Genomic DNA, 71,771 nt, shown 5'->3' with positions numbered 1-71,771 from the left:
CTCAAGTATGCTTCGTTCCAGTTACGTATTGCTGTCAAACGTCAATTAGGTGTAAGCGCAAACTCCAACAGAAATTTTTTAAAAATATATACAAGGACAATAGCCCATCGTTTAACTTCGGTAAACATCGTTATCAAACGTCAAACACTGGCGGTAAAATTACTAGGTGTGGCGCGCAAGCTCCAAAATAAATAGAAAAATCTAATGCAAAACATAGCGATTAATTAATTAATTTAAAAGTATTAAGTCAAACGTCAAATGCCAACTAGGTGTAAGCGCAGACTCCAAAATAAACAGAAAAATTTAAAAAATATGTACAAGTACTTAACGCTATAAGAATAAAATTTAGAGATGAGACTAAAAAGCAGACAGTTCTGAGAATCTAACAACAAAAATAATTAATTTAAAAAGTATTAAGTCAAACGTCAACTATGTCAACTAGGTGTGGCTCTAGGCACAAGCTCCAACAGAAAAATTTTAAAAATATATACAAGGACAAAAACTCATCGTTTAACTTTGGTAAACAGCGCTGTCAAACGTCAAAATCAGCGCGCTAAAATTACTAGACGGTGGTAGAAATAAACAGAAAAACCCCTTGTAATGTAAAAAAACTTTAATATTTATCGAAACGATGAAAATTAATTTAAGAGTATTAAATCAAAAAACAAAACGGTTAGAAATACGTACTTACTAGGTTTATATGTATTATTATCCAGTCACTCAACAGATACACTGATGCAATATCACTTTTCACTAAACGCACTGAAAATAAACAGTAAATTTCTTGATGCAGCACCGTTAAAAGTTAGAAATGAAATGATCATTTTGTAGCTAAAAATATAATGTGAACAGGAAACAATGATAATGTGACAGGAAACAGATAACACCATTACTTGGAATATACGAGGTGTGTAGAATAAGGTTAATATACGAGGTGTGTAGCTAATTTAGTTGACTGCTTTCGTAATAATAATTTTACTACAAAAACAATCTTAAGCTCCAACGCCGCGTCAAGGCATAGCTACATTGCTGGGGACACATTCGCACACTCATTCACTCCAAACAAATTACTATGAGTAGGCAGCACGAGCACCAATCTAAAGATTAATTCAGACGGCTCTTTAATTCGCCAATAGATACTAAGTCAAAAATTAACCTATAGGTAAACTGTCAAATAAAACTATAACGACCCTTTCTACAATGATAGATTGATATTTAATTAAAAATAAAAACAACAAAGTTCAAACTGTTGGAATTAAACCGAAAAAATATCTTTTACTAAAAAATAAGGGTAAAATTAGTCTAAAAGTATGTACTTTACCTATAGTGCCTTTCTAAAGTAAGTAATCCTCATCAGTCCATTTGGATTATTTAGCAATATAGAAAACAAACACAGATTCACTAAAACACATACGACGAGCGTATTAAAACTTAAGACATTCAAAAATTAGTATACCTTAAATTTATTTATACCCCTATACGTATGAAATAAAACGAAAAATTAAAAGGATTAATTTTAATACAAATGTATGTATAAAGTGAGTAGAGAGACTTCCGTTAATGACGTTATCAGCTAAATATATTCACCATATATCTGATTCATATAGACATTACAGAGTGAAAAGAAAAAATTAACAGAAAATTTGTTTGTATTGAAATGTACAGAATTGAAAGAAAAATAAACAGAAAATTTAGAAACATTTATTAGATTAGTGGTTTTGCTATTTTCTTATCATATAAGTTTGTTAAGTTGCTAACTTGGATTATATGTAAGGTAAGTATCTTCTATTCCACGAACCATTTTTCTATTTTTTATTTATAAGGATTATTGGAAATAAAACATATCATTATTTACACATGCACCAATTTATAGTTCTAGAATTCTAAAAATAACAGGACGAACGCAGAAACCAAGCCTTGACAAATCTATGAAATACTCTGACGTCATCATTACTTACATTGAAAACTAAACATAACCTATATGATACATAGTATTCTTGTTTACTTTTGTTTTCTTAACATAAATATTTAAAAGCACCTAAGACCACGTTATAATTCAGAATATAATATTTTTAATCTGTTAAAATAGGTAGAAAAATTTAAAAACTTTATTAAAATTATAACAAAATGATTTATTATTTAGAGTGAACGCATTCACTTGTATTATACGCTTCTTGTCATGATATATTTTAAAATTATTATAGGGACCAAACGCTAAAAAAAGATCAAAGTATCTAGACACATAGTTCAAAACATGTTTTGAAAGTTTGATCTACATGGGTTTTAACTCAAAAACTAATTATTCATCTCACACACAACCGTCTTAAATCATTATACTAATACATGAGTATATTTGGTTGATATCCTAAAGAAATTAAGAAAAGATACTACACAACTATAATAGAGTATTTAAAGTATTTATTAATTTAAAGAATTTACATTAAAGCTTCAAATACAATAAAACCTTTAAATTATATTTATACATTTATTCACAAGAGGTAAATACACATATGGAGTTGAAAATCATTTTGAGCTTATCTGGATTAATTTCTAGAAATTCCAACATATAATATGATAATTCACAAACATTTAAATAACAATATTTTTTTAATTTCTTCTAAACAATTTTCTTGAGAGACATTACAAGCTCTAATATAATGTAAAAGAAAAGGGTCTTAAACCTAATTTCACAAGTAACTCTAACCTATAATTAACAATAAACTTTTGATTTAAAATTAATCGAATGTTCATCCAGCCACATCATTTAGCATGTTTATGGGAGATCTTCAATTCTAGAAGTTTCGAAAACATATACTTTTCTTCGTAAAATTTTATAATAACTTTTAATTGGAATTAACCAAATGTTTCTCTAGTAAAAAATGTATATCTGCTGTAGAGATCTTTCTCCTTTCACACTCGAAACAATCTGGTGAGGAACATGATGAATTTGAGGTTATGTCTAGCGCTCTCATATCGACATACACACAAGCGGCTGTCTTGATGATTACTAATCGATCGTATACGTTTTATTTCCTTCCCCTATTACCACCAAACTAATTCATTTGTTTAAACTTGTTTATATTCAATTCTAAAAATAGAATCTTACGTAACGACCAACCGCTAACCAGTTCGCGCCAAAAAAATATCAACCAATAGTGTACGACGCTACATATTTTTTCTATAATTAACAACCAATCAGTATGGTCCAGTAAACGTCATACCTATTGCAAAAATCATTATGGTTTTGTGTGCCTATCTGGTAAGTCGATATTACAATATTAATATTTTTTGTATAGAAATTTTGCCACTAAATAAAAAAACGAGAAACAATTTTAAAATATTTATTTAGGAACTATTAAAATAATAATACATTTGTAAAATAAATAAAAAAAAATATTTTTGATTTATAATTTTATTTAACAATACTTTTAGTTTTTCTAATAAGCTAATGTTTGGACAAGATATTCCAAAGAAATCCAAGTTAAGTTTACCGGTTGCTTTTAAACTATTGGAAAATTCGTCATAACCGTAATAATATCCGTTATAAAGAAAATAAGTTATACCATTAGTGTACCGAAATACCGAATCTATTTTACTAGGTACACCCGTAAAGTGTTCTGTTATCAGTGCGGTACTTTTCGGTAAAAAGCGGCAATCATCAATTTCACTAAACATATTATTGTCGAAAAACCAGTACGTTTTACCACGGTACGAATTGAGAGCGCCCCGTATGGTTGAATAATTAGGCATAAGAACATTATAATGCTCGCGTTTAAGCAACCTAAACGAGCCGTATTCGAAAATATAAATCATACTTTCAGTGAATAATACAATATCGTTGTTTGGTTTTTGATAAATACCCGCAATTTTTTCAAAAGGTGTAGGTAAAAAATTTAACCAATTAGTTATTACAAGCGGTGTATCTTGAATTTCTTTAGTGCTTAAATTTAACAGCCACACGTACTTTTTATAAAACAAAACAGAGTTTATTGTTTACAATTAGAAACGAAGTATTTGACATTTTTGAATTTAAATCACATAATTTTGGAGTTTTTAAATTGATTTCTTGTGTGGGTGGTGGCGGTGATGTAGTCGTCGTCGTCGTCGTTGTCGTTGTCGTAGTCGACGCCCTTGTTGTTGTTGTTGCTCCATAACTGATAACGTATTAATGATGCTTTACATAAGAATATACGGTATTTATACCCAACCCAACACTAACGCAACGCTAACCCAACAGCAACACAACACGAACCCAACAGCAGCGCAGCGCTAACCCAACAGCAACCCAACACTAACCCAACGGGAACCCGGCATAGACGCCCACTTAAACAGCCCTGTTAACCCGCTGGGAACAGACCTGTTGGGCCCGATCGAACTGCCCTGTTGACCCGTTCATCCGCTTAAACAGACCTGTTGGGAACAGACCCGATAGACCGGTTCGTCCGCTTGAACAGCCCTGTTGACCCGTTCATCCGCTTAAACAGACCTGTTGGGAACAGACCCGATAGACCGGTTCGTCCGCTTGAACAGCCCTGTTGACCCGTTCATCCGCTTAAACAGACCTGTTGGGAACAGACCCGATAGACCGGTTCGTCCGCTTGAACAGCCCTGTTGACCCGTTCATCCGCTTAAACAGACCTGTTGGGAATAGACCCGATAGACCGGTTCGTCCGCTTGAACAGCCCTGTTGACCCGTTCATCCGTTTGAACTGCCCTGTTGGACCCGTTGGGAACCGCCCTGTTGGATCCGATGGACCCGATAGAGCGGTTTTTGCCCCAGAAAAAGGTTAATTGCTACCACTAAAGCTTAGAACATATTTTAAATTGTATTAGTCTGATGGCCCATCAAAATTTGTCATCAAAAATATCGTTGAAAACAAATTATTAACGATAATATTGGGTGATTTAACAGAAAATATAGTGTGGAAAAATTAATAATTACATAAAAATATTTTTGGAATATATACAGCGTGAAAAAAATAAACTGTAAAATATATGGTGTAAAAGCAATACGTGATGAAATCACCGCTCGGTTTTAGCGATAAATATTTAATTAAAATTAAACTTTGTGTGTGGGCATTATCTACATCCGACATGTGGCGGAGCGATAAATAATATCAGAAATTTTTGCTGTATCTAGCGGATGTTGTGGTTTTTGAAAGGAAATGATGATGATTCTACCCACTAATGGTTTTTGCAATAGGTATGACGTGTTTTTTGGATCCGGTCAGGCGTGTGGGTTAAACTAGAAATTTAATATAGGTTTACTTAAATACAGGAAAAAAAGATAAAGTTTAATTGTAAGATTTCTTTATTGATAAATATATTAATAACAAAAGTAGTGATAACATACTTGTTAGTATAAACTTACGAGTAATAAACAGTTTGTTAGTATAAATATTTTTTTTTTTTTTTTTGTGTAAATAATCAAGACATGACTTTATTGACAAAAATAATAACATACATGTTAGTATAAATATTTTTCTAGATAGTTTGTATAGTAAACATTTACATATTGTATTGATAAATATATTAATAACATATATGTTAGTATAAAATATAAATATTAATACGGGTTCTATATAAAATTACAGAATAAACTTACAAGCAATAAACAGTTTGTTAGTATAAATATTAATCAATCTGTATAGTAACATTTGCATATTTTATTGATAAATATATTAATAACATACATGTTAATATATAAAATTATAAAATAAACTTACGAGTAATAAACAGTTTGTTAGTATAAATATTAATCAGCCTGTATAGTAACATTTACATATTTTATTGATAAAAAAATAATAACATTCATGTTAGTATAAATATTTTTCTAGACGCCCTGTATATTAACATTTACATATTGTATTGATAAATATATTAATAACAAAAGTAGTGATAACATACTTGTTAATATAAACTTACGAGTAATAAACAGTTTGTTACTATAAATATTTTCTAGACACCCTGTATATTAACATTTATATTTTATTGACAAAAATAATAACATACATGTTAATATATAAAATTATAAAAATAAACTTACAAACAATAAACAGTTTGTTAGTATAAATATTAATCAACCTGTATAGTAACATTTAAAAATAGTGATAATATGCTTGTTAATATAACAATATAAATAGGTATTCGAATAAGAAAAAATAGCTTAATATAGGTTTATAAATACGTTAAAATAATCAATACACCCTGTATAAAATAGAATAATTACAATATAAACTTACAAGTAATAAAATTATAAAATAAATAGGTTTTGAATAACAATAGATGTAGAAATTAGAACAATGAAGTTAATATAGGTGCACAGCTACAGTCTAGCTTTTTTAAACCCGAACGGTAATGAACCACCTTGCTCGTCGAATTTCCATTTGGTCGACAACGGTCTGTATAGTTTAGTCAGTTGTGTAGTCATAACTTTGTGATCCCCGGTTCTCCGTATCTGTTTGTATATTATTGGGACAGGTTCGGGCTCTTCTTCTGTTAAAACCATGGATTTTATGGTTTCAAAATTCACGGTTTGAGAGGCGTTGTAGTTTAGGGAAAGACCTTTAACCTTGCACGTTATGGAATATTCCCCGGATTTAGGAGAATATACCTTATACGCATAATTCTTAGGCCCTCCCGACACAAACTCATCAATGTAGCTACCCTCGCCATACCCCTCCAGCTCGTCAGTCATCTCTCCCAGAAAATTTCCAAGCGGAATATCTTCTTGCCCTGCCTTCGATAGGTAGATAACGCTATCGGTGTCCGTGTAAATAGCATTATCACCAACTTTTTCCAGGTAGCTATATAATTTCAGGCGGGCTTGAGCCGTGGTGTATGCAGCTAAACATACATTTACTGTTGGTAAAACATCGTACGCTTCATCTTTAAACGACCAATTTACCAGTAAAGTATCGTCGTTCACAGGCAGTATGGAGTTGACATCTGTTGCAGGGTTAGTTAGCATGGAAAACAGGGTTTCTGGCCTATTCACAATAGACGTCTTTCCCTGATTTTCCCTCTGTCCTAACTTGCCCCAAAACGAGGTGATAACCGCTTTACCCAACTGTCTAAGACCCGGATTTACAGCCACCTTTTGGGGATCTAGCGTAACACCTTCCCTTGCCAAATATTCTCGTACGTATTGGTCTTTGGATTCGGGCGTTGTACAGTATGAAGGCCAGCCTGATGATTCTTGTTTTATTTTTAGGAATTTGCTGATGTATCCATTAAATAAACCCCCTTCTTTTGTCTCCGGGTCATACTGCGTTACCTTATACTTCCAGATTTCCTGAATATCTAGTATAAGGTACCCTTTCTCAACCGACTTCACCACTTCGTCAATAACCCATGTTCCGTTAATTACCCGCTCTTCATCGCTATGACTACACTCTCTGGACCCTGTTTTACCGCACGTGTAACACAACACGAACATGAGTTTATCGTTCAGTTTTACGGGCAATACGGGATGGATCAGCTGCTGAGGTGGAAGAATTCTGCATTTAATCAGTCCATCTGTTTCAAGCAGATTAAGTTTATTGCACTTTTCATTACCGACGATAACTTCCGGATGTCCTACGGGGTACTTTCCGTACTTGTTCACCCACGGGTAAAGCGAACAAACGTCGACGTATTTGATTTGTTCTCCGTCCCGGCACTTGTAATAGGTTTTCATATTTTCCGTACGGCCCCCGTAAAAAGCGTCGCGCGGATTTAGTGGTAAATTGATAAGTAGAGGATGGTCTTCGGTATATTGTCTGATTTCATCGTTCATATTGCGCCGGAAATCGCACTCCCACATTTCAATCACCTCGTAGCCTTGGTCTATTAAATGTTGAGTTTTAGTAACCGTATTTTCGTACCGGGAATCCAATGTTTGTGTAGGGTCGTCTTTCAGCGGTACCTGGCGCTCGTACTTGTAACATCTAGGGCACCCATGGTAATAACAACCGTGAAACTCAAACACTTGTTTTGATTTTTCACAGAACCCATCTACTTTACATCCCGCGACAATACTTTCCTGCTGCTTTGCAGCATGTATGATTTCAACCCCTCTTTCTTGTTCCTCCCACAATAACCATTGGAGCGCGATCTTACTTTGGTTATCGCATAACCTGTACCCGTTTTTAGGAATGATACCTATAGTTTCGGGCTGGAGGAAATTGCGGCGGAAAATCTTGTTGCAAGCACTGGGTAGTGTTGAGGCTTCTGTAAACGGGCATACGTTCCCCTCGTCTATCATGAGTTTTCTGAATTTGAGGCAGGCTTGCGTGAGAATATCGACATCAGATACACAATATTCAACAAACTCCTTCTCGAAATCGAACACATAGTTTTCAGCCACACGTTCCTGGTACCATTTAATGAACTTTTCCCTATCTTCAACCTTCATATTATTGGGATCGTAATACTCGATAGGGGGTATTGGTCCAGCATACTTCTGTTTTTCCATAATATTAAATAACATGTGAAACATAATACCCTGTCTTCAGATCTGTCAATCCGAATGCTTTAGGTAATTTGGATAGGGCCATAGGAAAATAATTGAGTGAGTCCAGAAATTTGACGTTGCCCACAGACATGAGAATTAACTTGGTACCTCTGGTAATAAGTTCTGGAGTCAGGTCTGTTTGCTGGAGAATATAGTCCAGGATAAATTGATGGTCAAACCCTCCGCCATTATGTGCTATCACCACCACATCCTTGAATTGTTTTCTTATGCCAAGCACATAACATATAAAGCGAGAAATTACATCGTCGCCTTTTAGTATTTGGCATCTAGCCGCACAGAACGCACAAATTAGTTTACTGGAGTCTTCTTCAAGGCACTTGTGACACCTTTTTGAAATACACATAATTTTAGTGTTTCATGAAGTAATCTTCTACCTATCTTCAACTTCTTCTTTGACCTCGTTTCCAAATTCATAGAAGTAAACACAATGTTTACATTACTGGGACACCCTGATCTGCTGATTAACAATGCGTTGCGGCCTGTGGCTGGTGTTTCTCTGCAACGTTCGGAACAATACTTTCACCACAGGTAGTGTGGTCTGCTTTTGACGATGACGAGATCACGATTGCACTTTCTAACACTTTCACAAGTAACTTCCGAAACTTTTGTCAACCGATCCAACCTTCTTATGGTTCTCGAAACATGTTGGGCCTCTGAACGAACGCAAACACTCGGGGCACTTGATTTTCATATTGTCTGTAGGGCATGCTGGAGATTGTTGACACCCCGCGCATGTACCACCACACCTATGTCTGTTTTTACTATTGTAAGGAACGTTACACTCTTCACAATAATAATCACAACAAAATGCCGCTGTCAATGATGTTATGACATTGTAATGTCCTTCGTGATACAGCAAATGGAGTTTCCTAGGCTTCTCCAGCTGCCCTTTAAAAACCAGATCCCTGCCCTTGGATCCGTACTGATAGACTATAATTTGGTAGTCTACCAGATGTTGTTGGAAGGCCTGGATTTCGGGGATGCCTGCCCCCTCTACCGGTATAACAACGCCTGCTGCTTCCACTAGAACCCTGGCCTTCTCCGTTTGGATTTTTCCTGTGTCCTTTCTTATCTTATTGTAAATAGGATCCTTATCAGCGTGCGCAATAGCCACAACCAAGGCCCTAGGAAGGCACAAATTATCTTTATTATTTATGGTGACAATCCCCTTCCGCATCCCACACTCTTCGTGGAAACTGTTATATTTGACCCCACGACCTTACCCAACCGGCATTTTCACGGCTGTAACACCGAGACAGAAAGTCTCGGTGTTTAGTCCGGTGCTGTTAGATTGATATATGGAAGATATTGTCTTCCATGCATCGTCAAAAGTTACTTCACTAACCGTTTTAAAATTCATCCAGCCATCACCGCGTGTAAAGTCTTTGGAGCAAAAACTGAGCCCCACTTGATCATTTGGGGCTACACCCTCGGTCCCTTTCTGCAAAATGTCTTCTACAGCCCCCTTCACCCACTTCATGGGATCCTCACCCTCCGGGATCGGTTTAATTTTGAATTCCACTTTACGGCCGGTAAGACCAAAACGCGGAACTTTTTTCATGAAATCTTTCACTACAATAAATTTTTCCATTTTTGAGGTTATGTTAAACGCTGCTGGTACTACGATGTGACACCTGCAAAGTCTCGATGAGAACTGATTTGAGCTCGTCGTGTCGCCCTTTTTATACCTTGACAGCTGTAGTGACGTGTGCAAAAGGAAGGATGATACAGGTATTGCGCAATATTAGGCAATTACCTTTTTGGGACCTTTATATGTATTTTAATGTATGTATATTTTAAACGCCCTGTAACTATAAATATTTTTATGTTTGCGATAAAGAAAATACTATATGGTAGTATCCGCCGTCATACTTCCTTCAGCTGATTCACACACACCTAGCGTGAAAACAAATTCTATTTTAGATCTCTCTCTCAACGTCACATCCTTTTCAATTATTGCACCATATTACCAACCGTTGTGGGTTCAGTTTGTTTCTCACTTTTAACGGTACTGCATCAAGAAATTTATTGTGTATTTTCAGTGCGTTTAGTGAAAAGGGCTATTGAAGAAGAAAAAGGGTGTAAGTGTATGTGTTGAGTGACTGGATAATAATACATATAAACCTCGTAAGTACGTATTTTTAGTAATACGCTTTGTTTTTTGATTTAATACTCTTAAATTAATTTTCTTCGTTTCGATAAATATTAAAGTTTTTTTTACATTAAAAAGGGTTTTTGCGGGTATACTCTTGCTGTAATTTTTCTGTCTACCGCCGCCACACCTAGTTTTTTTTGGCGCGCTGATTTTGACGTTTGATAACGATGTTTACCGAAGTTAAACGATGGGCTATTGTCCTTGTATTTTTAAAAATTTTCTGTTGGAGCTTGCGTATAAGAACGGTCACACCTAGTGATTTTAGCGCCAATATTTGACAGATGACGTTTGACTTAATACTTTTAATCTTTTAGTAAAGAAATGTCTTTTGATTTAATACTCTTAAATTAATTTTCTTCGTTTCGATAAATATTAAAGTTTTTTTTACATTAAAAAGGGTTTTTGCGGGTATACTCTTGCTGTAATTTTTCTGTCTGCCACACCTAGTTTTTTTTGGCGCGCTGATTTTGACGTTTGATAACGATGTTTACCGAAGTTAAACGATGGGCTATTGTCCTTGTATTTTTAAAAATTTTCTGTTGGAGCTTGCGTATAAGAACGGTCACACCTAGTTGACATAGTTGACGTTTGACTTAATACTTTTAAAATAATTAATTAATCGCTATGTTTTTGCATTAGATTTTTCTATTTATTTTGGAGCTTGCGCGCCACACCTAGTAATTTTAGAGCCAGTGTTTGACGTTTGATCTTTGTTTTAATTTAATACTCTTAAATTAATCGTTATGTTTTGCATTAGATTTTAATTTTTTTCTGTTTGTTTCGGACTTGTGTGAAAATTTCGATAGTTCTGCCACACCCTATTGATTTTGGCGCGTTGATTTTGACGTTTGACAGCCGCTGTTTACCGAAGTTAAACGATGGGCTATTGTCCTTGTATTTTTAAAAAATTTCTGTTGGAGCTTGCGCTTACACCTAATTGACGTTTGACTTAATACTTTTTTAAATTATTTTTGTTGATAGATTCTCAGAACTGTCTGCTTTTTAGTCTCACCTCCAAATTTTATTCTTATAGCGTTAAGTACTTGTACATATTTTTCTGTTGGGTTAGATTCTCAGAGCTGTTTGCTTTTAGTCATCTCTAAATTTTATTCTTATAGCATTAAGTACTTGTACATATTTTTCTTTTGGAGCCTGCGCACCACACCCTGTTGATTTTTGCGCCAATATTTGATGTTTAATCTTTTAGTAAAGTAAAGTCTTTTGGTTTAATACTCTTAAATTAATCGTTATGTTTTCTAATAAATCATTTAGCCATGCGTATATATATATTTTATTACTATTTTTGTTAAATAATAATTGTGCGTGCGCGACAAAGGACAGTACCACACCTTACGATATCAGCCGATATTTACCGAAGTCAACTTTGTTTACCTAAATTGTATCATTGGATTTATGCTTGCACTTATTAGTTAATTTTAATAAATTCTTAAATCAATGCGTTTTTACAAAGGGTATCTGGTACGTGTTTAAGGGCACGTTGATTTTGACGCGTTTACGATAACAACCGATGTTTACCGAAGAACTCAACCTTCAACAATATTGTTATAAAAACTTTTAAATAAGAACTACATTTATTTTTGTATCAGTCTTTAAGCGGTGGTCGTCGCAACAACACGTATGCTGCTGCTGCTGCTCCCACAACCTAGAAATAGTTTAGGTACTTACCTTACGCCGTTGGTACTGCTGGTGCTGCGCCCCTATAGCTAGTTTGTGGTAAGTAAATATTCTGCTTTTATTTTTGATAAATCAATGGTGCTAATAAATTTGGGGGCCCCCGGGGCGCAGGGCTAGGTGTATGGCATATGGTGAATGGCGCTCGTATATGGTATTTGACTTGTGTACGAACGTCGTTCATTAGGTGATCTATACCTTTGAGACAACTTTAAATTGGGGCCCTCATATAGACATACCTACAATTAATTTTAAATACGTTTGTGGTCGTGTTGATTAAGGCGTTAGCTTGGCGATCGACAGGTCCGTGGTTCAAACCCTACACCGAACTTTTTTATTAAAAATAAATTTAAATGACGTCAGGCGTATGACGTCATGCGTATAAATTGACTTATTAAGGTTCAGAGGTGATGACTCATGCATCACGGTTGGTGGCGTCATACGTCTGGCGCCAGAATTCCTGGAATTCGGTGTCTGGGCCGGATGTGGCTGGTGGTAACGTCATACGCCAGACGTTGCGGTTGATGACGTCATACGTCTGGCGCCAGAATTCTTGGAATTCGGTGTCTGGACCGGAAGTGACTGTCTGGCCAAAGTGCCCCCATACCTACTGTCGTGAGTTATTGGTAACCATTATATAAATAACACTTATATGCCCTAAACGGTGCCTTTTATAACTGTTCCTGTGGTAATCCTCAACACTCAATGTGTGCAACCAAAGTCCTGAAAACTTTCTCAACACCTTTACATATCCTATCGAGTTACCGCTATAAAACTGAAAAAGGGTATTTAATAGTTATATAGTGGTGTTGAGAAGGTTCCCAGAGATTACCTCCATAGAAATCTCGCGTATGCGCCTTTTTTAAAAATAAACTTGTTTCTTTCTGACTAACTATTTTATTATTTGCCTCTTTTTTTAACATAAAAAGCAGATATGATCTTATTGTTCCAAGTTGTCCTACGCAGATAATCCAGACCAGACACAAGAGACAAAATGATGCCATCCCTGTCATAGCCTACAAACGCGTTTGCGTTATGCAAATGACTTTATAGAAATTACTGGCTTAATAAAATCTATTGTGTCTAGCCAGAGTACTAAATACATATGCGATATTAAATTTACTGTGTGAAAATCAATTTTACCTCCAAAAAACACATGCGCCCCCAAAAGCAGAATTATTTAATAGATTTTATTATAAACAAAAAAAAATATGGTAAAATTTTTGTAATGAAAGTCAAATTTATTAATATAAATAATAGAACGTACGACTTTTCTAATACATAGAAATAACAGGCAACTGGCCAAAATATAGTTTTGTACCAGTTTTCAACGTTATCTTAGAAATACTCATTGTAGCCAAAAATGAAGACATCAATAATAATGGCGTCCATTATATTTAAAGTGCTATATATTACCTTTAGGGTCTATAACATACTCATCAACCATTATATAAATTTGGTTACTTAAGGTTGCGTAAATGAGTTTGGGTTATTTAAAACACCAATTTTAGTGTTCTATACAACTAAAGGTGATACAAATCACCATTATAAATGCCAGGGTGTTTATGGCTACTTTTAGTCACCCAGAAAACCTTTATGTAACCCGTGGTGTCCACTGTAGCGACTCCCTGCGAACGGAGTTTAACATTACAGCAATTTGACAGAAAATCTGCAGAAAAGGAAACATAACCTCATAAAATTGAAATAATACTGTTTTGGTTCAATTTGATCTATATTTAAAGTGGTAGGAGTTTACAAAAACGTCCTAGGGTCCTTTGGTACTTTGGTAGAACTGTTATGAATGAATTGACTATAGAAAAAAGCTCTTAAAGTGCAGAATGTGTAATGTTAAAGCGCAAAGCTCATTCTCTTATGTTAGAGAATGCCTTAACCAGGCATCTTCCTATTCCTGATCGTTTTGGCAACTTTCTGTTGGAAATATCTCAGGTTGATCCTGATCTCTGCTTGTGGATGGTAAATTTGCATGTTGGCTTTCAATATTGGTAGATGTAGTTTGAATGAGGTTTGGATTATTCCTATTTTTTTAAATTCTGAAGAACCTTTCTTTTAAACGTAGATGTATTTTTGTGTTTTGTCCAGTTTATTTTTTTATTAATCATTATAATACCGAATTGCTTTGCTTGCTAATATATTATTTGTTTTGATTATATTAAAAATTTGAGGTTATGTCATTAGGTTTGATCTTATAAGAAGGGTTTGGTATTCGGTAACTACAGGTTATATAAAGCATGCAAACATTTGAAAGGTGCAAAAAAACGATTTGAGGGAACAATTATATAACTTGTAGTATTATTGGTTACCTAATGGTTCTTAATAACATCTTTAATTATATAGTGTATATCTTGCGTACCTTTAGAACACCTAATACCAGAAGTTATATAAAATAGATGTGAACACCTTTATAAAACCTTATTATGAAACCTTTAGTAACAAGAACCTCTAGTTTTATAAGGAAAGTGATAAACAACATTTCAAGGTTACTATTAGTGATAAGTAACCAACGCTACACTTATATAAATCAAAACACTGTAAGATACCAATGAGACATTTATTAAACCTTTATATAACTAACCTTGAGAATATATAACCTAAAGGAACTTAAAATGTTACTTGGGTACGTTCTGATGTTTGATTTGTTTTTAAAGCTTTTTCGAGGCGTCTGTTTTAAACCAGCGTATCTCCAATACAAAGAGAAATAATGTCGTGATTAAAAAAACAAAATACTCACAAAAGATGAGGCTGCAATGCCGATTTGATTTAGCAATAGCTACTACAGCTGTTGCACCCTACAGGGTGTTACAAAATTTGGACCAAAAACTTCGTCTTATTGTTGTGCCCTGTATATGCTCAAAATAAATTCAGACTAAAAATTGCTGACGTAGCATCCGTTAAGAAGAAATTAACATACAATTTAAAAAAAATCATCAAAATCTAATGAGTGGTTTGCGAGAAATCCAACTGTGAAATTCGGACTAGTTTTTAGTGGCTGTTTTTTTTTTGCTGGTTAGTGTATTTTCGCTGGTTAGTGTACATTTTTCGTATACTCACTATTTAAACCCATGTATTTGTAATTAGTAGTATTCTAAAATAATCTTCTATAATAAAATATTCATATTTTCCTCTAAAGCTTTATTCCCAATTACAATGAAAATTTTATATTTCCTTTGTCAAAAGAGAATCTACTGATATTCTGACATACCCTTTTAAGTTACTGAGCTCGTCTGCATGGAACCAGACAACTTAAATAGACTTTCCTAACTTTTTAGCCTATAATATTTTGTATATTTAATAAAGCAAGGGATCTTACGCAAAGCTGACTTTGAACTTCGTTCCAAATAATCTTCTTTTCTATAACAAAGTTGGTGTACTTCGTTATGCATTTTAAAAATATATGCGTTTCCTTTATTAGAATGTAGAATGTAGAATGTTTAGAAGGGGAGTTAATCACCGCGACCTTACAGATCTATTGTGTGTTCCCCTTTCTTGAGTTATAACGAGTTATAACTCATCATACAGTCTCAGGGCTTTGAGAAAAGCCAGTATCTGAGACGGCTCCACAGAGGCCAGCTCTCCATCCTCGACATCAGACGTGCCAAGGTTCATGGCACGAATGGTCGTCGTCTCGGCGCACTCAGTGATAAGGTGTTCTGGTGTTTCCCCATTTTCCCCACAAAATCTGCATTCGCCGTTGTTTCTCAGTTTCAGCCTACTGAGGTGTTCGTTGAGGAGACAGTGTCCTGTTAGAAACCCCGTGACAATCCGAAGATTGTTTTTACTTAAATCAAGGAAAACCTTTGATTTTTCTCGGTCATAAGTTCTAAGGAACTTTTTCGAGTGTCTTAGACCGTTGGAGGACACCCATTCCAAGTTACGGATGGAGTCTTCCAGATTCTTCAGTTCCGCTTTCAGTTGGTTCCCGTTTGGAAAACAGAACGGTTCTGGTCCAGTTAGTGGAGTGTTCGCTCCTTTCCTAGCTAGATCATTTGCTTTTTCATTGCCTTCTATCCCTTGGTGAGCAGGCACCCAGAGTAGGAGGACTTTATTTTCTTTGCCTAATTTGTTGAGCTTCTCTAGGCATTCTTTGACCAACTTCGAATTGATGGTTACTGAGTTGATCGCGTTAAGTGCTGCTTGACTATCGGATAGGATGGCAATTTCCTGTTTTCGATAGTTCCTATCCAAGATAAATTGTACGCATCTTTCGATAGCGCAAATTTCTGCCTGAAGGATACTGGGGTAGGTGCCCATTGGTTCGGAGTATTCAGTTTTCGGCCCAAATACTCCTATCCCTGTCCCTGCTTTGGTTTTGGAAGCATCAGTATACCACGTGATGGTATGGTCTTTTATATGCTGAGTAAGCGTTTCTTTCTTCCAATCCTTTTTATTACTCAATACTACAGTGAGGTGTTTCTCAAAGTTGTAAATTCTTGGTATGTCATCCACTGGGAGTTGGAGAAGTGGAATTTTCTTTTTGAGGGTGTTCCAAGCCCCTGACCTGAAAATTCTCCCAGTACTGTTTCCGTCAATGACCATTCTAATCATTGTCGCATTGGCATAACTACCGACGACAATATGCAGTGGTGTTAGGTCTAGAATGACCTCCATTGCTGCTGTTGGACATGTTCTCATGGCACCTGTGATGCAGATACATGCCAGTCTCTGTACTTTGCACAGGGTTTGCCTTGCTGTACGTTGCTCTAGTTTTGTATACCAAGCAACTGCTCCATAAGTAATCATGGGTCTTACTATCATGGTATACATCCAGCGCAAAATGTTAGGGGCGCAGCCCCACCTATTTCCCGCCAGTCTTCTGCATATCATGAGAGCCTTTGTGGCTTTGCTGGTAATGTTCTTAATATGCCTGTTCCAGAGAAGTTTACTATCCAGGGTTATTCCCAGATATTTCACTTCCTGTGATGGCAGTATTTCCTTTCCATCTAGATGGATTCTTTTCAAGTTTTTCAAACTTCGCTTTCTGGTGAATGGCACTACTGCGGTTTTATCTGAGTTAATACTCAGCCCGACAGTCCTGCACCATCTCTCAGCGATGCGGAATCCTCTTTGGATAATATCACACAGGGTGCCTTCATGTTTCCCCTGTGCAATGATGACTATGTCATCTGCGTACCCTATGCAGTGTATTCCCGCTAGAGTTAATTCTTCCAGTAGTTCATCCACTACCAAGCTCCACAGTAGGGGGGAGGTCACTCCACCTTGTGGAGTTCCTTGCGTTGTTTTAACAACTACAGTTTTGGTACCTATCTCAGCCTCTGCTGTTCGTGTTGAGAGCATTTCCAAAACCAGCGAATTATCGTACTGTTCGCCCCTCTTGTTTCAAGAGATCGCTTGACCACCTTGTGAGGTATATTGTCAAACGCCCCTGCAATGTCCAAGAAGGCACAAAGTGTTGTTTCTTTGCTATCCAGGCTTGCCTGTATTAGCTCAGTTAACTGGTACAGAGCAGTTTCTGTGGATCTGCCCGCTCTATATGCATGCTCACTATCGTGCAGTGGCTTAACCTGTAGATGATTTACTCTAATATGGTTGTCCACTACTTTCTCCATCGTTTTTAATATGAACGATGTGAGACTAATAGGCCTAAATGATTTGGGGTTAGCCCAATCAGTTTTGCCTATTTTGGGTATAAACATGACTTTCGCTCTTCTCCAGATGGTTGGTATATATCCCATCGCTAAGCTGCTTCTTGTAATGTTTAATAGATGGAGTGTAGCTATTTCCTGACCCTTCTTTAGAAGGGCAGGAAAAATCCCATCTATTCCTGCTGTTTTATAAGGCTGAAAGGTGTCAATAGCCCATATCAGTTTTTGTTCTGTTATTACTAGCTTGGCCGTCTCCCAGTCTTCCCTGCGAGGATTGTGGGGTTCGGTCGGAGCTACTTGCGTATCAATAGATATGCTACCTGGAAAGTGTATATGAAGTAGGAGGTTAGCTCTCTCTTCATCTCCTTCCGTGCAGCTTCCGTCAGGTTTCTTAAGTGCCATGTTGGGGATGGGTCCACTCTTGGCCATAGCTTTGTGTAGCCTAGCTGCATAAGTAGTTAAAGTGATGTTTTCGCAAAAGTCTGAAGTCAGACCGCTTTGCCCTTCTAATCTCCTTATTATACTCAGTTAATTTCTCGGCGTAGAGATGCCATTCGCCGCTGGGTTTGCTCTGTTGAAGAGTCGTCGGACCTCCGATCTAAGATTGGCCAGCTTTTTGTTCCACCAGGGCTTGTTGTTACTTTTTTGTATGCCCTTACTTGTGGGGCAACTAGATTCATATGCATCCAATATTGCACCACTGACTTCCTTTGCGTACCATTCTAGATACAGGTGGTTCCTAGCCCTACCTGCATCTATTTGGTCCAGGTTGTCTACGAGATTGGTGTGGTATAGTTCCCAATCGGTTTTTCTTGGATTCCTTCGAATTTCAGTTTGGAGTATGATTCCTCCTAATTTGAACTCGATGATTCTGTGATCTGATAGGGAAGGTTCCGTTGAAACCCTCCAATCTTTCACGTAACTAGTTACACTAGCACTCCCGATTGTTAAATTTAATACTTCCGCCCGCGTTTTTGTCACAAACGTGGGGGTGTTCCCTATATTGAGAACTTCAACATTGTATGCTAAGAGGAATTCTAGTAAACACTCACCTCTAGTGTTAGTATTAGTGCTTCCCCATACCTCATTGTGCGTATTGGAGTCACATCCCAATAGCAGAGGTAGTCGCCGTTGGCTGCAGAATCGCACGAGCTCCTCTATTTCCGGAGGCGGTGTCTGCCCATCACCCGGAAAGTATGCAGAGGCAATCACGATATTTTTGCACAACCCTCGATATTAAGTTGAACCATGATTGGAACAAGATCCCGGGTTGTAAATTCTGAAACACATGTGTAGTTAATGTTGTTTCTTATAAGAATACAGGCTCGGGGAAGTTCCTGCCTGTTATCATATATTACACTGGAATTTTTTCCAGACAACCCTTTAATTTGTCCCTGGTACACCCAGGGTTCCTGGGCTAGTACCATTACATATTGGTTTTTCTCAAAGAGTCTTGTGATTGTGGCAGAAGACCCTTTTGCATGGTGCAGGTTTATTTGGGATATCCCATGCATCAGGTTTCTGGGGTAGGTAAGGGTCCCCCTGTTGTAGGGAGGACAGGGTATTTCCCATCCCCCCCTGGCAACAGATGTTCCTCCTCCGTGGAGTGGTCATCAACCTCCTCCGAGGATATACACCCTTTCACGGCTGGAGTTACGCCAACCGTGTCCTTCACAGTCGAGGAGCTTGTCTCCGGCTGAGGTACTTGTGAGTTGGAGGCTGGAGTATTTGTCTCCATTTTCTCCCCCTCTTTAGCTTGTTCTTTTCTTGGACCTGATACCGGTACCGTCCCGAATCTATAATAGAGGTTATATCCTTCTTTCTCTATTGCCTCCTTGGATTTGAGGTCAATTCCTATTGTGAGGACCTGACCATGGCCCTCCTCCTTCGAGTTGAGGACTCGCCAGCTCGATGTACTCACATTCTCGTTCTGAGCTTGGATAAGGTCTAGCAGGTAGGCGGTGTCTTTCCCCTTGCTTCTTGGCAGAAAGACCGTGATGGTTGTCCCTTTAGGGATGTTTTCTCCCCTCATTGCAACCAGTCCCGGCCCCTGCCAATTTTTAAGCTTAGGTGCCGTTTCCACCAACCAATCCGCCGATTTTTCAGATGCACAATCTATGAGGATCATGCCCACCCTAAAGTGTATCCCCGCAAAGCGCAGCTGACCCACACTTTGTGGATCGTTGCGTCGCAATCCGCTCGCTACTACTTCGTCCAGTATCGCCTCTTCTAGAGCCGTTTGCTGCTCGGTAGTCAGTACAACCTCAGGATATTCCTTTGGAAGCACCGCAATTTTCACTTGTCCAGCAATAGCGGCATAGCTAGTGATACGTCCCTGCTTGCCTCTCGGTGTGGGACGGCTTTCCATCCTGGCTTTTTTCTCTCCTTGACGGAGCAAAGGGGAGAGGTTTTCGCTCCCTCTCTTGCCCTTTGGTGGAGATGCGCCAGGTTGTTTCTTGGTTCCTTTTTCAAGGAGAGTTTTGGCTTTTGCTTCCTCCGGAGCAAGTCCTTCGTGGAGCAGCCGGAGGTATCTCCGTACTTGTGCTCCGCTAAGACCTACTCTCAGCGGATCGTCTAACCCGCCTGGTTGACCCAAGCCTGGTAGACGGAACGGTAACTGGTGTCGCTTGTTAGGTCTAGAGGTGGACTCCCGAACCTTACTAGAAGAGGTGATAGCTTGTGTACCACTTGTGGAGGCTGGCCTCGCACAAGTGTCAGCCGCCCCTCCTGTAGTTCCCTTTGGGATTGGTCCCTTGGAACTTTCGTTCATAATGTTCCCAGTGTTACTAGGGGGTTTCCCCACAGCTTCACCGGTGGTGTTTTTATGATAGTTTGATCTCATAGTGTTCCCACGAGTCGCTAGGGATAGTCAGTCCACTTCTACAGAGCCCCGCATGTAGAAGTAAGGGGTAAATACAATGGGGTGCCCCCTGATGCCCCAGGTTGAGACCAGTAATGGCTAGTCATCTATCTAGCCACGCATCCCTTGACCTGGCCCCGCCATCGTAGGATTTAGGTTTTTGGTGAGGTTGTCTCCTCTTGGTCCAGGCGGTTAAGCCAAGACCCCCCCACACCCTCTACCCGCGAGACATGACCACAGACAGTAGAAGGTGCCTGGTTTAAATGTCTTGGTGCAATTCCCTGGCCACTACAGCCAGAGACAAGACAATGAGTGAGTGAGATGCTTCTTGGACCGAGCCAAAGTGCTAGAAGAGATTCCGCCAGCACCTGACAAGGAGCTTCCCCACCAACGACAAGGTCTTGCATCTCCTAGGGGAAGGTTTCCTTTATTAGCTATTATATTTTGGTTTTCTTTATATTATATTCGTTATATTTGCTATAAAGTTAGGATTGGTTTGAAGCATTTTCTTCTATAAATATTATTTATATTGACGCAATCTGCTCTTGTTATATACAACTGAGCGATATTTTTTACCAATTATTGCACTAAAACCTTATATGCAGAGATTGCCTGTACCTAATTATATTTTAGATATAATTTTCTTACAAGCTTATCATATATAGTTCATATCAAATAAACTTTTAGTCACGTGATTAAGCTTGATCGGCACAGCGTTGCCCAATGTTACATATTTTCTTTTAATCAAAATATTTTAGGAAACAAAAATAAATGAATTAACAGTTATTGTTTACATAAACAAAACTCTTCTTAACAGCACTTAAGGGACATAAGCTAAAGCTTTCCCGTTCAGAATATTCTAATAAAGTTGCCATGATTTTTTTACGGCTATTAAAAACGGTTTGAAACATTTTTAAGCTTAAAATATCACAAGAATTACAAGATTCATTTAAACCAAAAGCTCGTAATACAAAACTAAAGTGTCAAAACGAATGACAATATCAAGAAATAAATAAATAAATGTGGCAACTTGACAGTTTTTATAGCAGAGCTACCACATCAGTTTTAAGCGGGAAATATAAATTCCAGTTAGTCAGCCCGGCGACGAATATGTTGCCATGGTTGGCAACAATAAATTTAAAAATCCCGCCCTCGATTACGCAACTAAAAGTTTAATTGGTATCAAATAGAAGTTAGTATAGAGCATGTAAAAAAAAAGGATAATTTTCTTTATTTTTAGCAAAAAATGTGTATCATGGTCCATTCTATTATGAAAGAATTATCAATTTTAGAGAATGAATAATTTGATGAGTGACATTCCTGTAAAATTTTCGAAAAAAAAACTGGTAAAAAGATTAAAGAAGTATTAAGGTTGATTCTCACTATACCTTCCGTTTCCGTTCAATGTCTAAAATAATAATTAGGAAAGTTGCTGCCAACTTTCGGCAATACCTGAAGTTGACAGCAACTTTCTTATTTTGAATGAATGCCCCCATTTTTTATTACATACTTAAATTCTATATAAAATATAATATATTAATATTATTATAATAATAAAATTTTATTAATATTAATGTTAAATACTCTGTACATAACATTAACCGTTTTTGAGAAAAAAAAAATATTTAAAATTTTTGAACAAGAAAAACTACCTCGCAAAAAAAATTGTATAGCCTAAAAGTCAAATTTAGAGATTATAAATAGCCACTGTGACATCATAAATAAATCATTTTTTTCAAATGGAGACACTTTTTTATTTCACTAGTGGAAAGGTTTTTCAATTCGTTAATTTTCTAAAATAAATCGTTTTTAAGTTATTTAACATTTAGTTTGAAAACGTATATTTTTCTTGATTTTATCTAGCTTCCTTTGATATTAAGTGTCAAACAGTCAGCCAATTTATTTCCGTCTGTCAGAAAACGAATTATTTGAATTTTCTATATTTTAAATGTCGCTGCCTTAAGTGTGTAAAAAGTGTATTTATAAAAATATATCTCGTATTTTCGCTCTTTAGTGATATCTAATAGTCGATATTAAGTATTAATAATGTACCGTATGATCGAAAAAAAACAGCGCAAAGTTGGCTTGGAAATGATGATCGATAACACAATATGGCATGGCCATATTTTATGTTATCGATCATCATTTATTTTTGTTTCACTCACTTGATCACTTGACGTTTTAAGTCATAGGCTACTGGTTAAAATCAAGAAAGTTGAAAGGCCTTTTCACTAGTGAAATAAAAAAGTGGGTTTCCATTTGAAAAAAAAAAGTGATTTATGACAACTTTTTAATCGCTCAATTCTATGACAGCTGCGGCCAGTATTATATGCCATTCTAACAGTTTAATTTTTGAAATAGATCGCCACATGTCTTCTCTTTATGCCACAGTGGCTGTGGTAATAACTAAATTTGTCGTTTAGGCTATACAGATTTCTTTGACAGGCAGTTTTTTTTTGTTCAAAAATTTTAAATATTTTTTTTCTCAAAAACGGTTAATGTTAGGTATAAACTGTTTGATATAAAAATTCATAAAATTTTACAAAGAATTTAAGTATGTAATAAAAAATGGGGGCACCCATTTAAAATAAGAAAGTTGCTGTCAACTTTCGGTATTTCCGGAAGTGCCGCCATATTGAAAATATTTTTAATCGATAGATCTCGTTGTGAAACAGTAATGTACAAAAAACCTCCGATCTAGATATTGTAGTTCTCTAGAAATTTCTAATGCACGCTCAGCCTGTGACACCCTGTATACATACTGTATTTTTTCCAGGCAATCCTGCCTCGCGCTGCGCTTCTCTCTTCCACCAGAAGCGGCCCTGTCCCGCCTGGATGCTGCCAATCCCCTCACCCTTTTCCGCTCTATTCCAACCTTCCCCCCACCCTACCCCACTCCCCCTTTCCTCCCGAAAGAGATCAATATCCCGGAACCGCGGTCTCCTCGGTCGTCGCCATGGCAACCAGCTGCTGCGAGACAGTGTGCCGCCCACGCAACCCCTCCCCCGGCGGCTCCCCACCCCCGCCACGGCCAGCAATATCTCCGCGCGGTTCTCCGTTCTTTCTGCTTTGCCATGGGCTGTAGGGAAGGGGGGTAGGGGTTGTGTGAGGGGGGATGGATTCAGGGGGAAGAGGAGGGAGAGGAGGGGGGTCGTGCTTAATGCCTTTTTGTGTTGTCGTTTCTGAATTAATTGCGACCGCTAACGAAATTTGTATGTGTATCTCTCTACCTAGAAGGTGAACTTCTGGAGGGACGGTCTGTGTGGCGTGTTAACTGTTAACGCTGGATTTTTTTTTAACTCAAACTCACCTGGAATAGTACTGTAGTTTTCAGGCTTACTGAAAGGGCTTATTGCGTTGTTAAGTGAAGTACTCTACGGTCACAGAAAGTGATTAAAGGATGATTCTCGCTATACCTTCCGTATCAGCTCCCTTCCGTTTGCGTAAAATATTATATCATGTAAATGAATAGGACAATGCACACTATCCGTTCCGTTTCCCTTCCGTTCCATATTCTTTCCTTCCATACAAATTAATTTGCATTTTTTTTGAAAATGCCAAAAGTTGACATATGATAGATAATTCTTATCAGAATGTTATTTTCTTTTAAATAAAGTAAAAAAAATATCGGGGATACCATAGAAATCAAAAACTGGAGGGCTGTCATTTTCGGTTAAATGGAAATGAACGAAACTATTAGTTGAATAAGTCAAGCAATCCCGATTTATGTCATATACTAACATATCAAATCTCGTTTTTTATCTGAAAATACAAAGAAGTTATTGAGATTGAAAGATGATAAAAAATATACAGAATGAGTCTTAAATAAGTGCAAATATTTTTAGGGGTATAGTCTGTCCAACGACAAGATCCTTGACAGTGATAGATGTGTCTGTCATTTTATTTTCAAAATAGGTTGTTTTATTTTACAAAGAAATAAGTTGGTACAATTGGAATGTATAGCAGAAAATTTTAACACTACGTAACAAAAAAATATATAAAAAAGATTTTCTGCTTTCAAGCTCAAGCAATTTCCTGCATTTATTGTTACATTTATCAATATAACTTATTTATGTAAAAATAAAAAGAATACTACTGCAAGGGAATAAATAAAACACAACATAAATAAAACAAAATATTTTATTAATAATAACACTTACTGAATTTTATACCTTAAAAGTTCGTTGGTTAACTTTAATTTTAATTTTTGTATTCCAGTACCTTTTGACATTATCTCTCTGCAGTACTAAAATTTATTGTTTACCTATCTTGTTATCTTATAGATATTTCAGTTTTTGGTACCATATACGAGATGGTATACAAACTTTATTTGTGGCTAATACAACTCTCTAGCCATAATCTCTGGCAAACTCTCTCTCTGGCGGTCTCTGGACACCGAATATTAACTGTAAACTATGGAAATAGCTCTAAGATAGCTGCAGAAGAACCCCAGAAGAACCCCAGACCTCCACGAGCAGAAATCAAGATAAAATTCAAAAGACTACTGGCAATGAAGTTTGTCCATCAATTACCCTAGTTTATTGTTCAAACGGCGACATTAAAATTAAAATGAACTCAAAACAAGTTATTAAAAAAAATAATATTTGTTTATAGTGTCATTGTTAGTTTTAACATTATTCTGTGAATTACTGTAAAAACTTTTTAATACGTATTTAAATATGAATTTCAATTCGATCGTAGAAAAAATGTTTGCAACATGTGCAAAAAGCATATTTGTTGCACTCAGCATGATTACAGCTCTCGACTTTGTCACGAGCTGCAAAGCTCATGCGCCATGCAACAAATATGTCCTTTTTGTATTACACAAATAATTATTTCATAATATATCTAGCCATGATTATCATTTTCTTATATTTTGCAGATGTCGAGAATTTATAATTAGCGTAAATAAAATAGGTTGAAAAATCAATTTGATCTATAATATATTTTAGAAGTAGTTTTTAAGTAGAGTTTATTATTTTTTTTTATTTATTATGTTCTAGAAAACACTGTTAATAAAATCCAGTAATCGAATTAGGGTACTAAACATTTTTTTATATCGACGAACGTACACAAAGTAAGTACATTTTTAACGAAGAGGCTATATTTCTTTATCATCGCCGATTGAAGTAAAACGAAACTGGGGGATGATGGCTGTGAAAACACCATAAATTTAAGTGGCAGAAGAGGCCGTCTATTAAGATCGGTTTACGACGTTTTTGTTTCACCGGCTACCGTGACAGCTTTCCGGTGCGGACGGAAGGTGTTTTATGGCTAATTAAAATCGGCAGAGCGGAATAAAGAGTGTTTAGTGCTAAAGAAAACTCGTTTTTAGAGATTTAACCGATGCTCAGAAAGAAGTATTTTATGTCAAAACATGGAGGTATCATATATCATCATTGTATAACTCATCATACAGTCTCAGAGCTTTGACAAAAGCCAGTATCTGAGACGGTTTTACAGAGGTTAGTTCTCCATTTCCGATATTAGGCGTATCGAAGTTTCCGGCACAAAAGTTTGTCTTGTGGGCGCAATCAGTAATACTTCACTGATTGCGCCCACACACTGGTGTTTCTTGATTTTCTCCACAGAATCTGTATTCGCCGTTGTTTTTTAGCTTCAATCTACTGAGATGTTTATTGAGGAGAAAGTGTCCTTTTAAAAATACCGCGACAATCCGAAGATTGTTCTTACTTAAACAAAGAGAATTTTTGATTTTTCTGTAACCTAACCTAACCGTTGGATGATTCCCATTCCAAGTTACGGATGTAGCTTTCCAAGTTTTTGAGTTTCTGCTCTATGTTGGTTTCCACTTGGGAAGCAGAACGGTTCTGAGCCAGTTAGTAGAGCGTTCGCTACTTTTCTAGCTAGATCGTTTGTTTTTTCATTTGCTTTGGTGGAAATGAAACCGAGTAATGAACACTAAAGAGATAGCAGTCTACACAGATACTTCCGTAACTTTAGGAGGCACAGTCATAGGCTCTTCTCAAACTAACTAGACATCCGACGATCTTTAAGGCTATCGGATGGCTGTAATGTTTAACCAGAGGCTTACGCCATAAAGGAAGCGGTCATTTGCCTACGAGAGAAAATTGCTGATATAGGAGACACAATAGGAGATATCGTGATATACTCTGACAGCTTGGGCGCTTTTGGAAGCATCACCATTCAATCAGTGAGATTGAAAACTGCGATGGACTACCGCGAAGCACTATCCTGTCTGCGTCAAGGCGGGGCCAATCTCTCCTGGAGCCAGGCCACAGCAATGTGTTGGGCAACCTAGTAACGGACAGGCTCGTCAAAGAGGGGAGACCGTGACAGATGACGATAAACACACTGAAGGAAGCTATAGAAACTACCATCAAGACCAAGCAGCAAGAGACACCGAGGGCCAACACCGTGAGGATTGCGCTACAGCTCGAAGATTGTGGCCAGTAGTAGATTGCAAAAAGGCAAAATAACTACTAGAGCACAAAAAGAACATAGTACGCATAATTGTAGATGTCATCATTGGAAACTGGCCCACGGGGGTTAATCTCGTGAGATGGAAGATTTGCAACGACGACTACTGCAGAGAATGCAGAGAGGAAGAAAAGATCATAGAGCATCTGCTGTGCCACTGTCCGGCACTGGAATACCGACGCTTTAAAACTTTAGGGCAAGACTTTTTTGGAGTGACTAGAAGAAGCAGCAGAAGCCAACATCAGCGACATCGGGAACTTTACAAAGAGCTGGAAGTAGAGGTGTTTAGTTCGTGAACGAACTAGTTCCAATGAACTATTCCTACCCCGGAATGAAAGGAACTAGTTCCCCGTTTCTCAAAGAACTAGTTCCTCAGGACCTATTCTGTCACAGATTCGGCCTTGTCTATTGCCACAGCCGGCTTAATTACCACAGAAAATTGTCGTGTATACTGTTTTTGATTTCTAGTTTGTTCTGTGAATATTTTATGGGAATGTTTCACTTTAGGTCTCTAAAATTATAAATATCTTATAAAACGAAGTAGATATTCTGAATTTTTAGACAAAAACAAAAAGCGTGAAGTGAGGAAAAAAGTAATTTTTCGTAAAATTTTTGTATTATTTGCTCCAAATGATATGTGATATAGTTTTTTATACTCTGATTTGAGTTTTTTTTATCTGCAATAAAACTTACCTATATACTTTTAACAGATAATACGCAAATACACGTCTCGTTATATTTGGTACATTATAAAAATTATACAGATCATACGTAAATAGTTCTGACTGACAACAAAACCCATTAGCAAGCAACGGGGATGTCAATGTTAGTCGGAAACTATTGTGAACTAAAGGCCTAGTTCAAGGAACTATACCTCTGGAGGAACTAGAACTAAGGAACTAGTTCCTCCCAAGGGACTAGAGTTCCTACCTCTAGCTGGAAGTATTTTAACGCAAAGAAAGAATGACAGGAAGGTTTGGTACAATAATAACAGGGGTATCGCAATAGACCCAAGGCCTCCAAGTGAAGGATCCTTGCAACCTAACCTAAGATTCACCGTATATAAACGAGATTCCACACTTCATACTTTTAAACGTTATTTGCTCCGCGGTAACAACTCTACGCGAAATAAAATTAAAAAAATTCCTCCATTTATCGCATTGAAATTGAAAATTCGCCATCGAACTAGAATAACCAATGCGATCGAAATAAAAAAAAACATCAGCGAGTATCCCATCTCCTACCCCGTTCTCTATCCTTCTTCCTCACTAAGAATTATCTCCCATCTCTATTCCTCTCACACATAGCACCACTACTACTACACCTTCCTATTCTACGTCTATCACTCTCACACCGATTAAACCTCGGTATCTCCCCTCTCGCTTGCTCTAGCAGGATGAATAGGTGGCGGCGGGAGGCTCCTGCTTCCGTGCGCGTGGCTCTGGCCAGATTTTCGCCGGTCGCCATGGAAACCGCCCGGATCGATACGATCATCGCAGCCTCCGCGATCCCGGAGCTCTCTTCCTGAGCTGCGGCCGGCAGAGACGGCAGCGTTGCCGGGTTGGCGGAATAGGGCGAGGTTTCAAGGAAATTTCTTTGTTCGATGAAACAGAGAGGGTGGGGCTCTGCTAGAGCTTCTGCTGAAATATCTTCGATGAATAACACGGTAGAGATGAATTTTGATTTGCATTTTTTACATTAAGCTTCATTCAGAATTAGTGCTTTCAACTAGCGTAGAATTTTGTTCCTCTAATTTTCTCAGAACGTCAAAATTAGTTTTAGTAATTCTGAATTAGCGTAGCTAGAAAAAGTTAACAAACCTTTAATTTTTTCTATTGGTTATAGTCAAGAGAAACTGTGGTTAGAAATATTCTTTTGTTTAATATTTGAAGGGTTCAGATGTGAACTGGAAAGTGTGAACTGGAAAGTGTAACTGGTCCAAGAAGATAATTATGGAGAAAATGAGAGTTAACATTTTTTAATGTTACTTAATTAAAATAAAACAAGCTGGACAAGACAACTTGACACAATGCTTTATTATATTTTAAATTGTATAATTGCAAACTAAAGTAACTCGAAATACAACTGTGGTTTTTGAAAATTTTTGTTTACACTTTTTTGGACTTGAACCATTTTATCTCTATAATATTTGAAATTTTAGATATAAATTGGTTCATCGGTACATTCTTCTTCGTCATTAATGAATTTTTTAACTTCACATTGCCTATTAATAGTGTTTTCTTGGATTTTTATAAAAATTATGGTATATAGGCAAGATAAAGGGAAGATCTTTCATGCATGTGTTGCCTTTTAGAGTGTGTTACGTTACGTCTATATAAAATGATAAGATTTATCTTCCTCGTGCAGTTTTATTCAGATAACAACATATCAGATATCTAAGTATTTGTAAGAAAAACAGCCTAACTTATTGATGTAGTAATACTGAAAATAATGGTAGTAGAGGTAGAAGGGGGTTTCACCATCAGTGGAGGTGGTGGAGGAGGTGGAGGAGGAGCAAATCAGCTAAGAACATGTAAAATAGGTTAATAAACAAGAATAAACAGGTTTGATCCGCTCTGAACAGCTTTTGAACTGCTTTGAACGGGTTTGAACAAAAACTGAACAGGTCTGTTGTTTTACGCTAAAAAGCCGTTCAAAGCAGTTCAAAAGCTGTTCAGAGCGGATCAAACCTGTTTATTCTTGTTTATTAACCTATTTTACATGTTCTTAGCTGATTTGCTCCTCCTCCACCTCCTCCACCACCTCCACTGATGGTGAAACCCCCTTCTACCTCTACTAATGATAAATCAAACTACACTTTCAGAATCGATAGAATCAGACCTTTCAGATGGCTGATAATCTGATTCACTTGGCGCAAATGGTTCAGATTTTGTTTCATTGTCATCCATTTTATCAAAAAAAGAATTTTAGCTCCAAACTTTAGCAAGTGTGTTAAACTCGTGCACAGCGTTAAATTTTATGGACTTACGCAAGGCAAAACCTGTGCAAAGTACAGAGACTGGCATGTATTTGCATCATAGGTGCCATGAGAACATGTCCAACAGCAGCAATGGAGGTCATTTTAGACCTAACACCACTGCATATTGTCGTCGGTAGTTATGCCAATGCCACAGTGATTAGAATGGTCATTGACGGAAACAGTACTGGGAGAATTTTCAGGTCAGAGGCTTGGAACACCCTCAAAAAGAAAACTTCTCCAACTCCCAGTGGATGACATACCAAGAATTTACAACTTTGAGAAACATCTCACTGTAGTATTGAGTAATAAAAAGGATTGGAAGAAAGAAACGCTTACTCAGCATATAAAAGACCATACCATCACGTGGTAAACTGATGCATCCAAAACCAAAGCAGGGACAGGGATAGGAGTATTTGGGTCGAAAACTAAATATTCCGAACCAATGGGCACCTACCCCAGTATCCTCCAGGCAGAAATTTACGCTATCGAAAGATGCGTACAATTTATCTTAGATAGGAACTATCGAAAACAGGAAATTGCCATCCTATCCGATAGTCAAGCAGCACTTAACGCGATCAACTCAGTAACCATCAATTCGAAGTTGGTCAAAGAATACCTAGAGAAGCTCAACAAATTAGGCAAAGCAAATAAAGTCCTCCTACTCTGGGTGCCTGCTCACCAAGGGATAGAAGGCAATGAAAAAGCAAATGATCTAGCTAGAAAAGGAGCGAACACTTCACTAACTGGACCAGAAACGGTCTGTTTTCCAAACGGGAACTAACTGAAAGCGGAACTGAAGAATCTGGAAGACTACATCCGTAACTTGGAATGGGTGTCCTCCAACGGTCTACGACACTCGAAAGTTCATCAGAACTTACGACCGAGAAAAATCAAAGGTTTTCCTTGATTTAATTAAAAACAATCTTTGGATTGTTACGGGGTTTCTAACAGGACACTGTCTCCTCAACGAACACCTAAGTAGGCTGAAAAAAAACCTTGTTTTCTGTGTAAATTAAGAAAACACCAGAACACCTTATCACTGAGTGCTTCGAGACGACGACCATTCGTGCCATGAACCTTGGTACGTCTGATGTCGAGGATGGCGAGCTGGCCTCTGTGGAGCCGTCTCAGATACTGGCTTTTGTTAAAGCTCTGAGACTGCATGATGAGTTATAACTCGTTATAACTCAAGAAAGGGGAACACACAATAGATCTATAAGGTCGCGGTGATTAACTCCCCTCCTAAACATTCTACATTCTACATTCTACCAGCGAATCTTAGATGGTTAAGATTATTTATTAAGTTATTCTTCAGTCTGAAGAAAAGATGGTGAATAAAAAGTATTGAATGCTAATAAATTATATTAAGTACTTTATATTTTTTATTTAATAGTTTTATTTTCAAAATTAAAAGCTAACATAACTAAATTCTTCTAGCAATCTGCATGTTGTTTATTATTTACCAATTGGGGGGGTTTATGAATTGCTATTGCTTATAGCATGAAGCAATCCCCATGCGGCGGTTTTGATGGAAGTCCTGTAATTGTGTCTCGACTATTTTTTATTAGTATGTAAAGTTTGTAATGCTTTGCCTCATAGTCATAAATTTTACCCTTAAGGTACCTCTATAAAATAAATAGAACAGCTAAGATCAGGTGATAAGGATTTGGCAATACGCAAACATCAGATTTCCCGAGCGCACTACAAAACATTTGAACGCGGATTGCATCATGCAACATAAAATTTAGTTAAATTAAAATTAAAGGTTAGAATGATATAAATCCGGTTGAACTGAAACCTGTATGTGGGTCCATCCCTATTTTAAACATTTAAAACTAATCTATTAGATCAAACGCCCATTGTTGCCGCATCGGTAGTTTTTTACTAGCCCGTCGGTATTTTCTTTGTTCGAACTTTGGAACAAAGAGCCTGCTAGAACTAATTAATTCTGCAGCTGTCTGTTCGCTTTGCCTGTGTGTGGGTGTGTGTGTGTGCAAGAGACGGCAAGATATTGCCTTAGATGTTGCCTTTCCGATGGTTTTTGTTAAAATCCTTTGTGCTCGAGACTTCTGCACGTTGGCATGAGGGATTTCTAAAGGGAATGGTGCTTTTTTACTTCTTTGAAATAATGGAAATTGGAATTAAATAGTGAATAATATTAAAAAATGTAATTAATCAAGTTGTAAAGTCGTATTTTAACTTGGACTTTTTTCTATTTTTGTTGATGATTATTTACAAAATATTTATTGGTACTTATACTAAATATTTTTTTTAAAGGCCACAAAAGTAATAACTTTTGCGACATGATTGATAACATAAAAAAGGTCATTTTAATACCTAGGCATAAAAGTAAAGCACTTTTACGCTTAAGCACAAAATATATTATTAAATTAACATTAAGTGTCAAATTTAACCAGTTTCAAGTAACCAACCAATAGTTTCTCAATATATGATTTATGTGTGTATATGAACAAGGCATTACTTTTAAGTACAATATGATCGAAAATAAAACGGCGTCAGCGATGACTATGAAATAAAGATTGCTGTTATTTTATATGTTAAACTAGTGTGTACCAGCGACTTCGTTCGTGTCGAATTAATCATTTGTAATGGTGATGATAAAGCAAAGCAAAAATTTCCATTAACATACAAACTGGATAAAATTTTCTCACATTTATGTCAGCATGAGCAAAAACAATATGGCGATATTATTATATAACTTGGTAATATTTGAGGGGTAGTTTAATCTCGTTGGAATTTGACTTTCGAAAAATCCGTTTGCCAAAAATAAGCTTTTTACGTCAAGCAGTTTAAGCAGAATCGTGGTTAAGAAATTACCCAACTTTTTGGAACACCCTGTATGATTTTTTAAAAAATTTCAAAATATGTAAAAATACCAAATAAATTATGCTTGTCCAAGCGTTTTCCCGAAAGACTAACCGTTTTTTAAATAACAAATATTGTAATATTTGAGGGGCGTTTTCACCCTCTTGATATTTGAGATTCGAGAAACCCGTCCTTTTCGAACCTCTACACCCCACAGTCAATCCGTTTTCCAAAAATCAGCTTTAAACGTCAAGAAGTTTAAGCAGAATCGTGATTCCTCAATGGTCATATTTTATAAAACACCCTGTATAAATTTATAAAAAACCTTAAAATATGTAAAACAACAAAATAAAATATACGTCTTTAAGAGTTTTTTCGAAAAACTCACTGGTTTTTAAATAAAAAATATTTTAATTTTTAAGGGATAATTTCACCCCCTTAGAATTTGAGTTTCGAAAAATCCCTTAACCTTTACACTCTAAAATCAATCTGTTTTCCAAAAATCAGCTTTTTACGTCAAGCGCTTTACGCAGGATCGTGTTTAATCAATGACCAGATTTTTCGAAACACCCTGTATACATTTTTAAAAAATCTTAAAATATGTAAAAAAACAAAATAAAATATACGTGTTTAAGCGTTTTTTCGGAAACTTGACCGTTTTTTAAATAAAAATATTGTAATATTTGAGGGGTGGTTTCACCCTCTTGGAACTGGAATTTCGAAAAATTCCTTCTTATCGAACCTCTACACCCTAGAATCAACCTGTATGCCAAAATTGAGCTTCTTACGTTGAGTGGTTTGAGTCATCAGTCACTTAAGGATTTTATATATTAGTATAGATTATAGGGGGAATGTCATTAATCGTCGTTTCTAAGCCAACTGGATGCCGTTTTTTGCTATCATACGGTATTTGAAACGTACAGCCTCGCCACAAAAAGTGTCATTTTTCCTCCTAATAAAACAATTTGCTATGTTTAGATTTTAGGTTTCTTTTTCAGCCGCAAAATATTCAGTCTTATTTCAAGAAGAAGAAAATAGAGCAAAGTAATGTTTTAGTATTCTCAATACACAAACTCGCCAAAAAAAATGCACGTTTGCATTCGATGCAAACTTTATCTAAGATTTGTGGATCATAGTCCATCGAATTATGGACCATTAATTAATAACCTAACCATTTAACTATTTTAAATTCAATTACTTCTAAACTATTTTCTAGTTTTCCAGTTGGAGATGAAACCTTCATTGTTACAATAGCAAACGTACAGCCTCATTCATCATTTTAATCCCAATAAAACAATATATAGTCTGTCCAACGACAAAATCCTTGACAGTGATAGATGTGTCTGTCGTTTTAATTTCAAAGGAGTTTATTTTATTTTACAAAGAAATAAGTTGGTACAATTGAATACCTATATTTAAAATTTGAGCGACAAGTGTTTAATTCAAAATATTGTGAAAAAACTGTATTAAACTAAAAATTTATAAGCAAAATATATGTGAAACAAACAAGGAGGTATTTTAAACAAAACATCACATACCAAAAAATATAAAAAAGAACTATTTCTTACTTTCAGGCTTTAAGAAACTTCCCGCATTTAATATTCTGTTTATAATATAACTTATGAGCAAATAAAAAACATTAATATTGCACAGTAATAAATAAAACACAAAATAAATAAAACAAAATATTTTATTAATAATAATACTTACTTAATTTTATACCTTAAAAAGCCAATGAACTTTAATTTTAATTTTTTAAACCAGTACCTTTTGAAATTGTTTCTGCAGTACTAAAATCTATTATTTACCTATTGTGTGATGTTATTTTACAGCTACTCCAGTTTTTAGTACCATATACAAGATGGTATACAGACTTTACTGATGGTAACTTTATTTGTGTATAAAACTCTCTGTCTGAGCACCGAATATTAACTATTAACTGTTCTCTGGGTCTACAGTTAAGTTTCCCTCGATTTTTCCTTCACTTAAGTTCAAAAAACACAAAACACAACTAATAATACGAACCAAAATGCAAAAGTAATTCGTAAATCGGTATTTGACATAATTTAACACAAAATTATATCGCAACCTATAATTTGGCAAAAGTTTGACAAGCCTCAACAATCTTAAGTCCGGTTCATTAGATTGGAAAGCCCTTAAAAATTTTAGGTCGCGAAATTATTTTGGGTCGCGACCGTTATACGTGATCTGGCGCTGCTATAGCGGTCGCTAAGAACAACGGCAAACAAAAACAGAAATAATTTTCTCTTGTCAAAGTCAGAATCTTCAAAAATCATAATAATCTTTCAAAATCCAAACTGCTCTCATTAAAGAAATTCCGAAAAGTGTTTATAGCGTCCATTTTCAAAGTAATAATTGCAATCTTGTGAGTTTAATTCAAGTTTTATTTACTCCAAACGGTGATAATTGTCAAAAAGTGGCATTAAAAACTTAAAAAGCTGTGCTGTGAACTGTGAACTGCAAAAACCATCGTGGATCGTGGCTATGGATCGAGGCATAACGTCGGTTTCCAATGTTTCATAGGTATTTCATACATGCGTCCTTATATAAAATAAAGTTTCTTGTATGCAAAACACTATCTTTTATTTATAAAATTAAACGAAAATAATAATAAATTTGAATAAACAATATTTGGCGATATAATTCCGGAAAAAGCCGAACCGCTCCGACATTTTCAAAAGTTTTGGGTCGCGACCGTTGCAAGAATAGCGCCAAATAGTGTTTACATTGTCCTTATGGGCACTTTCCAAGTCCGGTTCATACCTTTGAATAAGGAATAAGAAGACTAAGGAAGGAGCATAATGCTATCCATGTATTCATGCATTGTAGGCGGAAAAAGCGCCATAAAAGCACTCTAGGGTGGGGATCCTTGACAGTTCTGTTTGACGATTCATTTGACACATTTGAATTTGATTTGAAATTTTGTGGATTTGTCAGTCTTTACGGAGCTTATTTTATGTTATTTATTATTTATTCTACTACTGATAGTTGTATAAAGGTAGTAAATCTAGATGGAAATTGTGGCAGAACTTAAATTAACAGTGACACTATCGCGATTTATCGAAAAATACTCTAAAATAGTTGGTTGTGTAGCGTGCGGTAGATCTCGGCAAAAATTGAGTGAAATAATGGAACAACTTTTCGCTAGTATGTGACTATATAAAATACATACGTGTAGTAAACCGATCATTTATGAAATTCACTTAAATTAACTAAATTATATATTTTTCTTGCATTTTAGCTTTTAATTATTACTTGTCAAAGATTAGATGTCAAAGAATTTAGATACGTTAATTTGACTTACCTGCTTCAGTAGCGTATCGGATGTTTGTGTTAATAAATACTTATTTTAACTTATCTATTTTTATTAGAATTATATATTTTTATAACAATTTTAATAACTACCAACATTTATTCACAACGTAAAATAAAACAACAAATTATTGAGTCTACCCCATGTCTACCCTACATCATAGTTTTACATTTTTTAAATAAAATTAGAACGACACTGATAAACCGGAATTTAAGTCGGCCAAATATTCGAGGCCCATCGCGGTGTACCTAAGATTTTTGATATGCTCCTTCGTAGTCTTCTTATTCAAAGGTTCATACGCATATGCGTCGTACATATCAATAATATTAAAATATGATTTGTCATTTTTGAAATAAACCAATAAAACTGGTTAAAATCAACAAGAGAAGACGTACGATGGATTTATATATAAATCCATCCATAGTTAACTTAAAAAATATTAGAAACTTGTTTAGTAAGTAATGCCATCGTCTGTCAAAATCGTACCGAAAAAAAAATAGAGTTATACTATTTTTAGCCGACCATACCAATAGGTATGGTAGGCTATTAAGATCGGCAAAAAAAAAGTTTTTTTTAGTTTCACTCTAAATGACTATAATAAAATACTTGGGTCATAAATGACCTAAATACAAAATATTTTTATGGTGTCTGTCTGTCTGTCCGTCTGTCAGTCTGTAACACGATAACTCAAAAACCGCTGAACCGATTTTAACCAAATTTGGCCCAAAAATACTGTGGTACCCGAGAATCTGGCCATTTGTTTTTGGTGGGGTGGGGGGTTGGTAAGGAGGTATGGGAAGGGGTTAAAAATTTTAAAAAACTGTAACTCCAAAATTACAGTAAATAGCGAAACGCGGTTTTCAAATTAAGATTAGGAATAATATTTGCAACAAAATTTGTAATAACATCAAAATCAGTCAAAGTCGCAGTTTTCGAGATATTAACATATTTTAGTATGGGCGGCTATACGTGCCTCCCGGCGCCAATTTTTTTCAAACGTTACCAAAATATTAATTTTTGTGGACGTGATTGACAAACTAAAGCACTTTGACGTCTAAGAAGATTAATTAATAATTACTTACAAGTTGTTACTTTTTATATTTGCGACTTTTGAAATTGTTTCAAAAATTATTTACGTTTGAAAAAAATAGCTTGTAATAAAAATTTACTTTTTGTGCCTCGCTTGTCTAACGCACAGCCTCGTCCAAAAAGTATCATTTTTACTCCTAATAAAACAATATACTATATTTACTTAATTTTCAGAATAATAATAAAAACCTATACTTTGGATGGGTTTTGATCAAAATCTGTTCTTAGTAAGTATTTATGTGGAGTGTAGGTAAATTAACTATGCCAAATTTTATTTCAATTTTGAGATATAATAAAGAGTTAGTAAGTACAAAATTTCAATTCCTTCCAACCTCCTTAAGAAAAAAAATTCTATAGGAAATGACGATGATAGAAAAAGTCGTAGCTCTGTATATTTCCTTTAAGTAGTGACCGTGAAAAGGCCATTACCAAGGGCGTTTAATGGCCTTTCAAGCTCAGGCCGAAGGGTGAATGGGTCCTGCTGCGATAACGCCCTAGCTCCTGCAGTTAAATCAAGAATCATGATGAGAAAATGTTCGATATAGATAAACTAGTTATGAATGGTGTTAGGTGATGTTTATAGATATAGTAACTATAATTATAGTAATATTTTTGTAAAGTAAAAAACACGTTTTTTTGTAGATCGAACTAGAAAGAGAAAAATAATTTTTAAGTAATAAGATTTCATCCAAGAGGGATAGAAAGTTAAGGGCTTTGACAAAAGCCAGTATCTGAGACGGTTTTACAGAGGTTAGTTCTTCATCTCCATTATCAGAAGGGATACCAAAGTTTAATGTACGAATGGCTGTCATTTTCTCCAGAGAATTTGCGCTCGTATTGTTTCTTAGCTTTAATCTACTGAGGTGTTTATTGAGGAGGCAGTCCTGTTAAAAACTCCGTGACAATCGAAATCAAAGATTGTTCTTACTTAAAATAAGAAAAATCTTTGTTTTTTCTCGGTCCTTTTTTAGGTCGCAAGTGCTTGAAGCGAGTATGAACAACTGGACCTTATAGGTTTAGATGTTTTACCAAGAAATAATGTTTATATTTATATTATATGGTTTAATGTTTTGTTAGTAAAATGTGGCGGGTAATTGTTTTTTGTTAATATTTAGGTATCAAAGCAGTTTTTGTTCAAATAAAACATCGTCTGAGTAAAACATGACATTTACGGGATATTTCAAATTCAAGGTATTAAACTATTAAAGTGTTTTGGTATATTGTGGTAGATTAGTGTTTTTTTTAATTTGTAATTTTGTTGTTCTAATACTAAATATTTCAACCCAAAGTCTTTCAACCCACTGCAAGAAGATCTACAAAATAAAATAGTTATTTTTTGTAAACACTGCTGGCGTTAATCCAAACGGAAACTACTTGTCAGCATTCATGGGACACAGGGCACAGAATAAATTTTAATAACGCCAAAATTATAATGAAAGAAGCTTTTTTAATATAATCTAATAAAAATAAATGTATTGCTCATGCATCTGTAGATGTTAGTAATGTATCGCAATCGCTTCTTTGATTTTAAAGAACATAACATATATAAAAATTAAAAATAATCATACAGAAAGTTTGGCGCTTTTTGGTTTTACCTTATTAAGTAATTGTTATTAAAAAGTAATTGTTAATTTTAAAGATTAACTTGATATAATGTCATTTTAACAGAACGCCAACGGTTTTTGTAGAGATATCTGTTTTAAAAAACTAAAGTACTCTCGAATAGTTGAATTTAAATATTTTAAATATTTTTTTTCTTTATTCTTTGTATTTTTTTGCTTCCGACGACGGAAAGAGATAAACTTTCCGAAAGGTTAAGCATTTTTTTGTTTGTTAGGCAAATTTGTATATCTGTAAACTTAACTGTTGACAAATAGTTTCCGTTTGGATGAACGTAGAAGTGTTTACAAAAAATAACTATTTTATTTTGTAGATTTTCTAGCAGTGGCGAAATACCCATATAGGATTTTTTGGAGAGATGAATCCGCCACATAGGTATAGACATTTTTTTCCAGAGTTTATTATTAAAGATTAAGTTATGGTACAATCAAAATTTGGAAAAAAGTTTTGTGAAAATAGATTTAAAAGAGTAAAATCGAAATAAACATAGTTCGACGGACTACGATACACAACTTTTTTTCTAAAAGTTGCCTAGAGGTGCAGATATGTCCTCTAGAAATGCAGTTTTTGACGAGTTTGTGAACTGAAAATACTTAAACATAAAATGTGATTGCCTTGCTCTAAATATTTTTTTTTCTTGAAATATGACTGGATATTTCGCCACCGAAAAAAAAATCTAAAAATTTAAAGTTATTTTTTGTAAAAAGATAGAGACAGTAAGTAAATTTTATAAAAAGATAAAAGATATTATTCAATTCATTTGAGATTTTACTCAAAAGAGTAAACCTCTGAAAACAAAACTACAAAAAAAGCAAAGTAGCAAGTAGTAGACTAGTAAGGTTCCTGTTTTATTATTTAAATAGAAATATCAATTATTTTAGTGTTTATTCGCAAAAACAACAGTGCGAGATAGAAAAACAGAAGTTTACATTCTCAAAAAATAATTCTGAATAATTCAGATGGCATTTAAATCTATTTTGTACCAAATTTACTTGTATGTGTGGTGCTGTCAAGAATCGCAGTGAAATGAAGTGTTGTTAGTGTAGAGTTGCATCGATCTGCTCTCTAGCGGAGTCCTGTTTCCTAATGTTAGGTAAGTTTTTTACTTTTAATCTGAATTTTCCAAGTATTTTTTAAATCATTCTAGTCGATGTGTTAATACTGGACGTCGAACAAGTTGAGATTCTGGTAATTGCTTGGTATTTGCGGCTGATTGTCGACTGCTGCCGGCTGCTCTCAAAATGTTGCCATTATTTTTTTAAATCCTTACCTTTTTAACCTACGACTCCTTAAAATGTTTGCACTTATTTCTGGGACGCTCTGTAAAGCTGTTTTCTTTATCTTATTTACCTAAGCAGCATGTAGTCGTATTTCAATTTAGAAACACAACAATAAATGTGTCAAACTCGATGGTAACTTTGCACGGCTAATTGCAAACTTGCTAATAGCACACTAACTGCTCTAGCGGAATTTAGGCGAACTAGAACGATCTGTTTGGAATGGGCACGTGTGCTTGTGTACCAATTCTAATTACGCTCTGTGGTGAATAATGGATTGGTACAGCGGTTGCGGTTGATACTTTGAATTTCGGCTAATTTGACCGGGATTATATATTGCTTGGTAGCAATTGAGCAGTAATTGAGAAACATTTACATATATATGTTTTATACAGCGTGTCCCAAGCTGAGGGTTCATTAGAAGTTTCTAGAGAACCACAATATATAGATTGGAGATTTTTTGCATATCATTGTTTTACAACGTGATCTATCGATTAAAAATATTTTCAATATGGCGGCACTTTCGAAAATACCGGACGTTGACAGCAACTTTTTTATTTTAAATTGGTGCCCTCGTTTTTTTATTACATAATTAAATTCTGTGTAAAATTTTATGAATTTTGATATCAAATACTCTGTACCTAACATTAACCGTTTTTGAGAAAAAAATATTTAAAATTTTTGGACGAAAAAAACTGCCTGTCATAAAGAGAAGTCATGTGACTATCTATTTCAATAATTAAATTTTTTGAATGTCATAATAATGGCGGTAGCTGTCATGGAATTGAGCTATTTAAAAATGATCATAAATATTTTTTTTTCAAATGGAAACCCACTTTTTTTATTTCATTAGTGAAAAGGTTTTCCAATTCGTTACTTTTTAACTATACATGTTCCTATACATAAAATAAATCGTTTTTAAGTTATTTAAGATTTAGTTTTAAAACGTATATTTTTCTTGATTTTATCTAGATTCCTTTGACATTAAATTACAAACAATCAAACAATCTATTTCCATCTCTGAGAATAGTATGTATTTAAATTTCCTATATTATAAATACTGCCTGCTTAAGAGTGTAAAAAGTGAATTTATAAAAATATATCTCGTATTTTCGCTCTTTAGTGATATCTAATAGTTGATATTATTAATAATATACCATATGATCGAAAAAAAACGGCGCAAAAAATTTGAGGAAAGTTGGCTTGGAAATTATGATCGATGGCATACTTCTTTCTGAAGAGTCACAGTTTTGGCTGCATCCATTATTATATGACATTCGAACAATTTAATTTTTGAAATAGATAGCCACATGTCTTCTCGTTATGTCACAGTGACTGTGGTTATTACTAACTTTGACTTTTAGGTTATACACATTTTTTTGACAGGCAGTTTTTTCGTCCAAAAATTTTATATATTTTTTTTCTCAAAAACGGTTAATGTTAGGTGTATAGTGTTTAATATCAATGTTCATAAAATTTTACAGATAATTTAACTATGTTAATAAGTTCAATAATATGTTAAGTTAAAATAAAATCCGGAAGTGTCGCCATATTAAAAATATTTTTTATCCATAGGTGGGTAGATATTTTAGGCAAATTTGGGATACCGGTAAATGGCTCGATGAATGGTGCAATTCCATCTTCGTACCTATCTTTAAGAAAGGATTACCACTAGACTGTAGTAATTACAGAACAATTGTCCTGATTCCCCATGCCAGTAAAATATTCTCAACCGTCATCAACGAGGGTCTTAAACATTTTCTGCTCCCGCAGATATCAGACGAACAAACAGGCTTTATCCCCGGAAAAGGCACTAGAGAACAGATCCTAAATCTTCGACAGATTATAGAAAAAGCCAGAGAATACAACATCGAGATGTACCTGTGCTTCATGGACTACTCCAAGGCGTTTGATAAGGTAAAATGGAATAAACTTTGGACTATTTTACTAGAAATGAGCACTCCACCTTACTTTATTTATTTGATCAAACAGCTCTATGAGAACAACAATGCTAAAATCAGAGCTAATAACACGTTATCGAGTGGTTTCAAGAGTAACGCAGGTGTAATGCAGAAATGTAAATTGAATCAGTCAATCCTCCGATATTTTGGCCATATTGCCAGGAGTGGCACCTCAATTGAGATATTGATGGTGGAGGGGATGGTAGAGGGAAGACTATTACGTGGAAGGTCACCTAAGAGGTGGGTAGACCAAGTCAAAACCCTAGTTAGCCACAACCTCCCCGAAGCCTCACATATGGCGCAGTGTCGAAAAACTTGGTCCGAGAAAGTGAGGGGAATCAACACATGATGGCACCATACTCTCACGTAGGGTGAAGGACTGAAGAGAGAGAGAGAGAGAGAGAGAGAGAGAGATAGATTTTGGTGGGAAGCCGAGCATTTCAAATGAAATTTATTTCTTTTATCTATGAATAAGAATTAGGAATGAAAGCACATCCTCATTTTCCGTTTTCAACTGTCGCAATTTAATTTCACTCAAAATTTAAGACACTAGGCGTAATTTCCACCTCGACGCCTAATCAGAAATCTAATAACTCGCAATTTAAATAGAAATTCGTAGAGAATTGGCGCACCAAACGAAATACGCTTCTTCGAAATTTATATAAAAGAGGAAACTCATTAAGCCGACGGAATATTAAAACGCCTTTGACTTTGTTTCCGGTTTTCGAATTACGCGCTCCAATTTGTCGACTAATTACGGCTTTCCGAAACTATTTCTTTATAATCTGTGGTTAATTAGTTATCTATTTCATGTAAATTGGACATTCTGGGAAGCATAGAAAAATCTGAAATAATGTCTGGATATTTTGGCACTGAAACAGAAATATAAAGGATAAAAAAAATTGTTTTTTCATTTTTTTTATCTGGCGTTAAACATATACAGAGTTGTTCAAATTCGAACTTTAAAACGAATTATTATTTTATTTTCTTTTTTTTTTATTCGGGGATGGTCAAATCAGGGCAAAGTTGTTCATTAGTGCCTATATAATAACATTTCGTCCCAAACATTTAATATTACGAGTCGTTCCGGAGATATTCGAGAAAATCCGAATTGAAGATTTAGATTTTATTTTTCCCTTCTTGTACAGGGTGGCGCCTCTCATACGCCGCGGCGGCTCCAAAGAGAACGACAGTTTGTATTCAAATGAAATTTTGTGAGCATATGTAGGTTAATTCAGAGCACTTTTTAAAATTATAGAGACTTCTACAGAGTGTCCCCAAAAAAAGTTACATATCACAGTTGTGTTTTTTGTAATAGAACACCCTATATATTAATTGATTTTTGGATTCTGGGAGAAAAATAAAAGTGAGTTTTATAAGAAAAGTATATGACTAAAATGTAAGGTTTTTGACATATTTAACATTTTCTAGAAATAAAGAACAATTTTTAAATTACAATAAAAGCTAATCTAAATTGGAATTTACCCGGTATAGCCTAATGTATAGTTCAATTAACTATTGTACTTTAAATCAAATTAAAACTTGATCCAAAATGTTATACAGGGTGAGACAAAATTAATATTGAACATTGGTCACATTTAAAAGCATGTTACTCTTTTATTTCAAATAGAACACCCTGTATATTATTCCGATATTCAATGGAGAATGCATGTCTCTTCAAAATACTATTAAGGTTGCCCACTCCTCAAACAAAGATTTTCTTAGATATTTTCATTTACATGATTTGATTTGAGTAGATCTTTATTATTTGATAAAATCTAGGTGGCTGTGGAATGTCTGACGTTACGTCAACATAGCTGTCTAATTAGTCCAACTTTAACAACCAGTTATCATTTTGCGTCAGTTAAAACAAAAAAAAATTCTCAGACATTTGCCAAAAATGCAAACTTATCCTATATCAGAGAGAATTGATATTATGATTTTGTTAGTTGGTGAATGCAGTATGCATTCACCAATTAATAGAATACTTAAATGCTTCTGATTTTATATAGTCTGTTTGAAAACTCGACCAACTATTATTGTCGACCACATGAGAGAAATTATTGTAGCTCCTTTTCGAGGTAGAACTCCACATATACCTTTTAAAATGAAAAAATCCTTTTGAAAAGACAATCATTTTATGCAGTTAACAGGAAAGGGAGCATTTTGAGCCTTCGATTTCATTCAGCTAATTTTTGTCACATAATTATAGGTTTATATCTAGTTTTAATTCTGCAATAATTAAAATATGTTTTAAACATGTATCTTTTACACATATGTATAATTCTATATATTTTTATAAAATGCTTTCAGTTAACCTACATATGTTGCCAAAATTTCATTTCGATATAAAGTGTCATTTTCCTTGGAGCTTCCGCGGCGTATTGAAAGGCGCCACCCTGTATGTGTTATTTTTTTAAAGTTTGATAGGGTTTTACAGTTGTATAGGGGTAAATAGTCCTTGTATAGTGGTCCAATGAACTTATTTTGATTCTAAAAGTACGTATTAGTTCTATATCCAAGAAATATTGGGACACCCTATATAATGAACTTTATTGTTGACTCACCCTATACATCGCCTTGTCTGCGAAACCCTCAGAAACAGCGCCTATTAATCTTGACAAATATTTCTCTTCAAACACACGAAATAATTCTGTATCAATCCCCGCACCCAGGCATCCCTCCCAGGGAAATTTAGATTTAAATTCATCCCCAGCGCTAACAAACCCCAACGCGTCTAATCCAGTCCGAGGGATGCGAAATGGATTAAAACTAGCGCAACCCCTTTAGGGCATAATGACGAGGCCGCCGTAGTCATCAAACCTTTATGTTTGTTCGGTCAGATCGGCATATGGCGTCATAGACATGGTCATATTTCAAATAGAGAGGGTTGTTGTTCTTTAAATAGTCAAAAATTAAATAAATCAAATTACTCAAAAATGATTTTTTGTGAAAGCGTTTCGAAATTGACAGTTTTTGATATTTATTTGAGATTCGAAATGACATTCTTTTAGGCGCTAGTATTTAAAAGTGACACTTGTTTAGGCACTAGTGCCTAAAAGTAAAAAATGAAAGGTTAGAAACAATGAAAATATTTATTTACTATAAATCTTAAAGATACAATTATTTAAATTATTAAAGTGAATACAAAAGGCATCCAGCTTTTCGTCTCTAAAGGCGGGTTCTCACTTGTCAGTTTCGCTGACGCAGTCTGACTGATTCATTATCAATGAAAAATAAGAAACAACGATTGTATTCACACGTTTCATGTTTTGCTACATTCAGTATTCAGTTGGTCCAAACATTCTAATGTGGTGATTTCGTATAGACATGAAAATGGTTAAAACAAAATTGAAACCAGGTGTTCGCGAAGTTTGTTTACAATTAGCAAATGAATTACAGAATATTCTGGTGAATCAGAAAAGAAAAAAAAAAACGTCGTAGGTGGTCAGGTCCTGGATATTGCGAAGAAATAAACGGGGTGCTATAGTGAAACTATATTAAAATAATTAATTAACTTAACTTGTAAACTGCACAAATCACGAAAATGTAATTCTCACGCTTCAGTTTCTATTCATTATTCGATAATGATCAGTCAAAATGAAAAAAAGTAGAACTGGTTTTCACTTTAACTGAAAGTACCAATGTACTGATCATTTAACATGAAAATGTGTTCTGACGTTCATTGTTTGTTCAGTATCACTGAATCAGTCAGACTGCGTCAGCGAAACTGACAAGTGAGAACCCGCCTTAAGAGAAATGCAAGTTGTAGGAGTCGGAATAAGTAAATTTCTTGTACTGGCAAAGCTGGTAGCTTCTGCTTCTACGTGAACTACTTTTAATTTTTTATTTTGCGAATCTTTCTGTCCCATGATTCTTTTTGCTATATCGGTTTTCTGTTCAATTGAATTTTCAATGTAACCTTCAGCACCCGAGCTCGATCGCCAACCTCCATGTCGCTTTAAAACTGTTATGTCCGCTCCTGAATCTGCCAGCATTGTTGCAGAGCTACACCGGAAATAATGACCAGTGTATTCAATGGCGTTGGAGAGTCCAAGAAATTCCGCTATCTTTTTTTGCATACCCCCAATAGTATTGATTCCAACTGGCAGGGTACAGCATTGATTTTTTCGATATGTCAAGAAAAATCGCTGATGTGTCACATTGAATGGTCGAAGTTTTGCGTACTTACGAAATACATGTAAGAAATTGATACTATCTATTGGTCCCTCAGTAATCGTAAACACTCTTGGAAAATGAATTTTTATATTCGGAATCTTCACACTAATAAATGACTGACAATTTTCAATGGCATCTACGGTCAAAAACGTGATTTCTTCCCTCCTACATGCACCAAATACTCCAACGATTAAGACAACTTTAGCTAACAGGAATTCTTTGTCATCGGCTTCTTTTATAAAGCGTTCTATTTCCAGTTTTGTAAATACTTTTGATTTCTTTGTCTGATATCCGGAAGCTTTTTTTTTTAAAAATGCAATAAGGTTTGTGAATTTGCTAATATCTACGTTTCTGTTCTGGTAAATCATGGTACGGAGCATCGAATATTTACTCCACAGAGTTACGGCTTTGTAGAAAAAAACTTTGTTTCGAAAAAAATCCTTAGATGACTAGTAAGCTTACCATGCGCTGTTTGTATGCCCACTACAGTCTCTCTTTGACAGTCTCTCTGTCTTTGCTTATCCGAATCTGCTATACATTTTGGAGAATGTTACAAATCAATAAGTAAAGAGAATGTTTTTAGACATGTCGCACCTTCAATCATTAAGCGAACTAAGCCATATTAAAATAACTATTGATTTTGTGGCACTTTATGATTAAACGTGCGATGTCTATAAAATAAATCAAGAAACATCTTTCATACTTGCAAATATTATGATAAAAAAGCAAAATATTATTTTATATTAACTTTCTACATATTAGAAAAATTGCTACCAAAAATAATTTAAGATTAATTACCCAGAACTAAAAAAACTTTACTTAGTATATGTTAACCTATTGTATTTGTTATTTACATATATCTAAAAATATCACAATATCATTAAAAACAGTTTCCGAGTTAGTTCCAGCGTCCAATAATAGCAAAATAAAAACACTAAATCACCACACTACAATACACCAAAACACTTTTACTTTTACACTGGACGCGCGTTTCGCGAACCATGTTAGCATCATCAGCAGATGATTATAAACTTTTTATATATAAACCAATTTATAATCATCTGCTGATGATGCTAATATGGTTAGCGAAACGCGCGTCCAGTGTAAAAGTAAAAATGTTTTGCTGTATTGTGGTGATTTAGTGTTTTTATTTTGCTGTGTAACACCAAAGGTTCCAACCCTCAACTGTAATAATGTCCAATAATATATTTGCTATAGATATTGTTTATTTAGAATCTAATTTAATATATCACACATTTTATTTCTTAAGCTTATAGTACATAGTAGTAACATAAGTCAACGATACATAATAGATACTCGTAGATACAGACATAGATTGTTTTATTGAAATAGAATAAACACATTTGTTAAATTATTTCTTGGGTTTAATATGAATTCTAAAAGTAGTCCTAAATTCAAAATTTACGCGATTTTTATATCTATAGTACCTACAATTTTTTAAACAGGGTGAGTCTTAAATAAGTGCAAATATTTTTGGGGGTAGTATATTTCGACCCCAGAAACAGGATTATGAAGTTTTTTTCGCGAAAAAAACAATTTTAAGAATTTGAAATTTTTTGAAAAAAATTTTTGGAAATTTTATTAGTTTTACTCAATATTTGTTAAGTTAAATATAGTAGATTGAATTTACCATAAAGAAAACCATAAAATCCAGAAAAGATCCAGTGGTTCTCAAAATTTTAGCAAAAAAATCATTTTTTTTGGAAATTGTCAAAGTAAAATATCTCCGTTATTTTAGATTTATTTGACAAACGGTAGAGAGAAAATATGTTTCTTTTATCGAGATCTACCAACCCTGAAAATATTTGCACTTTCATTTAAGACTCACTTTTTATAACTGTATATGCCACCAAAAAGTGTATATTTTAGCTCACACATGAGATAGAAATACGTTTGAACAACTAAATGTAGCAAAAATCTTAGTGTGAACTGTGGTTTTTATCATATTGTAATTAATATACTAAGATATTAAGGTTACTTTTTAAATATGCTTCAATTTTTTGAATAAAGATTATCTGAAATCTATAGAATACAAATGTTTTAGTTAAATGTTATCTCTCATTTATGACATTGAAATTCATCAACATATATTTTCCAATAGCACAAAATGAATTTGTTAAATATTTTACAGAAACTTGTGTATTCTATGCCAATTTATTTACTGTCCTTAACATATTTTTGCAAAGACATATAGATGTCTATATAAATTATTAAGACCCTGTATGTTTTGAAATCTCTGCTGGATATCGTCTGCTCTTGGCATTCACCGCGTGCCTTATGACTTCACAATTACCATAACAGGCCTACAGTGAACACTAGGAGATAGACAAAGTCGAAATAATAGCAGAATATCTTTTACTTCTTTCGGTACCTTTACCTCTTCACTATGATATACATCTTCTCTGGTAATTGTTACAATTAAATGGTAATTGTCTGTGTCCTAACTGTGAGGTTGGGAACTACTTCTTTTAGTGGTACATTCTTCTGTGACATTGACAACTATATTCAGTTTTCTACAAATTCACCTGAAACAAGAAAACAAAATCTTTACCCTGAAGATTTTTTTTTGGTAGATTATCATTTACAAACTAAATATTTGCTTTATTTTTAAATTATGAAGTGGATGTGTCACTCAGTTCACTGTAGACAAAACTGTGCTTTAAAACTGCGTGTGTATGCGTCAAAAGTAGTACACGTTAAACTGCGCAAACTAGCCTGCACTAAAGGACCGATCGTCTGTGGGGACTTTATTCTTTATTAAAGGAACGGTTATCCTTTATTTTTGTGTTTTATTTGTATACGAATTTGTACTGACAACTTTCGTGACTACAAAGGACACAATACAAATTTTCAGTTTTGAGTCTAGTAAAAACTATATGTCAAACTGTGATGTTTCCATTAAAAATCGTCTCTGATTAACATTTTCTGATAATTTTTAAAGACACATTTAACTATTTCGTGAAAATTTGACTTAAATTGGTTAAAATATGCGACATTTAATAAAATAATATACTTACACACTGCGTGTGGTGTGATTCTGGAACAATGGATTCATAAAATAGTTTATTTTTAATTTTTACTATTTCTATCTAAACTACATTAACTAAATTATTAGTTGACTAATTATAAAGCTTCTACTTACTAATTTAAACATTTCACTATCACTAAAAATTAATTACTTTTTCTCTAAAACATATTTTTTGACAAGGTCAATTATTCAGTTACCAGAGTAACGTAATTTTATAAGTAGATATTCAATTTTTTTAAATGACTTGATGTTCCAACAATTTTTAGAGCATATCCAAAAGAATCCAGTTTAAAATGTTCATATTTTGACAATAACTTATTAAAAGCTATATAAATAGTATTTTTTTTGTGTTATTCAATTAATTGATTATTAAAAAAGTGAGTTTCCATGAGCTGTTTTTTCCATTAATTAAAATTTGTTCATGGAAAATAAAAATTGATTGTTTGCTGTTCTTGGAATTTTAAGGGATGATAGTTTCTGTTGTTCGTATTTTATGATTAGTTGTGTGATTATAAAAGGGTATATATCTAATTGATACTAATTAACAAGTATAAAAAATAGCATTATTGTCAAATAATTAAAACTAATTTGTAGTAAGAAATGTCTGAATGTAAAGTATAAAATTACCAACAACATAGTTTAAGTTGACAACAGACTTAATATAATCCTTTTTTTCTTCCAGACTTTCGAAAGTTTTGGTAAATCTAATATATTCCAGAGTTACAAAAAATACAAAAGTAAGTGTGATATTGTTATTAATGGTAAAATAATATTATGTATATTTTTAGGCATTTTGGTTATTGGTAAAATCATCTATTTCAAATAGACATATTCATGACTAATATTTACCGTGAAAACCCTATGAATGGATTTCAGAATATAGTTTTCCAGGATTCATTTGGATTTTCCGATGAAAAATCCAATTTTAAAACTGGAGAATCCAGAAATAAACATAGACAAAGGATATAGATTTTTCCTGAATTTTATATACTAAACGCGTACACTAAAAACCTTCAATTCAAAGTTTTCTTCGGCCCTATACGATATCGTGACGTGGCTATAGGCCTTATCTGTGGCATCGGAGAATTATCAGCTGTTCGGGACACGTGACGGCGCCATGCAAGGCGTCGCGACGTTGCTGGTTACGACAGCGTCGATCGTTTGGTGGTCGATAAAGACCCCATCTCTTAGAGATATTTAGCACACAATGGTTACGATAATCCATACCTGCTAATTTCGTATTTTTTACAACTAGGTAGTATACAAAAAGTTGCAGTAAAAATACCCTGTTAAAGATATACTTTTAAATTGAATAGATTAAGGAAAAATCAATTCACTGTCAAGTCTAGTGTCTAGTGTAAAAATATATACAGGGTGGTCCGAACTGTATGGTCCGAAAGGTTCAGCCGCATATTGTGCAGATAAAAATAAGTAAAAAAGGTTGAATAAATGTATGCCCTAAAATGCTTCGTTTTGGAGATACAGAGTGTAGATGTTTCATTTTTATCTAGATTTTTTCCAAATAATTTCTGAAGTAACGTCAATATTTGGATGAAAATTGGTGTCTGGGAATTTTTTGTCATGAGAAATTTGATTTTGATGCCAATATGACTGCTGCTTGTAGAGGGCGCCACCTACATATTTTAACTGGTTTGAAGAGTAACAACTTTTCGTCCGTACCTGTACAAAAATGCTGAGTAAAAAATATACATTTATGACGTTTTTTACGTCATACGTTTTTTACGTCATTACGTTTTTGTATCGCAGTTTTTGACGTAAAAAAGGTCTCTTGGTAAAAATCGCCACGAGAATGGTTCTCGAGATATTTTGAATTGAAATTATCAATACCTGTCATCATTGACATAAATTTAACATGTTGACACTAAATTAATAGTTATTAGACTGAAATCATAAATTTGAAGTGTTTTTGTGCCAAAAATTCAAAAGAAACTGTTTTATTATTCGAAGAAAAATTCTAATCAACATGTTCATTTTTTGTCAATAATGACATGTATTGACTATTTCCATTAAAACTAAATAATAAAAAAAAATCTTGAGAACGGTTGTTCGTAGTAATTTTTAACAAGAGATATATAATTTTTTCGTAAAAAAGCACAGAAATGTTTATTTTTTCACTCAGTAGTTTTATACAGGTAAGGACGAATCTAGGAACTTTTTATTATTTTTAATTTATAAATTGTAGTTTAAAATGTAAAAAAAAGCTAACAGCATTTCTTAAAAAGAGAAGGGACGAAAAATATTCCCTATTTTTTTAAAAAGTAATCATTTCGCACAAAGTAATTTTCTCGTACATATTCATCTACAATCTGTATAAAACTCTATTTCTACGTCTTGTTATATAGTAAATTTTCTGGCTCGCCCTGTACGCGTCTCCCTCGAGAGTCGGTGTTACTGTAGAAAGGGGGTGGCAAATAAGGGGTGGCGTGGTAAAAAGCGAACGCTAGAGGTCGTAGCCGGCCTAGACGATTCATTCTAATTCAATTGCGAGACAGGCTGATATGGCGAAATGGCACGGCGTGTGAAGTTGTCGTGAGCCATTGTCAAATCAGTGGCGGAGTAGTTTTTAAACAAACAACGCTTTATTGTACAAAAAGCCAAAATAGCTTCATCGACAAAGCATTTACAAAACAAACAAAAGCACAAAAAAATATATACAAATAATAAAAAATATCATACAATACAAATCAATTCAAAAAAATTTACGTCAATAAAATTACAAATAAGACATACATACATGAACATTGCAGAACACAGGCGTATCAATAAAATTTTACAGAAGGAAAATTGTAAATGGATATAATCATATAAGAGTTATAAAATATTAAATATTAAATACTAGACCTTTAACCAGTGTGTGAGATAATCAAAATTTTAAAATTCAAAATTGTTTATGATTAAACATCAACAAAAAAGTCATTTACCGCATATAGGTCATTGTACAGTATTGAGCCTTTATCTAGTTCTGAGGTCGGGGTTGGCAAATAAAGATCGTGCTCCGCATTCCTAAGTGGAGAGTTGTGAGATGGCCTTTCCGGAATAGCAGATATATGTGCTTGCGGATTAAGCAAACGGATTCAAAAATGAATAAGGAAGGAAGAGCCAGTATTTTGAAATTTTTAAATAAATTCTGGCAGTGAGTTCCACTGTTCAATCCCAATAAATATCGAACTGCTCTCTTTTGAAGTTTGAAAAGACTATCAAATTTTGTCGCGCAGCAAGTACCCCAGAATGGAAGGGCATAACGAAGATGCGACTCAAAAAGGGCATAATAGGCCATTTTAGTAAGTACAGATATTTATTATTGTTATTTAATATTATATTTCTTTGTTTTGTAACACTTAGTAAGAAATCAAATTTAAAAACTAAGAAAAGTGTCCAAATTTAAATATTTATTAAGAAAAAAATTGTATGTGCACTATGTGCGCACACTTGAAGTAAAACTACTTCTTACTTCCGTCTATCTATCTGTCCGTCTGTCCGTCTGAGGACTCCATCTATCTGAGGATACATCTATCAACGTGCCTAGTTTGGTAAATAGTTAATTCATCTGGCCGGATAGCCCTGGCAGTTGTGGTCATTAAACCAACATACTACTACTACTATGTAGGCTGTGATTTGTTTCTGTTGTTTTGATCATTATTCAATATTTATAGTGATTTACAGTAATTTTATTAGATAATACGAATATTCTCGTTGATTATTTAAAAAAGATATGAGTGTCCTCCAATGAAAATGCGAGTTACTAACTCTAATAATTCTAATTCTGAACTAGCAAATTAACTACATGCTTCACCTAGACCGTTATCCAGAAACTACAAACCTATCGATAAAAATCACAGATAAAAATATCTATGAAATATTTAATTCCTAGCACACAACCTTTTTTTTTAAAGTTAAGTTTAAAATTTTTTTTTGCATAAAATATTCTGGTGATGGAATTTTCTGTACGAAATGTCGGCAAATATCAAAGTGACTATATATAGTGTTTTAAGAGTGATGAAAGGATTTAATTAAATTGAAAAAAAGATCAGGTCCGTATTTAAAAAAATTAAATTGATGATGGTCGCCAGAAGCCGAAACGTCAGAGTCAATATTTAATCACACAGAGTTATAGAGCAGAAAAAGTGGCCATGAAAATGTGTTTTCCATTTTAAGATATCTTAACAAATAAAGCCCAGGAAACAGTAGAAAACAAAATTGAAAATTCCGTTTTTTTTCGAATATATTCGGAAGTATTCGGAATTTTTCAAAATGCAATACGGCATTTTATTGAGCATCAAATTGCGCAACTTTGCCTCTATTTAACCGATCCTGTATCTCTTCCGGTTTCCGAAATCCCAATGATGAGCGTCGAATTCGAGCCACCCTGTACAGGGTGGGTCAAATTCGACGCTTTTAAATGGAAATACCCTTTTCTATAGGAAATAGACAAAAACTAATATCGGTGTCTGGAGCTTAATTTTTATCAAAAACATGATGGTGAAAACAGCATATCGGTATCTGTTACCGTTTCGGAGTTACGGGGTGTTTTTCAAAAATATGCATTTTTAACAAATCGCTGTAACTTTTTTGCTATGGAAAATTTTGTATTTTTATGAAAACATTTCCAAAGCACCTTTTTACCTGGAATTTAATTTAATTTTTTTAAAATTAATAATTTCAGAATTATCAACAGAATATTTGATTTCTTATCTCGACCCTGTATATTTTTAATTTATTGAAAATAATTTAAAATTACCTTTCCAAAAATATAACACACTTGATATTTTGTTCGATTCCTCTTCGAGATATAGAGTATCTAAAAATTCACCCGCTTTAAATAAGTAGGCTTTGAACGGCACCGGCTGTAATGCAAAAAAATTCTAGCTGTGAGCATCAATTAAAATGAAAATAATATTTTCTATGAGAGATGCAGAATTTTATAACAATTTAAAATATATTTAACCAACATCAACACATTTAAACTATATCTAATAACAATAAAAATAAATAGCAAACCAAGACATGAGATTTTGCTACAGGTGTGTGACATATCGACCGTCTGCTGTTATGGACAGACGGGGCCGTTTTTGAACATTTCTCGCGGAATTCATTAACTCAGTGGGGGTGAAAGATACCCTCTCATAACTGCTAAGTATTTCTAATTCTTGTCTAGATTATACGGAAGAATAAGGAACCTTTATTCTTCCGCAAATATATCCATAGGATTAGATCCAGGGGCACTAAGTCAGGCGGCCTCGACGGCCAACAACTGGGATCTTGGTTAGCTATTCAATTATTCTTGAAATTGGCTGCAAAATTTTGCTGATAACTTCAGCGTTCTGAGGCGTTGTCTTGCTGGAAAAATATGTTTTTGAGTTCCATTAAAGACATATCATCAATAAGGGGTCCAAAGCCTACTAGTTAAAAGTGGCGAACTTTTTAATAATCTATATTTCGACGGGGATTATAACAAAATATCAAGTGTGCTATATTTTTGGAAAGGTAATTTTAAATTCTTTTCAGATAATTAAAGATATAGAAGGTGTCCCAAATAAAAATTCAAATTTTCTGTTGATAACTCTTTTTTAAATTAATAATTTATTAATTTAAAAAAAATATACTTACCAAACCTGTTTTCATAGAAATACAAAATTTTCCATAGCAAAAAAGTTACAGCGATTTGTTAAAAATGCACATGTTTGAAAAACACCCTGTAACTCCGAAACGGTAACAGATATTGATGTGCGGTTTTCACCATCATGTTTTTGATGAAAATTGAGCTCGAGATACCGATATTAGTTTTCGTCTATCTCCTATAGAAAAGGGTGTTTCCATTTAAATGCGTCGAATTTGACCCATCCTGTACATATGAAATTCTCATAAAATTCTTTGACTAAAATCCTAAACTTCTCGTTCTTATAAAGACCAGATAGAAAAAAATCATTTACAAAAATACATTAGGTACGCTACTGATTCTAATGCCCAGTACACACACTCATACATGCTCGCAATAAAAAGAGGGTGATCTAGGCGACCCCAAATGTTTTCTAGTACGATTCCCGTCGTCCCCGCACCCCTCCGCACCCCCGCCGATGTCTGCCCGTGACGCGTGTCAAAATCTGCGATTCGATATATGTCCCCCGCCCGTAAATTTATGACGTATACGTCACGATATTAAAGGGGACCGCGTTCCGGCCTTATCTGTAGAGAAACAAGGGTAAGGGTACAGAAAAAAGGGAATATCTCCTTTTTATGTTGTAATATACGCGTACTAGATAATTAGTCAACTTATAACTTACTAGAAATATATATTTGAGCTAGCATTTGTAATGGTGATGATAAAGCAAAGCAAGAATTTCCATTAACATACAAACTGGATAAAATTTTCTCACATTTATGTCAGCATGAGAAAAAACAATATGGCGATATTATTATATAACTTGGTAATATTTGAGGGGTAGTTTCATCTCGTTGGAATTTGACTTTCGAAAAATCCGTTTGCCAACAATAAGCTTTTTACGTTAAGCAGAATCGTGGTTAATCAATTACCCAACTTTTTGGAACACCCTGTATGATTTTTTAAAAAATGTCAAAATATATAAAAAAACAAAATAAATTATGCATGTCCAAGCGTTTTCCCGAAAGATTAACCGTTTTTTAAATAACAAATATTGTAATATTTGAGGCGCCTTTTCACCCTCTTGGAATTTGAGATTCGAGAATCGCCTCCTTATCGAACCTCTACACCCCACAATCAATCCGTTTCCAAAAATCAGCTTTAAATGAGTGATTACTCAATGGTCATATTTTATGAAACACCCTGTATACATTTTTAAAAAATCTTAAAATATGTAAACCAACAAAATAAAATATGCGTGTATAAGAGTTTTTTTCCGAAAAACTCACCGGTTTTTAAATAAAAAATAGTCTAATATTTGAGGGGTGGTTTCACCCCCTTAGAATTCGAGTTTCGAAAAATCCCTTCTTATCGAACCTCTACACCCTAAAGTCAATCCGTTTCGTTGATCGTGATTAATCAATGACCAGATTTTTCGAAACACCCTCTATACATTTTTAAAAAATCTTAAAATATATAAAAAACAAAATAAAATATACGTGTTTAAGCATTTTTTCGGAAACTTGACCGTTTTTGAAAATATTGTAATATTTGAGGGGTTTCACCCCCTTGGAACTGGAATTCCGAAAAATCCCTTCTTATCGAACCTCTACACCCTAGAATCAACCTGTATGCCAAAATTGAGCTTCTTACGTTGAGTGGTTTGAGCAGGATCGTGAATAATCAGTGAGCCAGTCACTAGGATTTTACATATTAGTATAGATAATATTGTTATACCCTATGGGGCAAGCAAAGTCTGGGGTCGGTGTTTACAAGTCTAGATTAGGCAGTCTGTGGAAAAATGATATAAAAAAATGCTTAATGCGAATATTTGTTGGACTAGTAACAATCTTAAGGGTAATAATATTGCCTGGACTGGACCAACAAAGGATTAAAAATAGATGGAGAATATCTCAACCATCTAAGATTAGCTGATGACATAGTCCTAATTCCAATAGCCCTGAAGAAGCACAAATTAACGAACTAAATACAGCCAGCAATAAAGTGGGTCCCAAAATGAACTTAGCATAAACTAAAATAATGCATAAAGCGTTCAAAACAATTTAAGAAAACATTTATAAACATAAGAGTACTTATTGTTTACAAGTTTTTTTTAATAAAGTTCTTTATCGTGGACAAAATAAGTATGCCCGAATTTTCTTCAACGGGAGTTATTCGTTTTTTTTTCAAACCCGCCACTTCAAGCATATCAAAACGTTTAATAAATTCATAGTCACTAGATTCCTTAGTATCTTTTTTCTTGCTTGCATTATATTGCAAAAATAAAAAACAAGCACTATAAATTCTTGCGAGTGCCTAGTTTATCTTAATTTTTCACAGAAAATTTCTTCTAAATGGAAAATGCCGTACAGCACTTTTTACAACGATAACGAAACAATTATACATAACCACAAAAATCAAAGCGAATTTACGCCAGATGGCTGTCAACGTTGCCAACGTTGAGCCCGATTTAATGTTATCCTTATATTGCCTATTATTCAACTTATCCTTATATTATACAACATGTGACAACCGCGCTAACTGAATCTTTCAAACTCACTGTTAGCGTCCAGGGAATGCTAGCATTCACTAGTAAAAGTTGGTTTCAAAAATAGCTCTTGAACTTTTACTGACGTAGTCTTAGCAAGTCAGTGAATGGTGAGCTTTTACTAGTAATTGTTAACAATCACTGATTTCCAACTTTTACTGTAACATATACAACAAACTAGTGAATAGAAAAGATATTCTAATAAATAACGCAACACTAAAAATAGTAGAAGAATATACATATTTGGGACAACTAATACACAGCTCGAGATCTCTACTACCAGAAATCAACAGAAGAATTAAGTTGGCATGGAGTACTTATGGAAGAAATTCAATCATATCCAAATCTAGAATGCCACTTTATCTAAAGAAGAAACCATTCGACCAATGTGTACTACCAGTCTGGACAGCAGGTCGCACAACACTCAATTGCTGTCCTTCATTCGCAAATTTCATGTTCCAGAGCTTTACGCCCTGGACTACTCGAGAACGGCTCTGAAAGGAGCTGTGCGCGATAGCCTGGGGCCTCCATATGGCACGGAACAGTTCTGAACTTTATGACTCAATTGAATGGAGTGAGAGTATCGCGTTCTTGAATAGTTCAGAGCTGCACAACTGCGTGAATGGAGGACAGTAAATGGAACGAAATATGCTGGGAATAACCAAGAGAGACTGTAAAAGAATAGAGTGGGATACAACAAAAGACCCAGGTAATAGTTGTCTTCCACAGAGTCAAATCCTTTAAGTTGCAATGGGCAGGACACCTGGCGAGAAGAACGGACAACAGATGGACCACAAAAATTACAGCATTGTACCCATAAGGAATTAGGAGACCTAGAAGAAGACCGAACCTGAGATGGGACCATGATATTAGGAAATTAGCAGTGATAACTTGGGTTCGCATAACCAACAATAGACAACAATGGGCCCAACTACAAAAAGAGTATCTAAATATGCGAGGGATGCTACACCATTATTGGAAATGGTTGAATAAGCTGAAAATGATAATGATGGTGATGATGATTTGTGTAAATTGGTTGTGAACAAATCAATATACGTGGTTAATCTATCATTAATAAATGTATATGATTCCTTCCACAAAATTATCCGTACAAACCCTACAATTTACTCCTGAAATTGCCCCCACATTATCCCAAATTTCCATTTCTTTTCCCTTTTTTCTTCTCCCAATCTAAATCGGGAACGGTTTAGTCCGATAAGCGTTGGACGCGTTGTTTGTACGTCCTTAGGTCATTATACGGTTTCTATGTACATGCAAGGGCCTGCCTGCTGCGATCCGATTTATATTAAACAGTGGTTGAAGGGACAGTCTCGTCTATTTTTTCTTCCGTTATCGAACGCATAAGGAAACCATTTAACAGAAATAAATCCCCTCGATTTGTTTTTTATAGAGGATTATTTATAATATCACTCACTTTTTCCAAGTTTTTCTTTTTTTTTAATTACGTTAGGAATGTAGCTGAGAGCAATGGATATTCTCCTTCATTTGTTGATAAAATAATTAGAAAACGTATTTTTTTTTTTCATTTTTTCATCCAATTTTTCAAATAAGTAAAAAAAACATAATAGTTTTTTTCGGACTTACTTGAAAAACGATAAAGAAAAAATATGTTTCTTTTATCGTGATCTACCGGCCCTGAAAATATTTGCACTTATTTAAGACTCACCCTGTATAATTTATATACCGGGTGCGTCTCAAAAGTGGTTCATCCCTTTAACTTTTTTATTTTTCCAGACAATAAAACGAGATTTGGTATGTTAGTATATGACTTAAAGTAGGATTGATTGACGTATTCAATTATATTTGTTTTTGGTCACTTCCTGTTTCACCAGAAATGACAACAACTTTTGATTTTTAAATGGCACTTACGGTATTTTTTTACTTTACACGATAGAAATTGACATTCTGAATAGAGTGACATATCATATGTCAACTTTTGACATTTTCGCATATTGGTTATTTGAAATGATAACTTGCGGTTCGTAATGAAAATTTGATTCGAAATACCAAGTGTGTGGTATCTAATTATTCGTAAAAAAATGCTTTTTCCAAATATGCTTATGAGTCACCCTCATTCCATTTGAAAAAATTCAGATATGATTAAAAATACGATTTGAATAAAGTAAAAAAATACAGTAGGTGCCTTTTAAAAATCAAAAGTCGTCTTTCTTGGATGTTCCCAGCATATTTCGTTCCAGTCAGCCAGGGTTTCGCAACGGGTTTTCGCACCAACCGCACCGTCGATTCCATATTTTCCATCCGTCAACTACAGGAAAAAGTAAAAGAGCAGCAGTCTAAACTTTATGTTGCATTCATCGATCTAACAAAAGCCTTCGACTCTGTGAACAGAGATGCACTTTGAGCATTTATGAAAAAGTTCGGAGTACCCAACAAAATTCTGACAGTGTGTATAAAAGCCTCCATAACAACAACCAGTCAAGAGTATCAAATCATGGATCACTGAGCGATCCCTTCCTAACAAATACAGGAGTTAGGCAGGGATGTGTCTTAACGCCTCTCCTATTCAATATATTCATGGCACCGCTCTCCATTATAGTGGGCAGCAAACTACAGGACAGAGGATTGGGCATTAGGTACAGATACGACGGCGGTTTGTTTAATATAAAAAGACTCAGGGCAAAAACACGTACAAGATTCATCACAGAACTTCAATACGCTGATGACTGCGCTCTAGTTGCAAACACGCTACAACAATTACAAGAAATGTTGAACACATATACCTGGGCATACGAGGCTTTGGGACTTAAGCTAAGCATCGACAAAACCTAAATCATGTACACTCCCCCGGAAGATCATAAAAATGCTATAAAAATCGGAGAACTATTGGAATATGTAGCGGAATTCAATTACCTCGGCAGTTTGATTTCGGAAAAGGCCAATATCGACTTTGAAATTCAAGAGCATTCTGGAAATTAAAATACAGGGTTTTCTACAATCATGACTTGAGTACAAAAACTAAACAGTGTACCGATCACCCACCATGTTATATGGGAGCGAAACCTGGGTGCCGTACCGCCAACACATGAACGCATTAAACAAGTTGCAACAGAGACACCTTAGACAACTCTTAAGAATCCGGTGGTTCCATCATGTTTCAAACGTATTGGCCTTGAAAAAGCTAACTGCGAGAGTATTGAAGTCATGATTACAAAATCCCGCTTAAGATGGGCTGGTCACGTATGCAGAGTGCAAGAAAACCGCATACCAAAATCTCTGCTTTACAGTGAGCTTGTAGACGGTAAGAGGAGGCCGGGTGGACAACTTAAAAGGTACAAAGACATTCTCCACGAAAACTTAAAAGGGGTTAACATGCAGAATGAGTAGGAAGAAGCAGTTCACAATAGAACTCAATAGAGAAGAATTGTAAACTCAGTTAACAGCGACAACCAAAAAGTAAAGAGTCACCAAAGCAATGAGATTTTTGAATGTCCGGAGTACGGTAGGCAAATAACATCACGTATTGGGCTTTTCAGTCACAGAAAAGCTCATGAAAGAAAACGCCTTTCGTAGCCATCTTCTGATGCGTGTCAAATACTCGTCAGCGAGTAATAGCAGTATGCATGTATGTATGTGCGACCTAAAGTTTCCTTATCATGTCCGTTTTAAGTGTCGCATGCATAGGTGCATGACTGATAATACACATTGTTCGAATGTTTTCTTCTTTAGGTAGAGTGGCATTCAAGATTTTAATATGATTGAGTTTCTTCTATAAGTACTCCGTGCTAACTTAATTCTTTTGTTGATTTTTGGTAGTAGAGATGCTCTTACTTAAATCAAGGAAAATCTTGATTACAAAAGTAACGTGTTTCGGTGTATTGTGTTGAATTAGTATCTTCTTCAAATGTTCTAACCTCAACTTTATCAAAAATCGTTTAATTTATGGCCTTGCAAGCTGTTACCATAGCCACGACCGTATTATTTTTCTGTTTATTAACTCACACCCTGTACTTAGCCGTAGATTATCGTCTTCGTTTTTGGTTTGTGGCCAAATACCGCAGCCCCGTCTACATGTAGCCACCTCGTACCTCTCTCTATCCTATATCAGGATCGATTTAATAAAGGTAATCGCTGGCTTTCGTCTATATCAGCCCGCCAAGGGCCAAACCGTTTACACACCGGTGGCGAATCGATGTTTTTCGCTCTATTTTTAACTAAATTCCCTCGCCGCGTACCGTAGCTAGTTAGCGGCAGTTATTAAAATGCATCAAGGACGAGGGTGATTTACTGTTTATATAACCCCTTTATTTTTTCTGTTCTTTTATACGTCTAACGGCCAGAGAAGAAATAAATAAAAGTGAAGAAAAGGAATAAAATGATGCTTTACCAATGGGTTCCTCGCTCTCCGCAGTGATTATATTTTTAAGTAGTAGGTGCCCTCGTAGAGGTACAGCTCTCGTCTATCTCAAGATTGTGGGTTCGAATCCTACACCTGGCATTTCATCAGCCGACTATTTTTAATAAAATAAAAATAGTTTGGGTACCTAGGTCGACTCAGCCTTAAATGAGTACTTGGGATTCACAATCCTAAGGTAATAATAGGCGGTTAAAGCATAGTGCTAGCAACATTACCTTCCTTGTATACCAAACGGCTCTAGCATGGCAAGCTGTACATTGCTTCTCCCAAGGCATTAAACGCTACCTATATACGGAAGCTATTATTATATACATTTTTAAAAATGATCAATTCAGTATCATTCAATTCGAGGTTGGTCAAAGGCTGAACAAATTAGGCAAACTTAAAGTTATAACTCTCTCTAAATATAAATTAATTTGTTATTTTATAACATTTTTTAAATATTCGTTTCTATATAAGTAGCAAAATTAGAAACGAGGCTTCACGAGGAAAAGAAGAAGTTCCAGACATTGACAGACGAAGTGAACCTGTGCACCCTGAAGTTGCAAAGGGCCGAAGAAATAATTGGAGGTCTTGGTGGAGAGAAAGACAGATGGAGAAGTACGGCAGAAGCTTTGATTGAAAGATGCAAGGTGCTAGTTGGTAAGGATGCAACATTATTTTTTATTATTTTATTATATAAGGATTACATTTATTTTTATCCGACTGTAATCACTATCAGAGTAAGAATCGCCATATCGACTTATCCAGATCACTTCACGAAAAAAATTGTTTATTTTTGTTTGCCATTTTAATATTATTATACTTTAATAACTAAACGCTTTGAAAATTATTTAACTGTATAGAGTAAGTTGACTTTTTATCGCTATTTTATTATATATACGGGAGAAGTTTAATTAAGTCGACCGGTCGTTCTTTGAGAATAGCTAGAAATTCAGTTTTAAAAAGATGCATTTATGTACTAAAAACAATGGCGGATTTTTTGAACATTTTCTAAAATAACTTAAAGTGTATGTAGTGATATTATTTTTTAGAGTCTTATTTTGTGTAATGTAAATTGTAAAGAATCGTTTAATAATATATTCTGTCTTTTTATAAGTTATAAATCATCACAGAATAAGAATACCACGCCAGCTATGTGAAATTAGTCAAGAAAGATAAGAATTGCCTTCGAAAAAACATATTATAGCTTATATCGCTGAAAAGCTTTAAAAATGGCGCTGTTTATGAAGTCATGATCAACTATTGTTTTCATTTAAAAAAACATATGTTTGTGTCACATGTCAAAAATGACAGGCTTTAGAAAAAATCGGAGAATACAAACTCATGTTGAAGGGATGTGATTATCTACAACTTTTATCTGAAAACTTTTTGTCTAAAATAGATTATAATGGAATTAGGGACAATTTTGAAAATAGTCAAATTTTTTTTTTCGAAATATCTAGTAAGCCATGAATTTTTCAAAAATCTGAAAGGCGCATATTTATGACCCCACAAAACTGCAATTCTTTCCCCATTTAACCAACTCTCTATCTCCAGTAGTTTCTGAGATATTCATAGAGAACATCGTAGGAAACTTACCCTGTATATACAAAATACAAAATTATCCTATTTTAAAAATAATTTATACAGAATCTCTAAAAAATCATCCCTTTTTAAAAAGTTTAATATATGAAATATATGAAAATCAGCATGCTATAGTAAAATGACAGCTATACTAGTGGGTTCTAATATATACAGCACTTACTAAGACTTATTGTGTTAAATCTAGAAACTTATTATCATTAATTAAACTATGTTAAAACTAATTTCTATATATTATACCAACTACAAAAATTCTAAACTTTCATTATAAATTTACAATATAGAAAATTTATTTAAAAAAAAATGTAATAGAATATAAATGACATTAACTATATTTGATATCAATTTTGATTAAAAGAAAATATGTAAGAGAGAGCAATGCTGTGCCGGTCAGGCTTATAGATTTAACACGCGACTAAAAATTTATTTGATATGAAATATACCGGGTGCGTCTTAAAAGTGGCTCACACTTATAACTTTTTTATTTGTTTAGTTAAAAAACGAGATTTGGTATGTTAGTATATGACATAAATTAGGATTAATTGACGTATTCAATTGTTTTCGGTCTCTTCCCGTTTCACCGGAAATGACTACAACTTTTTATTTTTAAATGGCATCCTGGGTATTTTCTTACTTTATTCGATAGAAAATAACATTCAGAATAGAATGACATGTCATATGTCAATTTTTGACATTTTCGCATATTGTTTATTTGAAATTATAACTTGCGGTTCGTAACGAAAATTTGTGAGGTATCAAATTATTCTTAAAAAAATGAGTTTTCCAAATATGCTAATGAGCCACCCTCTTTCCATTTGAAAAAATTGATATATGATGAAAAATACGATTTCAGCATTTTCTAACTGGCCAGGACAAGACGCTAAAAACATTAGACCTTCAAATATATGTTTCCAAGGCTCCTTGATTAAGAATTAGTGTTTTTAACATAGCCATGGCACTCTAGATTGAATTTTAAAATACGATATTTTATTAAGCGAGAGCGAGAATGTCAAAAGTTGACATATGATATGTCATTCTATTCAGAATATCATTTTCTACCCAATAAGTAAAAAAATACCGAGGGTGCCATTTAAAAATCAAAAGTTGTAGTTATTTCCGGTGAAACAGGAAGTGACCAAAAACAATTGAATACGTCAATCAATCCTACTGTATGTCATATACTAACATCTCGTTTTTTTATCTGAAAAAATAAAAAAGTTATAGGGGATGAGCTACTTTTGAGATGCACCCGGTATATCAACATTTACATTGTTTGTAATTTATTTCATTTATTTAGTGTAGCTATCGCATTGTATGAGCCTAAAATAGTTTTGTGTGAAATTGCATCCCTACAGATACATTTAAATCGATTATAACAAGACCTAATCTTATCTGCCTATTTATACATTGATATCATATTGTTTTACGTCATGCTTTCTATCAATATCATCAAAAATTACTAACTCTTAACCTTAATTACTCGTTGTTCTAATAATACAATAATAAACCTGTATGGTTTATGGTTGTAGATGGATTTATAACAAACTAAAAGTAGGTATATAATAATAAAAATACAACAAAAATAAATGTTAATGCGTAAACGTATGAAATGTATTTTCACCTGATATAAAAAAAAATATTTTTATAATTAAAGGTATAAAGATTTAATTTTTGAATAATAAAAAATATACCATACGATCAAACAAAAACGGCGTCAAAGACGTCTGGAGAATGACAAGCGATGTTAATTTTGGCCAGGTCAAGCCCTAGACGTTAGGTTTTTATTGAGCCCGTTCTCTTCTTTATTTTTTAAAGGCGCTTACTGCCAAAATTATTTTTATTTTATATAATTAAAATTCCAGAAAAATATTTTTTTTTGGAAATAGATTGAAATAGATTGTTCTATCATTTTTTAATCCTTCTATAATTAGTGTTAATTAATGATAAGTTTCATGTCAATTTTCAGTAAGCGACGTCTAGAGATTGACATCGCCAAAACTATCATCGATTATCACTCTACAGCAGCCTTTGACTCTGAGCTGTTTTTTTTTCGATCATGCGGTAGAATATAAATTGTAAAAAATATAATACTGAATAGTTTATATAAATATCGATTTTACGTAGGATAAAAAATATTTTTAGATTGATGATTTAGATAGATGAACTTTTAAACCTTGATTTAGATCAAAAAATTATGACGTTCAAATAAATATAATATAATAATAATTATCTAATAAAACGAGTATTAAGAATTACTGATATAGTACCAAATAATTACTACAAAAAAAGAATGAAGAATTAAAAACTTCTAAAAATTAGGTTAATATACAGGGTGAGTCTTAAATATGTGCAAATATTAGAGCTATATATTATAACTATATATATATTTTTTTTTTTTGCTTAAATTTTGAGAACCACTGGATCTTTTTCCGAGTTTCTTTTTTATTGATTTAATCTACTACCTAATGTTGCCATATTATCAAGATATTATGTTTTTTAACTGAAAATAAAAAAAAAATCTAAAATTTTTTTCAAAAAATTCCATATTTTATAAACTTATTTTATGCGAAAGGCCTGTTTTTTGGGACGAAATATGCTACCCCTAAAAATATTTGCACTGATTTGATTTAATACCCACCCTGTATAAAATAATAAGAAGAAAATTAAAATAACTAACAAAAGGTTAAAAAAATAACTAAATGTAATACTAGAGCGATTTATAATGTATCTTTAGAGAATATAAATGTATAAATATTACAAGGATATTACTAAAAAACTACCAAAACAAATTAAAGTGACAAGGAAAAGGAAATAACTAAGAAAAGTTATTTTAAAGTAACAATAGAAATTTTAAGAGGTCTAAAACAGGTTTAACCATTAGATATATTAATCAAATATTAAATTTTAATGAATTTAGTAAAAAATTTAAAAGCTTCCAAAAATTAGGTTAATACAAAATAGAAAAAAAAACAGGAAAAAACTGTTATAATTACTAACAAAAGGTTGACAAAAAATAACGTTATACTAGATTTATTTATTTATAAACTTCAAAAAATTACGAAAATATATTAAAATAAATCAAAGTGACTAAGAATAGGAATTAAATATGGAAAAATTCTATTTTAAATTAACAATAGAAATTTTAAAAGAACAAAAAAAACTTTTAACAATTAGGTTAATATAAAGTAAAAACAAAAATAAAACTATTAAAATCTATTAAAAAGTTTAAAAAAATATCTAGATGTAATACTAATTTCATTTAGGTTCATTTAAAAATCTAAAAACAACTAAATAAAACGATTTAAAAGCATTGCCTCTTTGTCCTGTATGTAATCTTTGGGCAAGCATTCACAAAATACAAATCACCAAAAAACAATTTTGATCAAACTTACCAAAAACAACCACACATAAACCATATAATCAGCACAGGTTTGCACCAGGGTGTTTAAACCGACAAAAAATTCGCACACAAAACTTAGTAACATTATCAACATCTCAAAGAATTATACTTATTTTTGTTTTTCTATTTTGTTTAATGGTTAATAAAAAATTGTTAGGACATAGCGAGTGAGAGAGAGAGATAAGAGAGAATGGAGAACGCGACGTCGGTGAGGGTAGGTAGGTAACACACTAACAGTGACTGACCACCAAATAGCAATAATGACTTACCATCCAACAACCGCCCAGCATGCCCCAACTAGCACACTTACACTGGCAGACTTGTAGACGCCAGTCTGTCTACTCACGATCTGGCGGCGCGACGCCTCGGCGCTGATACTCCACCCCGTGCGCAACCGGGCGTCGCACCCCCGCATCCCCCGGGCCGTCGCTGGGACCCCCGCGCAGCCATTGGCCGCGGCGCGGGTTTTCGACGGCGAAAAATTTAAGCCCGCGTCCGATTTTTAACCACCTCGTACCGTTTTTTCGGCTTTTTTTAAAGTATTTTTTTCGGTTTTGCGTCGGAAATAGGGTGTAGAGTCTACCCTTCACCTAGTATGACTGAATTTTTGCATATATCTTTATTAGTAAAGTCCCTGCTTCGAGATATTGTCGCGACCAAGCCTAGGAGGTGTTTTACTTACTCTTTAGACTTTAGACTTTGCTGTGCATAAAAATTTGGAACGATATATTTCTTTATAAATTTTGCAATGTTGGTATACAGTGTGATTCTTTAAAGTGGAATAAATTCGTTATATCAAATATAGAACTTAAGAGACTCTATTACGCTGTACTTTCGGGTCGCTCTCAGGGGTCGGGTAAAGCGGGTGTGTGGCCAAAGTAAATATATATTATATTTCAAAAATCTGCCCAAAGCTTAGCCCGATCCTGTCGTGTTAAGCCACATCCAAAATTCCAAACACACGTGCTTTGATTAAGGCTTGATTAAGGTTTGCAGAGCTTATTTGCCATAAAATAGCGAGCAATTTGTTACAAAACCATATAAATTATATATCACTGTAATCACAAAACTTCAATCTATTTCCGTGTTGTAACGGAATTTTAAATTATTGATCTATTTCCGCGAAAATTTAGTCCAAACATGATGAATATTTTGTTGATGTTTGACCATCACAATCTTAAAAATAAAGAAGTTGTCTAAAAATGTGCTACAATACGGATATAGTATTCTTTATCTATAATTTCCTTCTTCATTTGTGTAAAAATATACCTAGCCAGTTTTAAATAAAATTTAAATGCCGAACGCTTATTATTTTGCTACTTTTTTGGACTAGTGAAATGGATTCTTAAACAAAACACTTCAACATATCAATGATTATTTTAAGTTGCTCATATTTTTACATAAAAAAATATTTCTACAGAAAACAGATATTTCTTTTACGTAGAAATGTTTCTAAAAAGAGGATCGGGGAATAAAATTGCCAGATTTGAAATAAGCTTCTTTTAAATACGGCAAGTATGTCTGGTCATTTATATTATGATTGGTATTACTACTGTGTGTTTGTCCCCTTTCTATACCTTTACCCATTTCCCTATCCCTGTGCCTTGCACTAACTTCTGAAGGTCCTTGATAGGATGGGAGCATAGTTCCTCCGGTTCTAGCCTAGCTTTCCCAAATAAAAAGTGTCGCTTGCGATCCAGAGCCTCGCAGTGACATATTATGTGCTCCGCTATTTCAGGATCTTTATCCCAGAGTCTGCAGCAAAGACTTCCTTGATACAGGTTGAACTTGTTCAGGTAACACTTGACAGCCGTGTGAAATGTCAAGAGGTCGGTTGTAATCCACACTTTATTCCTGCTAAGCATTAGCAGTTCTTTTGCGGTTTTGGAGCTAGGTCTTTGGATAAAGGCCTTGCTGTGTCTGTGCCCCTGTCTGTTTCTCCAGTGGACATTCTGCTTTTCTCCGATCCAGAGTTTTAGCATTGTATTGCACTGCGTCATACATTTGCGTATTCCCAGTACTGGCTCTGGACCAAGATAGGATGCCGATAATCTTTGCTTAGCTAACTCAACGGCTTTTTCGTTGCCAGAATCCAGAATAATTTATTCCAGATATCCAGAATAATTTATTTTTGTTCCTTTGTGCCAGAGCTCCCAGTTTATCTAGGCATTCCCAGACGAGTCTCGACGATACCTTTAGGATCATTAACGCCCCAAGTGCCGCCTGACTGTCTGAGCATATATTGATGAGCACTAGTGATGGGAATACCGGTTTCACATGAGTCGCGTTACAGTAGCGACCGTTCCAGAAAAATACCGCGACAAAATAACGCTATTTTGTAATCGAGGTTTCGATTTCCACAGTGTCGCGGTCCTCGCTTATGCAGTATTTCTGGCATTAGTTAGTGCGGCGTTACACGGTCCGTTTTTGCAGCATCCCGTTTTGCAGGATGCCGCAGAAACGGATCTTCTTACAGTACCATACTCTATATAAAGCGTCGGCTACCTCTCGCATGTACTTGTGATGTGTGTCATCAGTGTTTCACAAGTACACGGGACCTACAGTTTATTGCCGAATCCGAACGGCACTATTTGAGAGGCTGTACAAGGCAAATATACTCAAGGTGGTTTGCCATTGCCTTCCCTGAGGTGGCGGCTCGCTGGTCGCTCTATTTAGATAAATAAATATTTTTTATTATTATACTAATACTACTAATGCTACGACTGATCCGCGAGCAATGCCCAGACCATTAAAGTCTCTACTAATGCCAAATTCTGCTATACTGCTAGTAGCACTAATGCGATCGCTTTGTACACAACAATGCCATCGCGGTTTACACCTCGCATTAGTATATCACTGATTGGCAAATTAGATGAAACCAAGAATGTTTTTCTCATTTTATCAGCAAAGTCGCAAAAAGTCGCAGTATTTTATTTTACTGTATGAAAGCCCAATGTTTACTAAGTAAAACGTATATAGACAATATGCTGAATTCTTCGAAATGCGCAACTAAATCTCTAAGTATAATAAAAATGTCACAAATTTAATCAAATTTTCTGAACGCCTAACTTTTAGTTGCAAAAAAAATCGTTAGTATAGAGAATATCAAAATAAATAATACGTTTTTGTAGAATATATACCTGCAGCTTGCTGAGCCATTTTCAATCAAAACAATAATATAAACGTAAAAAGAGCACAAGAACAACAAAAATTTATAATTTTAAACATAAAATTTAGCCATTTACCTCTTATCTGTGAAAAGTAACAACTTTGACGTTTGAATGCAACTAAACACACCTATAGCAACGCCATTCATGGCAGACATGCTTTAACTTATCATTTATCTTTTTTTGGGAAATCTTAAACACATTTGCTTTTTCGAATTTCTATCACCTTTTTCATGCTAATACCCCACCGTGCGGCTGGAGCTAAACACGTCGCTATGCGGGGACTACGGTTCGAACTAACTTCAAGAGCGATTATAAATATTTTATTTGCAAATTATAAATAATTTATAATTTTGTCGTCATTATGATCGTCGTTCTTCAGTAACAGGTTCATGATTCGTTGTGGAGCGCGACACGACGTTACAAAAAAATACCGCTCCAAAATCGCGTTACTCAAATACATCACTAATGAGCACTTCATGGCGTAGATTTCTGTCTGGAATACGGTTGAGTATTTACCCAAGGAAAAGGATAAGCTTGCCCTTGGTCTTTTCCCAAATACTCGAGCTCCTGTTCCTTCAGAAGTCTTTGACCCGTCTGTATACCAGGTTAGTCCGTCCTGAAGGAATGTTATATCTGTCCACATTCCTCGATCTATTTTGTTCACCTCGAATGGTTTGTGGTAGTGATAAAGAGGGGTCATTTGGTCCGATCTCATTTGGAGTATAGTCTAAGAGCTAGCAACGTTTTCGAGAAAGTATTTTAAGAAAGCTGGCTGTTTGATATATCTTTTACTATGCTCTCTGGAACAGCATGCGGCCCATCTTGCTGCCGATACCCGTTGCGTTCACTACTGCGCATCGGAAGAAGATTGTATATTTTTTGTTATTTAGTCCGTTAAATTCTAGTATTGAATATAAAAGGAACAAACCTCCATAGCGCAGCGCGTAGAGGTTTCCGACTACGAACCGAGGATTCAGAGTTCGAGACTAGGTCAGGGCAAAAACTTTTTTGTTTTATTTTCGTTTATATCCTGACAGTAAAGTATTATATATTTGTTTTTTTTTGAATCACTAGAATTATTTAATACTTTAATATCAGAATATAAACGAAAATAAAATAAAAAAGTTTTTACCCCGACCCGGTCTCGAACTCTGACTCCTCGCTTGATAGGCGGAACTTCTACGCGCTGCGCTATGGAGACTCGCTCGGTTTATATTCAATACGAAGAATTTAAAGGACTAATAAAAATATAGGGTCTTCTTTCAATGCGCAGTCGGAAACGCAATGTTTACCGGCAGCCAGACGGGCCGCATGCTGTTCCAGAGAGCATAGTAAACGATATATTAAAGAGCCAGCCCAGCTGTCTTAAAATACTTGTTTTTCCGACGTTGCTAGCTCTCGTACTATGAGGTCCCCCAATAGAATCCCCCATC

At 34.6% G+C, this 71,771-nt stretch overlaps 1 protein-coding gene and 1 long non-coding RNA gene across 2 annotated transcripts; both read right to left on the bottom strand.

The window, feature by feature from the left end:
• Positions 1 to 6,325: 6,325 nt before the first annotated feature.
• LOC115886198 lies at positions 6,326 to 8,455 on the bottom strand. Its single transcript, XM_030905286.1, has one exon. It carries the CDS (start codon positions 8,453 to 8,455, stop codon positions 6,326 to 6,328), a length of 2,130 nt encoding a protein of 709 aa, XP_030761146.1.
• A 39,460-nt stretch (positions 8,456 to 47,915) lies between these two features.
• On the bottom strand, positions 47,916 to 49,811 carry LOC115886187. Its single transcript, XR_004050855.1, has 3 exons — positions 49,735 to 49,811; positions 48,970 to 49,117; positions 47,916 to 48,907 (listed from the first exon to the last, which is right to left on the bottom strand). It is a non-coding gene; the product is annotated as an uncharacterized LOC115886187 (long non-coding RNA).
• Between the last annotated feature and the right edge of the window lie 21,960 nt (positions 49,812 to 71,771).

Source organism: Sitophilus oryzae, unplaced genomic scaffold, assembly GCF_002938485.1.
Source record: "Sitophilus oryzae breed Bouriz unplaced genomic scaffold, Soryzae_2.0 scaffold_471_pilon_pilon, whole genome shotgun sequence".
NCBI lineage: Eukaryota > Metazoa > Arthropoda > Insecta > Coleoptera > Curculionidae > Sitophilus > Sitophilus oryzae.
The sequence above is the reverse complement of the archived record's forward strand: the minus strand, read 5'-3'. Positions and strand labels throughout refer to the sequence as shown.

Excerpts from the sequence above, each read along its gene's own strand:
- LOC115886198 (XM_030905286.1), bottom strand. The coding sequence starts at position 8,455 with ATGGAAAAACAGAAGTATGCTGGACCAATACCCCCTATCGAGTATTAC.